Consider the following 72,089-nt stretch of genomic DNA (forward strand, 5'->3'; position numbering starts at 1 on the left):
CTGAAGAGGTTCGGGTTGAGGCAAGAGAACCCGAACAATCTGCTGCTATGCCAGTCGCTTGTTCAGTTGGGGCACAATTGAGCTCAAGCTTCCCCTCGCTTTCAAACATGGGGCCACCGACAGGAGACCGAGGAAAGACCCCGATGACCTCGATGGAAGATGCGGCATTGGAGGGCCGTACAATTTACTTCAACTTTCAAGTGCCAATTGACGAATCGGCCCTGGCCAATCTGACATTGGCTAGGCAACTGTGCTGAGTCACCCTTCTTTCGACTGATCGGGAGCGTCGGAAGAAGCAGTCGGTGGCTGAGATGCTCTCTTCCTTTTACCCGACGGTGATCGAAGTAATTTTCTTCTCTTTCTTTTTTTTTTTTAATCAACTTATCTTCTATCTGCAGTTGATCCACAACATGATTAACTTGGAGGCCGGCTATTCAAAGTTTGGTGACATCCGCAAATCGTGGATGGATAAGGTGGTAGCCACCGAAGCTGAGAAAGCGGCTACACTTAAATAGCTAAAGTCGGCAGCGAAGTAGGAAGCCAAGCTTCAGGAGGAGGTTTTCCACTTGACTGACGACTTAACATCCTCGAAGGCTGAAATTAATTCGGCTCGCAAGGCTATCTTGCCTCTTGAGACACGGATTAAGAGCAAGAAGCATTCTATTCATCGGCTTCAACAGGAATGAGATGGATGCATCGAAGAACTCGAAGTCGAGCGTGATCGTTCTAGGCTGGCACTGGCCGAAGAGGAGTTGACCTCTGCACGAGCCGACGCTGATTTGATGAAGGTAGAAGCAGAGTCGTTGAGGGAGGCACTGAGTCGGATGATAGAGGACTTCCAAGGTTCGAGAGCTTACAAGGAGGAGATCCTTGAAAATGACTTCACTTCGTACTGTGTTGGGTATGAAGATGACTGGGATGCGATCAAAAAATTATACTCGAATCTGGACTTGAGCAGCATCATTCCTCCGGATCAAAAGAGGGAGATACCGAGGAAGAAGCCGCGTCGATTCCAGATGGGACACTGACTGTGCCTGTTGATCGAGCCACCGACTCTGCATCGGAACAAAAAAATAGGGATGGCGACGAAGATTAGTCAGTGTATTTTATTTTTCTTTTTCCTTGGTATAGTCAGATGCTTGTAATCGGACTTCGATCTAATTTTGTAACTCCTTTTTGACAATGAATGAAAGTATTTTTCTTCCAAGTTCAAACTGTGTGGAATGTTAAGTTTGCAATGTCTATAATATAAAGTAGCCACTAAATATTAATTGGTAATCTGATCATTCAGTAGGACTTATAGAATATTCGTTAGTTGCATAACCTTTGACGTACTTAATAGTTAAGATAATGATTGTAAGTCAAATATCCAGTACCCGATGCTTGATCGAATTTGTACGTCGGATCATTTGATAATCGATAGTAAGCCGAATATCCTTCGATCGGCTATAGCCATGTCAGTATAATTTCAATTCGATCTTGATCGTTTGGTATTTTGGTCCACTTACGATCGAGTCAGCATATTGGTCTTTTAACCATGGTCGGCTTTTACAGTGGAAAGCCAACACTGAGTGCCGAGATGTAGTCGCTTCTATGGTTTTTGTAGTAAAAGCCTTTATATTTGATGTCGGTCTAAGATCGTACTCGGGATGTTGGTTTTCTGTGAGAAAATCGAAATATAGTCGACAGTTAGGTAATGGATTTTTTGACTTTTACAGTGAAAGTCAGAAATGAATCTTAGATTGTACCGTTGATTGTTTGACTTTTTCAGTGAAAGCCGACATATAACCAGAAATTGATAGGAATTGACTAAGACTCACATTTTTGAAATTCTATATTGCATTTCAAGTAGTGTGTACATAAATGAGTTTATTGATAATACATCTTCAGATTATCGGCATTCCATGTTCGAAGAATTGTCGATCCTTCAAGGATTTCTAGCTGATAGGCATTCGATCTGAATGTCTCGAATATTTTGTAAGGTCTTTTTCATTTTGGAGACAGCATTTCTTGATCCAAGAGTTTTGAGATTTTCACTTTTCTCAAGACTAAATCTCCTGGTCGAAAGACCTTCGGCTTAACCCTGGCATTATAATATCGAACTATTCTTTGCTGATATGTAGCCATGCGGACTTGAGCCTGATGTCGGAGTTCTGGAAGGAGATTTAAGTCGGCTCTCCGACATTCAGAATTGTTCGGCTTACTGTATTGTTCCACCTTGATCTATGGTAGTTCGATCTCGTACAAGATCATTGCTTCTGCCCCATAAGCTAAATTGAAGGGAGATTCTTCAGTTGGTATGCGGAGAGTCATTCGATACGCCCATAGGACTGGATATAGTTCTTCCATCTAGAGGCCTTTAGCTTCATTCAATCGGATCTTGAGCCCATATAAGATTATTCGGTTGGTTACCTTCACCTCTCCATTCGATTGCGGATGGCCGACTGACGTGAGTTTGTGTGTGATATGAAACTTCTCATAAAATTTTTTAAAATTTTAATTATTAAATTATCGATCATTATCGGTGATGATAGTGTGTATTAGACCAAATCTGTAGATGATGAATTTCTGAATAAAGTTCTCCATTTTATTTTCAGTGATTTGGGCCAGAGATTCGGCTTCTACCACGACTTCTGCCACTGGTAAGCCTTGTCCAGACTCCTACGGGAGCCGGACTTCATTTTTGATTTCAATTGCAGGAAGTCTTCGCCCGGACTCCTACGGGAGTCAAACTCCGCCTACTACCCCCAACGACAAGAAGACCTCATCCCAACCCCTACGGGTGCCGGGCCTCGCCACTGACTCCAACCGAACTTCGGCCAACAGGTCTGGATCCCCTGACAAGCCACGGTAACGGACACCATTGCTCCACTCTCTGCGGCGGACCTTGCGTAGCCCCATTACTCCTTGATAGGCTGTATTAACGGCCATGACCCTGCTCCACTCCCTGCGGCGGATTCTGTGCGAGTCTCCCACCCCCTGATGAGTCACGATAGCGGACACCGCTCCAGTCTCCGTAACTGACTCCACGTGGCAAGCCACGGTGATAGCCACGACCCCACTCCACTACCCTCCGCAATCAATTCCTCTTAACTCTGGGCGGCCCACTACCCGACGGTTACAGGCATCGCTATCAATCTGTTGCCCTCTCCGTCTATAAAAAGGGAGACCCTAGATACGTTATTTTATAAGCTTTCATTTTTTACCTAAAAACTCTGCTAAATTCTCCGTTCGAGCACTCCATTCTTGTTGAGGCAGAGAACTGACTTGAGCGTCGGAGGGTCTTGCCGGAGCAACCCCACCTCCGATTTAGACTTCCTTTGCAGGTCCCGGCGGCGACCGCGACTTCCTCGACTCCAGCTTCTCCGGCGCAAGCGGATTTTTGCACCAACATGATTGACGCTAGAGGAAGGGTATTGTGTCTTCGCGGTACCCTTATTCTTAAAGGAACGCTCAACGGGGCCACCTCCGACTGTCTCCTCCGGCACCCACTTTTTCTTTCCCCCACGAGATCCTCGCCTAAAGCCTTCTCGCGAAGCATCTGCGCAACTACCCACGGTCTCCGCAGCCATATCCCAGGCCCCGTATTCTCTGGCTAAGGTCGCCAGCATGGAGTGGACGGACGATCGGCCTCCGACGGATTCCGCCAATACCATCTCGAGAGGATTCCGACAGGAAACGACCAGCATACCGGCTGTATCCCCCAAGCGACAAAAGACTGAAGAGCCCATAACCTTTACCGAAGAAGACACTCAGGGAGTCTAATTTCCTCATAGCGACGCGGTCGTAGTTTCCTTGAATATAAGAAATTATGACGTCCGTCGCATTCTTGTCGACAATGGAAGTTCGACCGACATCTTGTTCTACGACGTCTTTTCAAGAATGTCCACTCTTGACGGTCATCTGAGACCGATTAGCTCCCCCTTGATAGGGTTTATCGGAGATGCCGTTCCGACGGAAGGAATAATAACCTTGACTGTGGCCGCAGGTCAATATCCAAGGCAATCCAGGGCTCTGGTGAATTTCTTGGTGGTGAAGGCGCCATCCGCCTATAACGCAATCCTCGGCCGACCTGGCCTCAATGCTCTCCGAGCCGTCGTATCGACCTACCATTTGAAGTTGAAGTTCCCCACCGACCAGGAGACCGGAGAGGTCCGGGGAGATCAAGCTCTGGCCAGACACTGTTACAATATAGCCTTGCAAAGAGGCGATCAATCTGATTCCTGCCCCGTCGATGGACTGGATGCTCGCGATGACCTCACCGAAGAGAGGGGTGCCCCCATTGAAGATCTGGTACCAATCCCTTTGAACGACGGGAACTCGGAGCATGTAGCAATGATTGACTCCAACCTAGGGGAGGAGGTGCGGGCGCGTCTCATTGATTTTCTACAAAAAAATGCGGACGTTTTCGCTTGGGTTCCAGCAGACATGCCGAAAATTGACATGGAAGTTATGGAGCATCATCTGGCCGTCGATCCAAAACATCGACCGACGAAAGAGAAAATCCGAAGTCATGCTCCTGAGAGGCAGAAGGCAATAGCCGATGAAGTGGATAAGCTCCTTAAGGCTGGATTCATTAAGGAAGTCAATTATCCTGATTGGATTTCCAACATTGTCCTGGTCAAAAAGGCAAACGGCAAGTGGAGGATGTGCATAGACTTCAAAAAGCTGAATAAGGCCTGTCCGAAGGACAGCTATCCCCTTCCCAGAATCGATTAACTGGTGGACGCGACCTCTGGCCATAAGCTCCTCACCTTCATGGATGCGTTCTTCGGCTATAATCAAATTAGAATGACGCCGGAAGATGAAGAAAAGACAGCTTTCATCACTAATCGTGGCCTTTACTGTTATAGGGTCATACCTTTCGACCTCAAGAATGCGGGCGTAACCTATCAACGGTTGGTGAACAAAATTTTCAAGGAGCAGATCGGTCGTAACATGGAGGTCTACGTGGACGACATGCTCGTAAAAAGCAAATCTTTCAGAGATCATGTCGCCGACCTCGAGGAGACCTTCGACGCTCTCCGAAAATATAAAATGAAGCTGAACCGAACTAAATGCGCTTTTGGTGTAACCTCAGGAAAGTTCCTGGGCTTCATGGTGTCGGGGTGCGGGATCGAGGTCAATCCAGAGAAAATTCACGCCATCCAGGAGATGGCCGCCCCAAAGTCGATAAAAGAGGTTCAGCGCCTCATGGGGAGGATAGCGGCTCTTAATCGTTTCGTCGCAAGGTCGGCCGAATGGTGCTTGTCCTTCTTTCAAACCCTCAAGCAGCCGAAGAACTTCTGTTGGACCTCTGAGTGCCAACAGGCGTTCGAAGAACTAAGGAGCTACCTTGGATCACCCCCACTGTTGGCAAAGCCTGAGCCTGGGGAAGAACTATTCTTATACCTGACGGTCTCTCCCATGGCCCTCGTGGCCGTCCTTGTCAAAGAAGAGACGAAAGTCCAGCGGCCGATCTACTATGTTAGCCGCATGTTGAGGGACACCGAGACCAGGTACACCAAACTAGAAAAATTGACTTACGCTTTGCTGATTGCAGCCCGGAGACTCCGACCCTACTTTCAAGGGCACACCGTGACGCTACTCACCAACCAACCAATCAAGGCGGTTGTGCATCGGGCGGACACCTCCGGGAGGATGGCGAAGTGGGCGATCGAGCTCACGGAGTTCGACATCCACTATCGACCCAGGCTAGCAGTAAAGGCTCAAATACTGGCAGATTTTATAGTAGAGTGTACCATCGCAGAGGAGGCTGAACCTGAACAAAGCGAAGTTGACGACATGAAGTCCCAACCGAACTCCTCCGAAGAAGAGGCCGATCCCGCTAATCACTTTTGGGCCCTCTATGTGGATGGATCTTCCAACATGTCGGGCGCAGGTGCGGGCTTGATCTTGGTCAGTTCGGAGGGAGTCATCGTGGAATACGCTCTGCATTTCGAGTTCCCCGCAACAAACAATGGAGCGGAATACGAAGCTCTGATCGTAGGACTAAGGATCGCCAGAGAGCTGGGAATAAGTCAGCTCTGGGTGCACAGTGACTCTCAACTGGTGGTGGGGGAAGTCAGCAAAAATTACGAAGCGCGGGAAGACAGTATGGCCAAATACCTTGAGAAGGTAAAGGAGCTCACTCCCGCCTTTAGCGACTTCAACATTAGACAGATCCCAAGGTTGGAAAATAAGAGGGCTGACCTTCTCTCCAAGCTGGTGACGTCGACTCTGGCCGAATTGCCCAAAGGCATCCTCTTCGAAGTTCTAAAACATCCGAGTACAGAAGAATCACGGTTCGTAATGGAGATTGACCACGAGCCCAGCTGGGTCGATCCACTAATCATCTATCTCAGAGATGGAGTTCTCCCCCAAGATGCGAAGGAAGCTCAGAAGCTCCGAAATCAAGCCTCCCGATACATCCTTTATGAGGGCAAATTATACAAGAGATCATACTCCTTGCCCCTTTTGAAATATCTCCGGCCCTCGGAGGCTGACTACGCCTTGTGGGAAGTACATGAAGGAGTTTGCGGAAACCATTTGGGGGCTAGATCTTTATCCCACAAGTTGCTCCGCCAAGGATATTACTGGCCAACGATGCATCATGATTCGATTGAATATGTCAAAAAGTGTGACCGATGTCAGAGATACGCCAACGTCCAGAGACAGCCCGCCACCGAGCTCACACCCTTGAGTGCCCCTTGGCCTTTTGCACAATGGGGGATGGACATCCTTGGCCCCTTTTCCATGGCATCTGGGCAAAGGAAGTTTCTCCTTGTAGCGATCGATTATTTCACCAAATGGGTTGAAGCCGAACCACTAGCGAAAATCACAGAAGCAAAAGTACAAGATTTCGTCTGGAAATCGATCGTGTGTAGGTTCGGTCTGCCTAGAACCCTAATCATTGATAATGGACGGCAATTCGTGGGAGCAAAGTTCGCTGAGTTCTGTGAAGATCTAAACATCTCCCACAACTTCACATCAGTAGCCCATCCCCAGGCGAACGGCGAAGCTGAGGTAACCAACAGAACCCTTTTGCAGGGGATTAAAACAAGGCTTGAAAAAGCGAAGGAAACTTGGGCGGACGAACTTTATCATGTGTTGTGGGCATATCGAACTACCCTGAGGCTACCTACGGAGGAGACCCCTTTTGCTTTAGCCTTCGGTACGGAAGCTGTCATCCCAATCGAGCTTAAACTCCCGTCGGCACGAGTCGTGACATTCGACGAACGTCAAAATTCACAAAGTCTTAGAGCCAACCTCGACCTGCTGGAAGAAAGACGGGAGATGGCTCAGGTTCGAATGGCAGCCTACAGACAGAAAGTCACTCGATATTACAACGCCCGGGTCAAGAACAAAGCCTTTAGAGCGGGAGATCTGGTGCTTCCATGAGCCGCTGTCTCACAACCTCAGGACCAAAGAAAACTCGCCCCAAACTGGGAAGGACCGTATGAAGTCAAAAAAGTGGTCCGGCCCGAAACTTATTATCTTAAGGAACTCGGAGGAGCCGACCTCCCACGATCGTGGAGCTCAGAAAACTTACGGATGTACTACCAGCAACTTCGTTTTAATCGAAAATTGCATACCCATATGTCTTTGGACAATTCAAACAAACTGTATCAAAAACAAAAGGGAAACCTCATCTCGACAAAGTCGAAGGCCCGGTTCCATTTAGACCGGATGGGGGGAGAGGCCTTGCAACGCCCATATGCGCCCCCACAGCCCTGTTAGGGACAGGAGGAGAACCTCGCCCTAACTTGAGCAAAGTCGAAGGCCCGGTTCCATTTAGACCGGATGGGGGGAGAGGCCTTGCAACGCCCATATGCGCCCCCACAGCTCTGTTAGGGACAGGAGGAGAACCTCGTCCTAACTTGAGCAAAGTCGAAGGCCCGGTTCCATTTAGACCGGATGGGGGGAGAGGCCTTGCAACGCCCATATGCGCCCCCACAGCCCTGTTAGGGACAGGAGGAGAACCTCGCCCTAACTTGAGCAAAGTCGAAGGCCCGATTCTATTTAGACCGAATGGGGGCAGAGGCCTTGCAACGCCCATATGCGCCCCCACAGCCCTGTTAGGGACAGGAGGAGAACCTCGCCCTAACTTGAGCAAAGTCTAAGGCTCGGTTCCATTTAGACCGGATGGAGGGAGAGGCCTTGCAACGCCCGTATGCGCCCCCACAGCCCTGTTAGGGACAGGAGGAGAACCTCGTCCTAACTTGAGCAAAGTCGAAGGCCCGGTTCCATTTAAACCGGATGGGGAGAGAGGCCTTGCAACGCCCGTATGCGCCCCCACAGCCCTGTTAGGGACAGGAGGAGAACCTCGCCCTAACTTGAGCAAAGTCGAAGGCCCGGTTTCATTTAGACCGGATGGGGGGAGAAGCCCTGCAATGCCCGTATGCGCCCCTATAGCCCTGTTAGGGACAGGAGGAGAACCTCACCCTAACTTGAGCAAAGTCGAAGGCCCGGTTCCATTTAGACCGGATGGAGGGAAGAGTCCTGCAACGCCCGTATGCGCCCCCACAGCCTTGCTAAGGACATGAGGAAAACCTTGCCCTAGCTTAAGCAAAATCGAAGGCTCGGACTCCTACGGGAGCCGAGCTCCGTCACCAACTTCAACCGATGGTAAGCCCAGCCCGGACCCCCACGGGAGCCGGGCTCCGTCGCCAACTTCGATTTCTGATAAATCCTGTCCGGACTCCCACGGGAGCCGGACTTCGCACCCTACTTTGATTGCAGGAAGACTCCGCCTGGACTCCTACGGGAGCCGGGCTCCGTCCGCGACTCCAATCGCAGGGAGGATTCCGTCCGGACTCCTACGGGAGCCGGACTTCGTCACCAACTTCAACTGCTGGCGATCTTCGCCCAGACTCCCACGGGAGCCGAACTTCACCCCGACTACGCCTACGGGAGCCAAACTCCCGTAGCCTCACTGAAAGCGGAGAAAGATTCCAAGCGAAAAAGAAAAAGAAAGGCGATGGACCACATCAACGACGATTGGAAAACAAACAGCGCCCGAGGTGTATAGAACCCCGTCACAGCAAGGATTGAGGCTCCCATCGGGAGTCCCAGCCTTCAAGGAAGCTTTCGACGTAAAATATGACAACTTCCTCAGGGCGACAGAAGCTCGGACCTCCGAACTCAAGCCCTAAGAGGGACCCCCAAGCCCGAATGGCCCCGGGCGAGCCTGCATCCATTGATGGAAAAGATGGGTTGGTGCAATGGCAACCGGGTACCTTCGAACGGCGTAAAAATCGAAAAGGAGCTCGGCAAATGATAATCCAACACGAATAAACGGGGCCACCGGTGACCTTAGGACGACGTAAAAAAAAAAAAAAAAGAGAAAAGGAAAAAGAGAAAAGGAGGAAGAGAGAAGAAAGAAGAATAAAGAAGTTCGACAGACAACTATTCGATGCAAGATGCGGACGAGGTAACAAAATCTTCTTTTCATTTTTCAACTAACAAGATGTACATTACAAGACCCGGTGGGCCAGAAAAAAAAAATATACATCATTGCAAGTCTCACGAACACGGTTTGGAAAGGATACACCGGAGGCCGCTTCAAGCTGCAAACTTTTCTTCCCATTTCTGTCCTTCCCAGCCGCGTTGTCCAGTGCGTGTGACGGGCCCATCGGCTTTCGCCCCGCCTTGTTTCGCTCTACCTCCGAAGTCCCAACCTTAGGGGGAAAAGGATGGGATAGATTCCCGGGGGCGGTAGGGGCAACGGCAGCGGTGACGAAGACCTGTTTCAAGAAGAGCCGGAGTCACCCTGGAGGCAGCGGTGGCGCCAGAGATATGCTCCATCACCGAATGCTCCGCGACAACCGCCGTCCAAAATGCTTCGACAAGGTCGGCATGCGCTACTTCCACCGCCCCCGCAACGAGCTTTACTGCCCCACCGTCGACGCCGGCCATTTCTGGTCCCTCGGCCCCGACGGCATTAAGGATCCCGCCACAACTTGTGACGACAGCTCTGCCCTCCTGATCGGGCTCACCCCGCCTTGCTACTTCGAAATTCTCGGGCAGAACACCTTTGCCGGCGGTCCCCGTTATTAAACCCCTATTGTTGAAGGAATTCTTCCTCGAGCCCTCTTTGAAACGACAGGGAGCTTCAGCGGCCGCTCGACGATCGGAGAACTCACCGACCACCGTTCTCCTCCTCGCCTTCCTCCAAGCCCTCGACATCCCCTTGAGGATGGTCTCCGGGGCGGAGGACATGGCAGAGAAACCCCTTAGAGAGGAATCGGGGGGCTGAAGGTGGCAATGATCGGTGCAGAGGACGCTCGGAGTTAGCAGGGACACCGAGGGAGTGGCTGAGTAGCTAGGCTCTAAGACGGAAGAAAGGTGCCATCCTTTTGGCGGAGTAAAGCCCCGAGGGAAGGGTAGGGGGTTTAAATAGGCAACGGATATCAGCGCAATAATGATGGCGGGCATCTTTATTCTAACCGGTGCTTGCCACGTGTCCTGCATGTCCCACTCGCCGCTATCGAGGATTGACTGTTCGCAAATTTTCATGGCATGACGCTTGGGATCATATCTCGGTGGAAGTTCCGAAAAGACTCTTCGGGTCGCCATAATCGGAAAAAGGGCTCTGGCATGCGCGCATTAAATGCTGACATATCCGAGGACGGTTGCGCCCGGACGTCAGGGGGAGAACTTCGGCTGCGACAATTTCTCCGTACTTCCTTCATTCGAAATTCAAACTCGGAAGTGGGGGGACTAGTGTTGGGTGTAAAATACCCTCAGCCGAAGTTCTCAGCAAGAGGAATCCGCCCGGACTCCTATGGGAGCCGGGCTCCGTCGTCAACCTCGACTATAGAGCAACTCCGCCCGGACTCCTACGGGAGCCGGGCTCCATCGTCAACCTCGACTACAGAGCAACTCCGCCCGGACTCCTACGGGAGCCGGGCTCCGTCGTCAACCTCGACTACAGAGCAACTCCGCCCGGACTCCTATGGGAGCCGGGCTCCGTCGTCAACCTCGACATAGAGCAAATCCGCCCGGACTCCTACGGGAGCCGGGCTCCATCGTCAACCTCGACTATAGAGCAACTCTGCCCGGACTCCTATGGGAGCCGGGCTCCGTCGTCAACCTCGACTATAGAGCAACTCCGCCCGGACTCCTACGGGAGCCGGGCTCCGTCGTCAACCTCGACTATAGAGCAAATCCGCCCGGACTCCTACGGGAGCCGGGCTCCGTCGTCAACCTCGACTATAGAGCAACTCCGCCAGGACTCCTACGGGAGTCGGGCTCCGTCGTCAACCTCGACTATAGAGCAACTCCGCCCGGACTCCTACGGGAGCCGGGCTCCGTCGTCAACCTCGACTACAGAGCAACTCTGCCCAGACTCCTACGGGAGCCGGGCCCCGTCGCCAACTTCAACTGCCGGTAAGCTCCGTCCGGACTCCTACGGGAGTCGGACTCCGTCCGCGAGTTCTACAGTAAGGAAGGCTTCGCCCGGACCCCTACGGAAGCCGGGCTCCGTCCACGACTTCTGCCGCTGGTAAGCCTTGTCCAGACTCCTACGGGAGCCGGACTTCATTTTTTATTTCAATTGCAGGAAGTCTTCGCCCGGACTCCTACAGGAGCCGAACTCCGCCTACTACCCCCAACGACAAGAAGACCTCATCCCAACCCCTACGGGTGCCGGGCCTCGCCACCGACTCCAGCCGAACTTCGGCCAACAGGTCTGGATCCCCTGACAAGCCACGGTAACGGACACCACTGCTCCACTCTCTGCGGTGGACCCTGCGTAGCCCCATTACTCCCTGACAGGCTGTATTAACGGCCATGACCCTGCTCCACTCCCTGCGGCGGATTCTGTGCGAGTCTTCCGCCCCCTGACGAGTCACGACAGCGGACGTCGCTCCAGTCCCCGTAACTAACTCCACGTGGCAAGCCACGGCGATAGCCACGACCCCACTCCACTACCCTCCGCAATCAATTCTTCTTAACTCTGGGCGGCCCACTACCCGACGGTTACAGGCGTCGCTATCAATCTGTTGCCCCCTCCGTCTATAAAAAGAGAGACCTCAGATACGTTATTCTATAAGCTCTCATTTTTTACCTAAAAACTCTACTAAATTCTCCGTTCGAGCACTCCATTCTTGTTGAGGCAGAGAACTGACTTGAGCGTCGGAGGGTCTTGCCGGAGTAACCCCATCTCCAGTTTAGACTTCCTTTGCAGGTCCCGACGGCGACCGCGACTCCCTCGACTCCAGCTTCTCCGGCGCAAGTGGATTTTTGCACCAACAGACCTCTTGTAGAGATATCCATTCGTTACCACGTATTAAGAAGCCGTCCATCGAAGTCGCTTAGCTTCCAAGGGATCTGCAGGAAGGACTCCGTCGTCAGGTATTGGACGATCGGATCTATCCAGCTTGGTTCAGTAATGAGCTGCAATACTTCCTCAACCTTGTTGATACTTGACTGTTCGAGGTATTCAACGAATGTCCGACCCAGCGAGTTGAAAGCGATAGTTGCCAATCGTGAAAGTATGTTGGCTCGAGCATTTTCAGTTCTGGATATATGAAAGATCTCGAAGTATTTCAAGCTCGTAGTAAGATCTTTCACTTTCTAAAGGTACTTCATCATAATAGGATCTCGGACTTCAAATTCACTTTTGACCTGTCTAGCAATCAGTTGTGAGTCGGTGAAAACCTTTAGACTATCGATCTCAAGCTCTTTGGCTATCTTCAAGCTGGCTAAAAGTACTTCATATTTAGCTTGATTATTTGAGGCTTTAAAGTTGAATCGAAAGACGTATTCAGTGACTACCCCTTCAAAATTTATGAGTATGAGGCCGGCTCCACTACCTTGTGTGTTAGATGCTCCATTGATGTGTAGCACCTAAGTCGACCTTAGGTCGGGTTCTAGAGCTGTAGCCTCCTTTGTTGTATTATCATGTGTATCTTCTGGCATATTGTCAGATATTGTACACTCTGCGATGAAGTCGGCTAGAACTTGCACTTTCATAGACGATCATGGATGATATTGTATGTCGAATTTGTCAAGCTTTACTGTCCATTTTGCCATCTGACCTGATGTATCAGGTCGATGTAAGATCGTCTTCAACGGCTGATCTATCAGGACCACAATTGAATGTGTTTGACAGTACGAATGAAGTCATTGTGCCGATATAATTAGAGCTTAGATCATTTTCTCTGTTCTTGAATATCGGACTTTGACATTGTAGAGTATTTTACTGGTGTAGTAGATTGATCGATGGATTCAGTTTTTATCCTCCTGGACGAGCACCGAACTAACCGCCTCTGTTGAAATCGCCAAGTAGAGATATAACGTCTCTTCGATCTTTGATTTTGTAAGTAAAAGTGGAGAAGTCAAATATTTTTTTAAGTCTTCGATGGGCTGTCGGCATTCATCCGATCACGAGAAGTCCTTCATCTACCGTAAAGTCTTAAAAAATGACAAGCATCTCTTGGCTGACCTAGAAATAAATCGACTGAGAGCGATGATTCTTTCGTTGAGTTACTGTATTTCTTTCTTTGAGCTCGGGTGCTTCATGTCGATGATGACCTTTATCTTTTCGAGATTCACCTCGATTCTTCATTGTGAAACAAAAAATCTGAAAAATTTTTCGGAGGTTACTACGAATGCACATTGGATCGGATTTAACTTCATTTGATGTCGTCGGAGCATGCCAAAGGCTTCTTTCAGGTCTCGAATATGATCTGAAGTTTGGAGACTCTTTACCAGCATATCGTCTACATATACTTCTATATTTCATCCGATCTGTATCTTGAAGATCTTATTGACAAGCCGTTGATAGGTAGCTCCGATAATTTTTAGACCGAAAGATATTATTTTGTAGCAGTATATGCCTTTGTCAGTTACAAAAGTTGTATGCTTTTCGTCTTTTGGTGCCATTCGGATCTGATTATATCTGACGAAAGTATCTATGAAACTCAAAAGTCGATGGCCAGAAGTCGCATCAACCAGTTGATCAATCTTCGATAATAGGAAGCTGTCTTTCGGACAAGCTTCGTTCAGATCAGTATAGTCGATGTAGATTCTTCACTTTTCATTGATTTTTCTCACCATTACTTTATTGGCGAGCCAATCGAAATATGTAGCTTCTCTGATGAAGCTTACTGCGAGGAGCTTGTCAATTTTTTCATCTATGACCTTCTGTCCTTCAGGAGTAAAAGATCGTTTCTTCTGTCTCACCGACTTAATATTCAGATTGATGTTAAATCGGTGAGTTATTACTTCTGTAGGAATTTCGGACATATCGATGGCCGACCAAGTAAAAATATCGACGTTGGCTCTGAGTAACTTTATTAATTGTTGCTGCTCTGAGTTGGACAGTTGCAATCCAATTTGGACTATTTTCTCGGGATCTTATTCTCTTAACGGGATAGGAACCAGTAGTTCAGTTGGCTCACCCCTCTCCTGATTCTCTCTTTGGTCCAATTTGTCGACAGGCAGAGAGTCTTCAGGTTTATTATTTTGAGTGGAGACAAGGAAGCAACGTCGGACAAGTTATTGATCTCCACGTATTTCTTCAAACTCATTTCTTATCGAAAATCAGACTAATAAATAGTATGTTGAAACTACTGCTTTCAGAGCGTTAAGTCCAGATCGTCCGAGTATGGCGTTATAAGTCGAAGGCACTCGAACTACCATGAATGTTATGAAAATAGTGCTCTGTTGTGGTTCGATCCCAGCGGTTAAGGGGAGATAGATTTCTCTTTCCACTATGACAGCATCTCCTGTGAAGTCGATCAATGACGTCGAGACTCTTCTGAATCGATCAGTCGGTAATCGTATTCGGAAGAAAGTTGAATAAAATAAAACATCAGTTGAACTTTCATTATCTATAAAGATTTTTTTTACATCATAATTTGCTATTGTTGTCGAGACAACAACAGCGTCATCATGAGGAGTCTGAATTCTCCGAACATCTTCTTCTGAAAAAGTTATTACATTATTGAGTCATCTCCATTTTGCCGACTCTTCCTCAGAAGTTACCCCCCAGCTTGATCATCCGGAGATCATGTTGATCACCCCTGCAGTCAGTTGATTATTTATAGCTTCTTCAGTTTGCAGCTCGTGTCGTCAATCAGCAAGAGGTTGGGTCGGCGGATCTCTCCGATGCTTAAGTCAGAGAGGAAAATTGGTGAACAGTAGTATTTTAGATATTCAGAGTAGCCGAGCCCTAACCAGCAATGGCCTTCCGGTGCTGTTTACTTACTCCCTTTTTATAGATGAGATTATTATAACCATCGAACGTGGTCCCGTATTTTATGGCACTAAATTATCGGACCATAATCATGTAGTGGGTCATTAGTTCCCACTAATTGTGTCGTGATATGCGGTGGGTAACTGTTCGTAATGGTTATGGCATATTGAGTGAATCAGTCGATCATACATCGGTAGTAGGTGTGGCCGTCGGTTGATAGTTCTGTTACACTGACAGCTCAAGTTGTTCGATATTTATCAGCATCAGCCAATCACTAGTCAGTAACCGACTATAAGTCGGTGAAGCTTGTTCAATTGGTTGATAACGAGTCGGTACTATCTGTTCAGCCGATGCTCAGTCGGATTCGTATGTTCGGTCGGTCGGCTATTACCGAGTCGGAGTCGGGAGTTGGTTGGCTTGAGTCGGGAGACAGTTGGTTTATCCCAACACCGTCCATGATGTATGAAGAATTTCGTTTAGCAGAATATATAACAACCAGTTCACCGGTGGAATGACCATGACGCTACAATAAGTTCTTAAACCTTTGGCAAAAGATTTGTAGCTTGTTCAATCTTGCTCGAGCTAGGGCCTTTGAAATGAGAATATATCGTCAGTGGTCCAATTAATAGCAAAACCAGCTTCATGCATGAGGTTTCAGCTTATGGTTATGGCCTGATAATTTAGCACCATAAAACACCGGACCACATCCGACGGTTACAATAACCTCATTTATAAAAAAAAAGGGTAAGTGAACAGCACCGGGAGGTCATTGCTGGTCAGGACTCAGTTACTCTGAATATCCAAAATACTACTGTTCACCAACTTTCATCTCTGACTTAAGCATCAGAGGATCCCTATCGGACACCAATCCGATTTGTGTGGACGCTATTTTGCAGGTGCTTGTTACCGATGACAGGCGACGAAGAGTTGACCGCAATAGGCTGTGTAAAAAATTTGATATGGAATGTACCGCCTCATCCGGTTGGTCCATATAGTTATCACTTTCCAATATGCATTTAATGTTTGTGGATCAATTTTTTTATTTAAAAATTTTATATGATGAAAATGTTCCTGTTCTTTAAAAAAAATATGACATTTTATGTCCATATTATAATATTCTGCATCCATAATATGCACAGGATATCATAAATATTTTTCTAAAGAACAGAAATATTTTCATCATTCAAAATTTTCAAACAAAAAAATCGATCTGCAGATATTAAATGCACGTTGGAAAGTAGTTAGACAAAAATGTTCCTCTCATATTATGATATTTTAAGCTATATTATGATATCCTGGACTATATTACGCCACAGATAGAGTTGTCAAGATGGGCTGGCCTGCCCCGACCTGCTCCAACCCATTCTGACCCGTCTCTAAATGGATCGGGGCGGGCTGGCCCATTTAATTGACGGGTTAGAAAAATCTCAACCCGACCCGACTCGCCATGAGCCACGAGTTAAACAGATCAATCTGTCAAAATTCAAAAAAAAATCTATAAATATTAATATAAACTGAATTTCATATTCAATTTGAACTCAAATCAATCTATCAAAATCTCACATCTTGATTCTTAGAGCCATAAAATAAAATTATCAAACTTAAACTAAATACTTAATACAATCCAAACTTAAAAGATTTTAAGTTTTAATTTTTAAACTAATTTAGAAGTAAATCAAAGTCCCAAAAAATTATCCTCCATATCATTATTGTGGTCCTTATCATTCAATTCTTCATCTTCTTTCTCTTCTTCATCAATTATCTCTTCAATAATATTATTTTTTTTTAAAAATATATATAGATATATAAATAAAAAGAGACAAGTTAGTCCGTCCTGATCTGTTTCGATTCATCGATCCCAACGGAGTAGATTATTTGATCTGTTTTTAAATGGGTTGCTAAAATATAAACCCAACCCATCCTATTTACGTGGTAGGATGGATCAATCCGATGGATTCAATTCAAATTGACAGTTCTAGTTATAGAATATCATAATTTCTTTTAAAAAATAAAAATTTTTTCATCATATAAAATTTTTAAATAAAAAAATTAATTTTATTAAATATATATAAAAAAATAATAATTATATTAATAAATCGAATGATGCGGCGCACTTCATCTCGGATTTCTTACACTCCCTGTAGTGCACAGAGAATTTGACATCCTCTCTGCTAAACACCCAGATATGGACACGTACCCCCCATTTATTGGAGCCCATCTTAGGTTGCAGGTCTACGTGGATTGAGATCCGAAGTCCTAATCCAGCCATCCCTTCGTCCGCAGACAAAATGGTTCACACGTGCGACGAAGTTAATGCAACCTTCAACATCTCCCCGCTGTTCGGCGTCAAACAGCCGATCCTCCTCTGGCTGTGGCATGAACCTTTGCTGTGCTCGCTCTTACAAACCCAGCAGAGCATAAAGGGAACCCCAGTCGCTGCCTCTCGGTCCAGCGACGATAAGCCGCCCTCCCGTTGTTCCTATTTCCCGAGTCGACTCACCCCGGCCCCTCCCTCACTCACTCCCCCAAAATTACAAGCTTATTAAAATAATTTTATTTTGTCCGATTCATTATTTTTTTGATTAAACATTGCCTGTCTTCCGTTAATCTTTTCCGCAGTGGTCTGTTTTTTATTAAGAAAAATTTATTTGTTCTCTTTATATTCGTTTTCCGTTGAATTTTAGTATCTTTCTTTTTTATGGTCTCCGCGTTACGTGACTCACTGAGTTCCGACTTCGAGTCCGGTCCGGCCCGAGCCGACCGATGAGTCTTATCTCCCCCTTGCCCCACCGACCCCAGGGCCAGATCCGCCTCCCATGTCCTCCTCCTCCGCCGCTCGCGCCCTCCGCCTTCCGCCACCGTGCCCCCACCTCGAGGCCTATCGCGCTGGCGGCGGCGGGACCTCCCTCCGCTCCCTCCACCGCTGCCTCCGCCCCCGCCCTCCCGGTCGCGCTGAGGTCCGCCGCGACCCTGGCGAGGTCCCCCGCTGCGCCTCCTGCCCCCACGCCGCCGCCCACCGTGGCCCACGCCTTTACGCCTGCCTCGCCTGCGCCGCCGTCTCTTGCGACGCCCACGCCCGCGACCACGCCGCCCTCCTCCCCGGCCACGAGATCGCCCTCGACGTCGACCGCGCCGAGCTCTTCTGCGCCGCCTGCCGCGATCAGGTCTACGACCCCGATTTCGACGCCGCCGTCGTGATCGCCCTCACCTCCTTATCGTCCTCCCGGCTTCCACCACCGCCGCCGGCGGCGGAAAAGTGGGCAAAGCGGAGGAGGGTGGAGTACCGACCGTGGGCGCCGGATCTGAAGGAGCGGGCGGTGATCGGGCGGAGATCGAGCCCTTTGCTCGTACAAGAAGGCAATGGCTCCTCAGCCTCCTCCACCACCACCACCGCCAACTCCACTACCACCACCACCTCCTCGCCCTCCTCCTCCGCCTCCTCACCCTCCTCACTGCCGAGGGGACTGAAGGGAATCAATAATCTCGGCAACACTTGCTTCATGAACTCGGTGCTCCAGGCGCTGCTCCATACGCCGCTGCTGAGGAACTACTTCTTGAGCGATCGGCACAGCGGCTACGTTTGCCAACAGAAGAGCACGAAGAAGGGTGGGATTAAAGAGAAAAGCAATGTGGTTGAGCGGAGGAATCTGGCCCGAGAATCGCATGTGTGCCTAGCGTGTGATCTTGATGCAATGTACTCAGCCGTTTTCTCTGGTGATAGGAAGTCTTTCAGCCCCGCCAATTTTCTTTATAGGTATATCTCTCTTCTTGTTTTTTTTTTTTTTCAAAAAAATGTTGGAGGGAAGGATATTGATCTTGTTCAACTGTTGCTGGATTGGTGATTAGGTTTATTCGCGCCATTAGATAGATAGAAGGCCACGCATGTATGAGTAAAAGAAGGCTTTTTACGACTGATGTCTTCTTTAATTAATGGTACAGTTGAGAGAGTTTGTACCAAAAGAGCACGCGCAGTCACACAGAGAGTCAGAGAGAGAGAGAGAGAGCAAATTAGTCTCTGTTTGATCGAAATGGTGCTGGTTTTATGGCTTGATCACAAATTCAAGGAATACTATATGAAAATTATCCACTCCTGCTTTTCTAGTTGTTCATGAAGATTTTCATCAACCTATAATTGATGATTGATTGTTTATATTTTTTTATCCACTAGATATCTGCATGGACGATTTTGCTAAAGTCCTATCATATTTTCTGATATATACTTTGCCTTTCTAGAATTAGCTACTAAACTTTGTTTATATTTATTTGTGTAGACCCCCACCCTGCCCTTGAGATTCTACACTTGGCATGTCACAGTTCACATCACGAGCAGCTGCAAAAATACCACCTGTTTAGCAAGTCAAAAATCCTGAATAATAACATGACCTTTTTTCTTTTGACTCACTTCATACAATTAGTCTACACCTTAAATGGTACATTTGACATATCTGATGGATTGGACTATCTCAACTTGCTGTTTGTCTTGTAGCAGAACCTGTTGTATACATCCGTCAGATGATAAAAATATGAACTACTTCTGACCGGTGTTAATCTAATAAGCAGTGTCACCTGGAAACTTCAAATTCTCTGTGTTTTTTTCTTCCCCTTTTCCATATCTGGATGTTTATAACATCACTTGGCATTTCAATGAGCAAATTATAATGTCACAACCGGTAATTTATCACCTTTTAATGATTGCTCTGTCGTTCACAGTTGGTGGCAACATGCATCAAATCTTGCTAGTTATGAACAGCAGGATGCACATGAATTTTTCATTTCGATTCTTGATGGGATCCATGAAAAGGAGCAAGATCAATGCAAACATCAGAGCCATGGTAATATGCTTCAAAACTTTATTTATCACCCATCTCTCAGCCTTTCTGTTGCTTTTGGCATATGTTTAACTATTTAATAAGTGGACATCTTAATCTGTGCTCTTAGTGCTAATGTCAACAAAGCTATCCACTTAACAATCTTGGTTTAATAAGCTTAGTTATTTTGCTTGGTATGTGTTAGTTTATCTACTTAATAGTAAACTAATTCATAGTGTAAGCTATGCCCTGGGCATTGAAAACTCAATTATCAGGGTAATGAATCAACAAATAAGAAAAAATGTATAAATAGGATGCAAAACTTAATTATAAATTTGTATTTTTTCTTTTTGCATGCAGGAGATAGTCTGCATATATCTCATTTAAAAAATAAGGCATTATAGGACTATATCTGGGAAAGTATAAATAGGTGGCCTCTCCAGCATGACATGTAGGCTCATTCCATGTTGATCTGTATGCATGGCTTCCATGTTAATCATTCAGCACTTCTGGTCCTAGTGTTAAATATATAAGAAAACCAGTTTGCCAAGCTTAGTTTGTAACAAGCTGGTATCATGTATTTCGAACTTTAATCATGTTTGGAAGTCTAAGGAGCTAACTGTAGTTGAATCTAAAGCTTATGATAATTACTGAGATTTTGTTCTAATTACCCATACACATGCATGCTGAGTTTGATCATAAGGGATTAGTAACCTTAAAAGCTATGGAATAATCAGGTTGCATGGTTATAATATTATCCTTTCTAAGACCACATTTAGTTTTAGTTGAGTTAGAATAGACTTTTAGCAGTTATTTTCTGCCCCATGTTGCCTCTTTCTTTCTCTCGCATGTACTCACACACATGGCCCTAGCAATATTAATATGCTTGGGCTGTGAAGATATTGCAATCTACAGTCTCTCAATGTTGACACGTTATTAGGCTACTATAAAATAAAAGTTAATCTACAAACTGAATTTCCACTTAATATTTTCTATTGAGGGACTGATGGAGGATTTTGCCCTTGACAGGAATAAAATGGCTAAGGAGAAACTATAAAGCCAAACTCAGATTAAGATTGCCTGCATTATAGCTCTAGACTTGGAAATATGTAAACTTTTAAGATTCTAGACAACCTTTTATATTGATAAAACTAAGGGGAGAGGGTTGTGTCCCTTAAATCTATCTCTGACTTACAATTTTAACTTGTATTCATGTCTTCTTTTTCTTGACGTTCGCCTTTTTTTGTTAAAAAAAAAAAAAATGTATTTTACATAGTTGTAAGTGAAACCAAAAACTGTGGACCATTGCTTCGTATGTTTTCCTTTCATCATGTCTGCTGAATGTGTAGGATAGAGGAAAGAAGGACCAGACAGCTAAAAGAAGTAAAAATATTGGACTTGGAAATGAGCATACTAAGGGTAGTGTTGTATGAACCCGTATAAAAATTCATAGAACTGTTCCCAACTTTTTGAGGTAGGAAACTTCGTTATAAATGTTGAGTTCACCAGCAATTCAGGACATCTCCACAGACACCTGTACTCTCATTTGCATGCCTATTAGAATTTCTACAAAATACACCACCAAAACGATTCATGCTATCAAGGAACTTTGCACAACACAGTAATGTGATACGGTCAACCATTCCTTGTGTTATATGGAGTTGCATATAACTCAGAAATTATCAATGCATCTTGCAGAACTCCTGGTATTATTGAGTTTTTCCGATTCATGGATGTTATGGGACTTTAGCTTATGCTTGTTGGAACAAGTATATCCCATTCACACCATGAATGTTATCTCTGTTGCCAACTTCATTTGACAGATGAATCTGGAATTCCTTAGAAGAGATACGTTGTCTACCATTCTGACCATCCATAAATATTTTTCAACCACCCGATTATTTTTCAATGGAAGATGCCTGTATCAATACATTGTAATTGAAGTTCCCTGTTTAAAAATTCCTTGGTCAGACTTTCTAATCTTACCATGTTTGTGCAGTAGGCAATGGGGACTGTTGCATTGCTCATAAAGTGTTCTCTGGTATCTTGAGATCTGATGTCACTTGTACTGTCTGTGGGTTCACATCTACCACTTATGACCCTTGTGTGGACATCTCCCTGGACTTGGATTCTAGCCGGGATCCTGTTAAGATGGCTACTTCTAAACTTCAAATGTGCGAGAGTGACACAGGATTGACAAGCCAAAGCTATGGAATTTCTACCCTCTTGGGATGTTTGGAGCACTTTACAAGGCCAGAAAAATTAGGAGCTGATCAGAAATTCTTCTGTGAAAACTGTCAAGCGAGGCAAGAATCCTTGAAACAGATGTCCATTAGAAAGATTCCATTGGTCACTTGCTTTCACATTAAGAGATTTGAACACTCTTTAATTAGAAATATGTCAAGAAAGGTTGACCGCTATTTGCACTTCCCGTTTTCTCTTGACATGGGCCCATACCTTTCATCTTCCATCTTGAGGACTAGATATGGCAACCGCATATTTGCTTTTGATGGGGATGATTCATATGCATCTACCGAGCTGGCTTCAGAGTTTGAATTATTTGCAGTGCTAACGCACAGTGGTAAATTAGAAGGCGGCCACTACGTAACTTATCTGCGGCTCAATAATCAGTGGTATAAATGTGATGATGCATGGGTCACTCATGTCAGTGAAAGTATTGTGAGAGCTTCACAGGCATATATGCTGTTTTATGTACAAAAAATCCTCTACTACAGGGCAAGCCAGAATGTGGTTGCCTCTTGAATCATCTTTTTGGAACGGTGGTCATAAAAATACTCCTGCTGGAATGAGAGAGTGCCAAGGATTTGAATCTTGAAGTCCTAGTTTGCCTATGGAGATACTTGACCAGTTTATACAAGTGAAATAGACACATTTAGTTATTTGTTTAATCTGACTTCTTTTTTTAACCAATGAGTCGTCAATCATTAGTACAGCGAGACAAATGTGATAGATCTTATATTTTTGGAGTATATTCTAACTGCCTTTCAAGATTAAAGGAAGCCTAAATTTTTGAGGTGTTCCTTCCAACAGTTGGACACTTGTTTCCATTAGTTGGTTATGAATCTGTGACTGCAGTTCATGGTTCTTTGTTTGACTTTTTTCTGACACACATCATCAAATTATATCAAGCTTGGATGTGCTCTGTTGCAGTTCGGTAACATGGTCCGTTGCCTGTCCATTTATGAGAATTTGATGTAATGAGTTCTCATTTCTGTCTGCTTGATGGATAGAATTGATGCTAAAATTATCACCTAGGAATTTTAAATTAAGTATTTAACTAGTTTTCTGTTCCTTTATGGTGTCTCTCATTTTTAGCCAGTTAAACCATAAAGAATTTACTAATTTCCTATTCTCTATGTACAATACCAATGCTTTTAATCCAAAGAGGAGACTATGATGACATGACACATGACGGAAAACTGGTATCAAGGAGGGTTCTACATTCGGTTAGATCCATTCCAGGTGATATTTCAGACTATTTGTCTTGCAAGATAATTGTGGATGGTTGTCCCTGTTTGCAGTTTGCAGGACATGGCATCAAGTGACCTTCAACATGGTGTTAGCCACTGGTTTGAGGTATTCTACAGGTATTCTGCACCAGCTTTTTTATCATAGGAAATATTTCTACGCATGCTAATCAAATTTTGTTCTTTTTCTCTTCGGATCATCCACAAAATTGTGCCTAGGGAGAACTGTATTCATCTGCAGAAGAAGCTTAATGATGATTTTGAAGAAAGAAATGCTTATCAGGCAGTGGATCAAGGAATTAGAAGAGAATAATGGATGGCACCAAAAAAATCTAGGCATCTTTTTAATTCTATTTAATTTTGTTTTATTTTCTATGCGTTCAGTGCATTAGCACGGTGCAACTTGGACTGGGTTAGTGTGTACCAGGCCCAGCCTGACGAGTACTTTGGGTTAAGCTGGTTATAAACGCCTTAGCAGGGTGCAACTTGGACTGGGTTACCTCAGAGACCTTTGGGACAAGCTCCAATCCTTCTCTCAAGGGAAGATCACCCATATTTTCAGAGAAGGCAGTCATTAAGCTGATGCAATTAGTTTGGCATCATTTCTCCCTTCCTCTCTCACACACGCACACGCACGCACGCACAAAAAAACAAGAAAAAAGAAAAAGAAAACTTGTTTTCCTTAATTATTGCTCCTCTGTTTTGTATACTGAAATATAGAGAATATAACAAAAGGTTATTAAGCAGTAAACTAGTATTAGTATTTTAAAAAGAATAGGATTAAACTAGATGCAGAAACAGGATGGTTAGGTCAGGATGAAGGTCAACCTTTAACTCGATCTTCTCGGCCCAAATCCAGCATAACCTTACATTTTTTTGAGCTTAGTCTCAAAATCAGATTGGTTCGGATTAGGTTAGGTCTGCTGGATCAATTTAGCCAAGTCACCTGTTAAATTCTCCCATATCATTTGAATAATATCAAAAAGTAAAATAAAGTGATTTAGGAATGGTAGTATGTGACTCCGCAAGTATAATATTGATCCAGATTTTATATAATGGAACAAACACCAGTGAGATGTTAAAAAAAATGAAGCCACAACATGGTATATTGTATACTTATCTAGGTTTGAGTTTGGATTGAGTTGGGTTCCACGGTATCTTAGGCCAAATCTAATCTGAATCTGAATGAGGTCAGGATTTTCAACCCAAACCCAACTTGATTTATGCCTAAACCCATCCAATTCTTCAATTCTCGATAGGCAATTCCATGCACCACCTTTTTTTTTTAATTTAAAAAAAGTCGCTTTTCAGTCCATTTTATTTTCTTGAAAGACTTGCTGACACTCCCCTTAAATGTGGGCCATAGATGCAAAAGATCACAATGCACTAATGATTGAGTTGGATCCCGAGACCGTTAATCTGCAGGGAAAAAACATTTTATTTGCGAATACTTTCCAATGCAGGAATACAACATTGTGTAGGATGAACAGTGCTAAGTTAACTCAAAAGTCTAATTCAAATATGTTATACAGGCACAACTCATTGCAGGTCCCACGTTCCAAGTAAATTACTTTCTTGAAGCACTTTAATTACGATGCATCATCCAAGATTCAGACAAAAAGGAGACATAAGCATGGGAACAAATCTTAATTTTAAAAAAATAAAAATCATCATCAGCAATAAATAAATAATTAAAAAAGATAAGTGGATCTTACCACCAAAAAAAAAAAAAAATAATAAGTGGAAATCACTAACACGTGATTGTTTGGTGAGAGACTAATTATGAGCCTTTTTTTTGGTAAAAGACTAATTATGAGAATTTATTATCATCCTCAACCAAACCTTTCCTGTTATTTATGACAGATTTTAGTTGCTAAGTTGCTAGAAAAGTCCATCTAACAAATATTAATCCTCTACCAAATGTATCTCCAAAGTCCAAACCCACCATTTTAACCCCATTGGGTTAGGATTTGAGTCTTTTCTACATTTGAATTGTCTTATCAAAAGGGGTCGGACCAGACAAAAAGGAAATTATAGAGGTTGGACGGTCAGGAAGGAAGCCGCCTTCCTCTCACCTCTCATCCCCTCCAACTTTCTCTCTCTTATCCCCTCTTCTCCCAATAAGCAAGTGCGGTACTAGTATTTTATTTCCCTTGAGACGTATATAGATTATCGAGGTATTCTTCTATCAATCAAAACGAGAGCATCTTCCTCCTGCGCCGGCAGCAGCGATTTCGTCCATGAACGGTGGTGGATTCGATCAAATTTTCTCCTCTTGAGAAGGTATTTTGTCCGGTCTCTCCTTTTGTTCTTTCTCCTTTACCGTAAGCTTCGGATCGTGTGATCCTTAGGATAAATTAGGTGTCAAATATATTTTGGAATTTGAATCTTGGTGATCGTGAACAAATCCATGCGATGGCTTCTGTTTAATTAAATGGCTTCAAGATTGCGCTTTTTTTTTTTTTTTTTTTTTTTTGTTGTTTGAGAATTTCAATTTGTTCATGCTATGCCCTAATGCACCAAGAAGAGGGAATCAAATATTTCTCCGAAACCAACGACCTCAAGAATGGGTTTTATTTGAACACCCGAATCTTTCCGATCATGGAAAACCTTTAGAACTGATTTTCCTTGGTCAGATGCCATAAAGATTGATTCTTTTCTGGATATCTGATGCGTATGCTGAGCACGCTGTACTTGTCGGTGCTTCTGCTTCATGGGTATCTTTGGTTGCTTTGTTTGATATACTAATTCCCATTAACTGTGGACCAGGACTAAAGATGTAGGATGGTCAGCTTATGCTTCTAGTTTTGTACAAACACTAGGTTTTTGTGCCACTTGATCTGTGCGACTGATTTGGTCTTAATATCATCATGGTTTGGAATGATAGCCTGTGAAATATGTTAGTGGAGAAAACATGTGGCAGCAGTCTTAGGTTTGACATAGCTATATGTTTCAGGCAAATGAGTAGGCAGAGATGACTGTAATGAGAATGTGGAAATTTATATGCTTTCCAATGGGCGGAAGCAATTCAGGACAATATTTTGCAATCAGTATTAAGATCAATTTAAAAGAGCTTTTCATTGTTAGAACATGAAACCTTTGACGGGAATGAATGTTAGTATGTCAAATTTAAAAAGGAGTAACATGAGAACTGTTAAAGGCTTAGAGCTGACGCATTGTGTCTCAACTTTTGTTATTAGTATTGCAGATGACAAACTGGTGCAGTAAGTGGTTCTGCCTTGAAGATTGCATGAACTTGTTATCATAGAATGGGTGGACCATTCAGTTTTCTGCAATTTGATCAACACTGCCTTCTTTGATCTGGGAATTTTGTTGAAATTTTGTCATCAATAATGGAATAATTAATCCAATGTTCTTGAAATGGTATATACGTTGCAAAGTTCATTTTATATTATTATAAGGTGCCAAAGGATGGGGAAAATTAGGTAGATTAACAAAAGCTGGAGAAAGGGGAAATCTGTTGAGGATATGCAGGGAATAGTCTTCTTTTTTTATCCCCCTCTTTCTTTTTTCTTCTTTTTTTTTTTAATAGTTCAGGAGATTCTTAATATAACTTTCGATCCTCAGCAATCACCAAAAGCATATACGAGACAAACTGTGGCACTCTGTTGAAATAGATAAGACCCTGTCATGGTCTGTTTTTCTTTAAATGGATAATTATCAGATTTGGACCGGATTCATAAGACCAACTTAAAAGAGAAGGGTGTTCTTTCACTGAACAATTGAGGATTTGTGATTAGCAAACCTCATATCTCTATAAACCCATGGAGAAAGCCATCAAATCTCATATCTCTATGAACCCCACAGAGAAAGCCATCAAATCTCATATCTCTATGAACCCCACAGAAAAAGCCATCCAATAAATCCAAGACACAACCCTAATGATTTGGATCTTTCCTAGTGCAACTTAAACCTAAACCAGGACTCTAGACACCAATCCTACTGGACTCAAGAACCCATTAAAAAGACTAGGCCCTAAACTAAGTAGAAAAAATAACAGAAAATAGAAAACCTTTCCTAGGTCCCCCAAAAGCAACAACCTACAAAAATCCAAAACTAATACTTAAATCTAAACCCACTTCAAACTTAAACTACATCACCTTTTACTGGTCATCCTTTGCAAAAATATATTATGGTATTGGAGGCCATTATAGTAGTTAATTAGCTTGTTGGAGGTTGAACTTTAAATTCTCCTGACCTATCTGTACCTTGGATATGGAAAAACAGCTTGTTCTTCTCCAAAGAGAAAAACAAAGATATTAATGATTGGATTATTGAAAGGACCAAGTTTACATGCATGTCCCAAATGTATATTTAAAAAATTATCCATTATGGATTTTTTCAGTTGCTATCTATGTGCCTATCTGCATATATGTTTGTATGCATGTATATATATATAACCTTTATATCGTTATAATTTAACAATGGTCTTCAAAACAAAGTATTTATGTTGCGGAGTTTGGTAAAAGAATAAGTGTATAAATATCTTAAGAAATTTGCTGGCAAAATACTAAGTAAAAAAAAAATGCAGACTGTTAACTTATGGGCTTTTTGAGGCAATGTTGCTAGCAGCTACTTTTTTCTTTCATAAATTCTTTTCAGCATGATAGAAGAGTAATTTTGTTGATATGTAGTTGTTGAAAAGTTACACTATATGAGTGATTTTCTCCCCATTTCATACAGGATGATGAACTTTAAAAAGTGGATTTCTTGCCAACTGGTTTCTAAATCATTTCTGTTTGCAAGACCTTTCAGCGTCTTTGATGGGGAGTCCCCAGATGGAGATGTTGGCAGTCAAGGTGTTTATTTTTTCAAGTGACATAGTTATCTCATGTTATTGAACGGTTATTCTTGTTCCTTATTATCATCTGCAAAGCTGTATTATCAGTTTCCTCTTTAGACATCTATGAACCTGATTATTTATGTGCATGATATTGAGTTCAAGCCTTTCCATGACAGATAAATATTCCTGTTTTTGCATGTGCACATGCATATAGGGAGGTTTTAACCTTGGTAAGGGTTATCTTTGGTGATCCTTGCTTGGGGACATAATTATTTACTTTAGTGATGGAGTACCAAACTGAAAATGGAATATTCATTCCACATGGCATTGTAAATGATATAAGCAAGATGCTCATCCAAGAAAAAAGTGTGGGCTATGCTTGAAAATCAATTCATCATGGCCTGCTTTGCCTTGGATTGCATAAAGGTATATATAGTTGTGTGGGTCGATTTGCTTAAAGCTATAAAAATATGTAGCCTGTGCTTTAAAGTCAATTGATTATGGCCTGCTTTACCTTCAATTGCTTAATGGTGTAACAATGTGTGCTGATTTGCACCAAAAAATCAAGGAGTAATTACTTGACAAGACTTGAAACTTGCTGATGCAGCGGGAAAGGAAGAAGGTGCGGTTTGACTGACGAGGTTAAGATCAACATGCAAAGAGAATTAAACTGGATTGAAGAATCCTTCGCTTGGTGAAGGAAATTCTTTCAAGAAGAATTTTATTAATGTCTCAAAAGGCTACCCCTTACAATGTCTGCACATATTGATAGGACATAATCCTGTAACACTAATTTAGGCATTAAACCTGATATAGAATCATACTCAAAATAGGACTCCACAATAAGGAAACATGCTAGAGTTGTTCTACTACAAATATGGAAATTTGGATAAAATTCGATATTGTCCTTAATGGAATATTTATAAGAAAATCTGGCAAAAATCTTGGAGTCCTGTTCACTAGCATGCTCACTCATCGTTTGGAAATAAATCAAATATTTGTTTGTTTCAGTCTTCACTTGCAAATCCACTGGCTTTTTCGATGCTTGGCATAGTTTAGCTAGTCATAGTAGTACCTGCCAGCTGCACCCTATGCTGCATCACTTGTCCTAACTGTTTTGCAACCTCTTATTGTGCTCACATGCATTTTTTTGTGTCCTAAGAATCCATAGAGAGCCTGTTTTTAGACTTTATATAAATCCTTCATTCTTGTAATGGCCGAATTGTAGTTTATATGTGATTTTCAAATTCCAAACCTTTTTTTTTTTTTTTGAAAATTTTCATCTAGAAATGGAAGCCTCAACTTTTTAGACCCTTGCACACTAATCTTTTCCTTCTCTTTACAGGGAACTAATTTATTAATTGAACAAAAACATTCCATCTTGTTAGAGGAAATCTTCTTTATTTTACCTTGTGCAAATCCTTAGCTTGTCCATACTTATTTAAAGTTTTCTGTTTCTAGCTTACTAGTTCTCTTACTGCAGCATTTCCTTCTTATCACGCTCCTTCTGTGATATTGTGCGCTTTCTATGACCCAACTGTCCTGCTGTTTATTGAGTGAATACCATCAACATGTGCAAACAGATGACATGTATCGTTTTGCACGGTGCTAAGTACATGCACTGATCAATATGACAAGGTCTGGGCTTGTCATGATAGCTATACATGTTCGGAACATTTCGGCAACATATTCTGCATATCCAAATAACATTTTCTAAGAAATCATTCTTCTACGTGTAAATTGTTGGTGATAAACAAAACTTGTATATGTCATACCTAACTCAAACCCATAAAACAATACAAGTTTCAAGAGCTTATATTTGTAAAATCATAATCAACATTGTAGCTAGGCTAATGCTTCTTGTAATTACTTAACATATTAATACTTATTTAGTTAGATCACTGTGCTAGTGAATGTTGTAAGAATCTGGATTGGGAAGTGAACCCTCTTTTATGGAAGAATCTGGATAGAAAATTTCATCAAAAGGATGAATTTAATCAAAATTCATGTAATGGATGTTAAATATCAATTAGTTATACCTTGCCATTATGGCTCTATGTCTCATAAACTGTTCAAATAACAGAACAAGTTTGCTGCTCTGCTAAATCTCCATGTTCCAAATGCTAAACTTCTTTGCACCTTTAGCAGCTTTACCAAGTAATGTTCTTTGTGTCCAGGTACAATAGATATGGTGAACATGGAAAGAACAGTATCCTCTGGTGCTTCGCATTCCAGCAGTAGCCAACTAACCGAACTTCCAGCCAGTCAGTCTGATACAGCAGATACTTCTCCTCTGGTGCAATATGATGATGAAGATGATAAGAATGCAGATCCACTAAGCAAAGTTGATGCTCTTCAAATCAAGTTTTTGCGTCTCGTCCATCGGATTGGACAGTCACCAGGCAATCTTGTTGTTGCACAGGTTTTATACAGGTTGCAACTTGCAAGCATGATACGAGCTGGTGAATCAGATGTCAAGAGACCTGGTCTGACGATCAGTAAGGCTAAAGCTATAGCAGTAGAGCAAGAGGCTGCTGGTCGATCCACTGTGGACTTCTCATTTAAGATTCTTGTCCTGGGGAGAACTGGTGTAGGCAAGAGTGCAACCATAAATTCAATTTTTGATGAAGAAAAGGCAGCAACTAATGCATTTGTACCTGCCACCGATAATATCCAGGAAGTTGTTGGGTGTATTAAAGGAATTAAGGTTACAGTAATAGATACGCCAGGCCTTTCGCCTGCACATGGTAACCAACGTCGAAATAGAGAACTCATGCTTGCAGTGAGAAGGTTTATAAGAAAGTCTCCACCAGACATTGTTCTATATTTTGAACGGCTTGATGCCATCAACAGGGGCTACAGTGATTACCCACTACTGAAGCTTATAACTGATGTTTTCGGTTCATCCATTTGGTTCAACACCATACTTGTCATGACTCATTCTTCCTCGCCACCTCCTGAAGGACCTGATGGGTACCCTTTGAGCTTTGAAACATTTGTTCACCAGCGTACATATTTGGTGCAGCATTATATACACCAAGCAATTTCCAACTCACAGCTCGAGATCCCTGTCCTTTTGGTGGAGAACCACCTGATGTGTCTGAGAAATACAAAAGGTGAAAAGGTTCTACCAAATGGCCAGGTCTGGATGTCTCAGTTTCTGGTGTTGTGCATAGCCACTAAGGTCTTGGGGGATGCAAACTCCCTTCTAAAATTTCAGGACAGCTTTCAGCTGACACCAACAAGCACCAGACTGCCTTCACTGCCACATCTCCTCTCATCACTTCTTCGCATCCGTTCGTCATCTAGTAGTGGTGGCTTTGATGATGAGGTGGACGAGCTCTCAGACAATGATGAGGATGAGTATGATCAGCTACCCCCTATCCGTATATTGACTAAAGCTCAGTTTCAAAAATTATCCAGAGCTCAAAGGAATGCATATCTTGATGAGCTGGACTATCGTGAAACTTTGTTTCTGAAGAAGCAGTGGAAAGAGGAACTTAGGAGTAGAAGAGAGAGAATGCCTCCTACCAATGATACATCTGTAGGCAATGATTATTATGAGAATGGTGCTTCCCAAGAAGTTGTGCAATTGTCTGATATGACTGTCCCACCAAGCTTTGACTCTGGTTGTCCTAGCTATAGATACCGATATTTTCTTAGCAATGATAAGTGGCTTGCAAGGCCTGTTTTGGATCCCCAAGGCTGGGATCATGATGTTGGTTTTGATGGGATCAATTTGGAGGCTTTTCTGGATGTGAAAAAGAATCTCCAGGCTTCACTAGTGGGACAGGTAAGCAAGGATAAGAAAGAATTTGCTATTCAGGCAGAATCTGTAGTGAAGTACGTAGAACCAAGAGGCCACACATTGCAATCAGGAATTGACATTCAAACTGCTGGCAAGGATTTAATATATACTGTTCACGGAGATGCAAGGTTTAGAAATTTTCAATTTAACACAACTGGAGGAGGGCTTTCTATGATAAAATTTGGTGGTGTGTACTTCATTGGTGCCAAACTTGAGGACTCTATTTCAGTTGGGAGGAGATTTTTGCTGACGATGAACACTGGGCGGATGGAGGGCTGTGGTCAGGTAGCATATGGAGGAGGTTTAGAAGCAACTATACGAGGGAGAGACTACCCTGTTAGGGATGATAAAGTGATGCTCGCCACCACTGTACTTTCCTTGGACAAAGAGTTGGTTCTAGGGGGAAGTATTCAGTCAGACTTCAGAGTTGGCCATGGTACAAAGATGTCTGTTAGTGCCAATTTGAACAATAGAAGGCTGGGTCAGGTTTCTGTAAGGACCAGCACCTCAGAGCATGTTGAGATAGCACTAATAGCAGTTTTTTCACTAGTTCAGGCCTTATTTCGGAGAAGGCCGACTGATGCTGCAGGCTGATGGAGAAGCATTAGTTTTTCTGTTAGTTGATAAATAGACAGAATAGAAGTACAAATAGGCATGCTCTTGTGATGCTGAGAGACAAGTTAGTGGTGCGGATTTTCCTGTTGGACATGCCTCCTACTGTTCTAATTCATCAAATGGCCCCTTAATGTATAGTAGTGATGTGAGATGGCTCAATTGGATATGCTAATGAAATTTGGAGGCAAAGAAAGTTCTTCAAGATTTTTTTTGGAGCCTGTACAACTTATCTTGGCATGGGGTGTACTATTATTTATATGGGGATCTTGGCCGATGATGCCTCAGACATGCACGAGGTAATTAAAGATGCAAACGCGTCGACACCAAAATGCATTATCTTCTTTGCTTTGATGGATTTTTTTGTTGTCAGATATGCTGCTAGCACCTTTTTTTTTTTAATGAAAATGGTGATATCAGGTTACCTAAAATGCTAAAATTACAGGAATGTCAATATGCCTAGGTGATGAGCCCTCTATAAGCAGAAATTTTACTCGGGCTTCTGAACATCTCGTAATTTTCTGGATGGTTGTTTTAACATTGCTGGAAACAGATTCATATATCAGCACTGATTTTATGAATTGAACAGGGAGAAAATTAGATGGATTATACTAGAAAATGATTTTGGTTACAAGGTGAATGACCGGAAAATTCCAAAAAATATCCATCTGGGGCTACATCAAACCATAGGTAAGACTGATAAAAATTCCCTATTAATTTGAAGGGTGCAATTGCAGATATTATACAACTTCTTGTTATAATACACATCAGTTACGGCAAGGTAATCTGAATGAGTTCCTAAATGCCGAAGTTCTCCAATTCCTCGCCTCCAAAATGTTGCTATATGTTCTTAAATGTGTGGACATTGTCTTGAGGAGCAGATTGATGCTCACAGTTTGTTGAGTTGATTACCATGGCCTCGTGATCTTGGACTAATCGGAAAAAAAAAAAAGGGTGCGGTGCTCATAAAAACTAAACAGAAAAAAAAAGGAATTTTTTCTAGCTTTGGGAGACAAATTTGAGTTTTCTTCATGCAGACTCACGATACGCCCCAAGTGTTTTGTTAGTCTCGTTTGCGGCAAAAAGGATGAAGGAGAAAGGGGGAAAAGACTTCTGCATATTCTTATCATCTAATTACTTGAGTTTATTTGGCACTTTGATTTTGTTTTTGTTATTTTATGTTTTTTCAATAAGACTCCTATTATTTGAACACAACACAATGATTAAGTTGAAAGAAAATTAAAGACCAAGTACAACTAAGATTTTACATCCGAGCACTTTCTTTAAGCAGGTAATTAAGCATAGCAGATAAATCCATCTCTTAATTGTCAACTTGTAGTTATTTTTAAATCATCAAACCCTTGATACTCGTTAAGAGGCGGAATGGATGCCTAACAAACATATTCTTGTAATATCTCTCACTTAGGTGGAATCAATTAAGAGAACTTGAGGAAGTAGAATGAAGAATGGGAAAAAAGTGTGTCAAATTTGAAATCTCAACGTTTCAAGCTACTGGAATACATCAAAAAGTGCGCTCTTCCGTCTCAAAAACCACCATAATTGCAGGAGTTAAGGGACGGCCTACCTTGTTTGCCTGTCTAATCTCACCATAAGCATGGTGGACCACTTATTTGGGCATAAGCATGGGAGTGAGTGATTGTTCTTGATATGTCTTGAGCCTTGAGGCAATTTTTGATGGTTGTTAGATAGAATGCACCAAGCACATGACGAATCACCAAATCCTATTTTACATAATTTAAACTGATGAAAGAAGAAATTCCATCATCATATTTAATAATGTAATTTTATATCTAGGATGCAAAATTTAATGCATCACAACTCTAGATGACTTTTTATTCCGAAGGCCCCTATTCTATATTTGCTTTTGTTTTCCTTGGCCAGCAAATGGAGATTTAAGAGCTGCCTCCTACGTACCTTTGAAGGACGTATGTATATAATATGTTATCATGGCTAGTGCGATAATGCTCGCAAAAACTAGATATGGTTCCTAAATATTAGAATGAGTTGTGACCTATGCTATCACAATGATGTTAGTATAATCAATAAGAATGAGGATTTTTTGCATGTATACCCTTCTGGGTATGTGATTGCATGAATTCAAATGTTAACAGTATGGTATACTCGGACTGCCTTTAGGCCATAGCTGTCAGAATCCATGAAATAGTTTGCTAAATCCCAAATTGCAACCATGGAGGCTAAGCGATGCATATTGATGTTTAACCGTTGGTCTGAAGACGGCTTCATCACCATGTACTAATAAATTTGGAAGGCGCCATATATAGCGTAAGATTTCTTCTGGCAGTACAATTTGAAGGAGCAATGGTGCGCCGTAAGAATGCAACCGTCATACAATCCGGAACCCGTTCATAGGATGAGATGATGCTGCGCACACATCCCTACTGCATCTCGAACCCTGTACGTAATATGGCTGGAAATTTAAATACCTCCAACAAGGATCGGCTGGACGCTTGGACAAACAAAACATCCGACCTCACAAATCCTCGGGTAAAAGAATCATCTCGTTCTGGAGAGCGGTCGTTAGAGTTGGTAGCATCAAGTTAGTCACCAAACAATTGAATCCCTTCATTACTGATGAGGTCTAATGGTCATGACATTTTTTTTTTTTTTTTAATAATCACGTAGTGTATGTATCAGTATTGCCCATAATTTGTTGCGGCAGATGAAATCACAGACTGACTGCCACCATGCATTGTGTAGCATCACGAACTGGTTGAGATTTATTTCAGACAACATGGTAAAGCAACTTCATAATTTTTTATATACGGAGAAGCAATTGCTTAATTAAACCTTAAGCTAGTGTTGACTGGCAAGAGATTGCATTCACATGACGATAGCCAGATAACTAAAGGCTGCAAGGTGCAAAGTTGGCTACGGGGTTCTATCGCTGCAGCAGTGAGACAACCTTCAAGATTATTTTGGATTAGATTAAGAAAAGGAAAAATTCAATATGTGTATGTGTTTTCATACGGACAATTCCCCCCACCCAGACACCCAAAAACAACTAATAAAACAAAATCATTCTCACATAAGTAACATTTCTAGTTAGGATCAAGAAAACAAAGCATACTCAATGAAGCATCAAGCACTGCAGCAAAATCAAAAATATCAGTTTTTCATAGGACGGAGAGGTATTAAGATACACAAAAGGAGAGGAATTGATTAACAGAGATGCACTGATAAGAAAGCAACTGACATACAAATGAATTTAAACATATTCCCATATCATATCATATTCCCATTTTGCCGCTCCACCCCACTTGCGGACAGCCATATATCACCAATGACCTGTACAAGGCTTTAAACAAAGCTGCAAAAATGAACATGATGAGAATGCATCACATACTTTCTGGTGGATGGAGAAACGAGTGATCGGTAAATTGTGAGCCATTTCACTATTTACTCAATAATATAATAGGTTCAGTAATGCTGACAACTAGTGAATGTTCCCAAGAAATTTTCACTCTTCTATTTGCTCTTGTATATGTCATAATCTACACTCATCATGGCTTCCAAAAACAAAAACAGAAAAAGAAAAAAAAATTAATTTTACAACTTTTCACCGGTGGGAAGTTGAGGCCTTATCCAAGAATTGGTACAACAGTTAAAACTTCTGGCATGCCTGCTCTTCATGAAAGGAAGGTACATAAGAGGATCAATCATCAGCAGAGAGAGAGAGAGACGCTTGGCTTTCATCCACAATAATTTATAGGTCCCTGTAAATTGGCTGCGGCGTCCACTTAAGATGCAAATTCAGTCTTCCAGACTTTGCCCCCTCTAAAGGAAAATTATCAGTAAATTCTCCCTCCAGTATCACCCTTGTTAGTGTCATGATGCAACTTCCAATGTAATCCTAAAATGGTGAATGATATTGTTAGAAACATTACTTTGAATGCAACTGCAAAGACTTGAGTGGTTCAAATTTTTTTTTGTTTCCTTTATTCTCTGCATTCAAATGAGAACTCTGAGACATTACAGCAGCAAACAAGAAATTAGCTAAGGGGAATTTCCTTCAAGATCCATATGCACTTAAGGATAATATAGGAATAATTTAGAAGCTACTCCAGCTTTTGCAAACTCACATGCAGCCAATTGTTGCAGCCAATAAATGAAAAGACCAAAAGAGAACTCACCTTTCCAAAGGTATCATGGTCATAGACTTCCAAAATAAGCAAATCATGTAGCCCATCTTCCACAAGAAAGTCAAAGGTCTGGTTCCAAATTGGATTTAAGCTATCATTTACTACCTGCAAAACAGGGCCACAGTTTTTCATATTTCACAGGAGTACAAGATCTTCAAATGTCAAGAGGATCAGAAAATTACCCTTGTTTTATTCTTTGTTTCTAATTTCTTCAAACTCAGCACAACAAATGGGTCTGCTTTTCCCATCACATCCATTGCAGGCAAATCTTCTGCAGATATAACTGTCACAGAGAGAACTCCTCTCATGATGACATCCTTTTTCCTAAGAGTTGCGGTCCTGTCAGTCACAGCAGCATCGGTTCCATTCACCCCACTTTTGAGGGCCTTCTCCAACGAAGTCATTAAAAAATTTTGACCAACAAAAGGATTAGGGAACTCATTCTCCATGCCGAAAGGACAGTATAGAAGCTCTAGATGCACCTGAAGCGATAAGGCATAACATGTGTTATTGGAACTACTGCAGTTCAAGAAGTCAAAAATTCATACATGCACACAAATATATGTATTATCGATAAGGACAAAAGTTTTGAGCAATAGTTAACTAGTTGAGCCTCAACTTTCATCCAACAGGTTGTTCTACTCAATATGACACAGCATAATTTGTCAGCACAGATAAATAGCGGTTGATAGGTATCTAGCATGAAGGACCAACAAAAAAGTTGACTAGATATTACAACCAGACATCAGTCTGATGTGCACCCTCCCATGCTAAATTATAGAGCTTTAAGCAAGAATTACCTTTACCACAACCAACAAAGCATCCCACGTATATGGGATTGGCTACAAATCAACCTATGATCCACAAAAGTTTGAGAATGTCACATGACTACCTCCCAATCTGATGTCAACCCCCTAAACTGGTGCTTCCTGGTGACAAACAGCAGCATCAGACAAAAGAGCGGCCTTGCCAAAAAGTGAAGGCCAGTTGACAATCAAGGCACTACCTTACCATTCATGCAGTTAAAGTTCATGCAACTAGGAAGCAATTCCTCAAGATTGCCCTGCGTCTGGAGAAACTCTAGATGGACATCAAGATTTTAAGGCATAAATGAAGCAAAAGATCCAAATTAAAATGAAGTCCAATAAACATATTACAATATCGGAAGAAAGAGTGACATCAAGCAACCATATGCATGATCACAACAATTCTACAAAAATATTATACACTAAGTTTAGAAAGTTACATAATAGGACATTTTTCAAATACACCATAAAAAGGCATTTGAACATTTAAGGGGAAGACCAACCTCACTGGAAAAGAAGACCAACCTCACTGGAAAAATAGAACCCTAAGAAGAGGCACCAAAACGTGAGTGCAAGGGAGAGCCAGGCTACTAAAGTTATTTGAAGAGTCTATGATTAGACCAAAAAGATCAGCTAGCTGGGACACAATGAGCTACTCTAACAGATATGCAGTTTAAGCTCATTCAGCTGCAGAGCATGTTCCAAAAACTTCAAGCCAGGAATAGAAGAAAACAAAATCAGTAAATAACTATATATCAAACTACACAATATAGAATTACTAATTAAACAATCATAAAACAAAATGACAGGAAACTACAGAACAGCACCAACTACTTTACTTTGACATTTTCTTCCAAAATGCATGTCGATTATTCCTGCTAATCGGTCAGTCATTTCATTGGCCAGCTCCAGAATGTGTGAAAGGAAAAGAAGAAAGTAAACAACAACAAAAACAATGATGGATCTATAGATAAGAATGAGCATTTTCCGATTACATCCATGAAAATCTAAAGATTTATTAGTTATGGTTTTATTTAGTTACTTGCAAATTCATGCCAGCTTAAGCTACAGGTGCGCTGGCCTCTCCTATGGCATGCTTTATTGATCATGCAATCCAGTCCCAGCATCTATTAACAGACTACCTGCTAGATTTTTTTTGTCCTTTCAAATTAGAGTTAAGATCTTCATCATGCCCAAAGGTCCAACAACAGAACCCAATATTAAATCAAGAAATTGGATTAAACACGAAAACTCATAATAAAGACACTAGTGCATGTGATATTGGAGAGTGAAAATCCTTTTCTTCATATTAAACAGAATGAAACAGATAGCAGGTGACAGACTAAATTACTACCTTTTATTTTATTGTTATTTATCCATTCTTTACAAGTATCTGACCTTTTTTGTCCAATACTTGTTCTATTTCAGAAGACTGAATTTTGTGAAAGGCATCTCCATTTTTATTGTTTCTTCTATAGATACTATATGACACCTTTAAAATACTTGATTTTGTTACACAGGAAAAAAAGATAGAAAAAAGAGGAAAAAAAAATCTATGATGTGTAAGCTGACCTGACCCCTATCTTTCCTGTCTCTCTGGACTTCCAGATCTTTGACTAGTTTCAACCAGATATCCTTCACTTTTCCAGGCTGAAGGTCTTTTAACCTCACTTGAGCACAACCAATAAATTCAGCTGGCTGGATCCCTTCATCATCATATATCTTTACCGTCAAATGCTGAGTAGACACATCTTCAACTATGAACTCATAGTGCTCATTCCAGATAGGGTTCAAATCATTGTTCTGTATAAGATATGAAGTTAACTCTAGATAAAGACACAAGAACTGAATAGCAAGGAAAATTTGCATATAGACTTACAATTGTTTTGCTAGTCTTCATTCTGTCACGTAATGGGCGTACAAATAACACAGCAAAGGGATCGGATTTTCCTATTATGTCTTTATTAGATAAGGCTCTTGCTTGGACAAGCTTTACTTCCAACATTCCAACAGGCTTCAATTCTAGGTCACTAAGCAGCAATAAGCTGTCATTGACATTGTTGTACAAATGGAAGTATAATTTTCACTACAAAAACACCAATAAATGAACTATACCTGTAATCCCCAGGTAAAATGGAAACAATTTTTCTTACTGGCCATGTTAAGGTGTCTTCAATAGCATCACGTATCGTTCGCTAGATAAACATATTAGTTTTCATAGTATCAGTAATGCATTGGAGTCCATGTACATAAAAGAGATGCAATGCACTCAGGTAGGAATTATTAACCTCAATTGCATCAGAAATTCCAGGAATAGATGATATTTCACCACCAACAACCTTGAGAGTGAAATCCAGCTTTTTCTACAGTCAAAGGTGTATCATTATATAATACACAATACCACAAGAACTAACATGATCAAAACATTAGACATAGTGTTTCACCTTTTCTCTCAATGAATAAGAGACAGCACCAAAGCAGGGAAACTCCTCCACCAATGGTTTAAAGATGAAACGGAAAACACCAGTAAAACCAATGTTTTTCACCTGGATTGGAAATTCTGCAGCTTGTAAGAATTTGACTAGATTGAAGCAATGGGAAAAAAAAGATTGATAGCTGAGTAATGACAATCAACTTCCATTAAATTTATGGTTTCTCAAGTCCAGCGAGTTCATCTATTTCAATTTTTTTAAGAAATAATAAACAATTTCCTAAAAAAGGGAAATGTACTTTTTACTGTATTATCAGTGCAGATGATTAGTAAATGATCCAAGCTAGAGCTAGCTTGACTCACTTGCGATCTGCTTAATTAAGCTTGAAATATAAATAAATCAAGGTTTCTAAGTGCTTGCCCATGTCAGTCCAGCACCAACACTGCCACTAGGTTCATACACCATCCACTAAATGCTTTTTTTATTATGGAACAAAAAGGCTTTCCTAAATCCTTTAGTTCATTTTAACATTGTTTTTGTTTTAGTGTATCTCTAAACATCCATTGGCATATATCTGCAATCACATCAGCATTGAACATGCCGTTCCACGCTGGTCACTGCCCAGCAAACTCCTTGCCAACAACACAAATCCTTGAAATGGATAAATAATTAAAATATAATATATTACTCTATTTCGTATTTGCAATTATTAAAGACAATATAGTATGTGTGTGCATTAAAGAATGTATTTCAACTATAACATTGAGATATAGCAGTGGAAATTTGCTCCAAGTGTGGGTTTGTCTATATAGAGCCTGCAATATTGCATCGCTTGGAGTGTCGGGCAATAGAGTACATGAAAACAAGTTGAGTGTAGCAGAAATAAGAACATGAAGAAGAATTTGTGGTAAAACTAGAAATGATAGATCGAAAAATGAAAAGATTAGAAGAGCCATAAGAGTTCAAAAATTAAGGACAAAAGGATGGAAAATCAATTATGATAGTATGGAAACATACAACAAAATCCTGGGCAGGTTCTACTAAGGAGAGGTACATCAGTTCATGTTGATGGTTGTCAGACAAGGAGAGAAAGACCTAATTGCAAGGAAATCCATCGAAATGGAAAATGAAAATAGGACTTCTCTAGGAAAAGAAATTTCATGGAAAACTAATCATTCATGCATATATATATGCGCGTATGCATGTATGTACGTATCTACGTACATGTGTGTCGATACATACATACACACACACACACACACAGATATATATATATATGTGTGTGTGTGTGTGTGTGTGTGTGTGTGTGTGTCTATTTGTACATGTATATACACACAGAAGCAAAGCATCGGGAGATCTCAAGCACTCACAAGATCTTTTAAATGAGGTGTTCATGAGCAGATCAAGTTTTGTTCAAGTTATATAAGCTTTTCGTGATCACAAAAATAACCGAGCTTGAGCAAGGCTTAGCCTGCTTGAGCTTAGTTTGTTTACAACCCTAAGTTTCGTTTTGGAACTATTAAAATGGTGTGATGAGTATTCAGTGACTTTATCAGGAATAGTGAAAACACATGCACAATTAATACGACATCTGCTGATTATACTTGAAACTTGAAAGTGTAATTAAACTATTCCTTATAATTATAAATCCATTAGAATTTACAAATAACACTAAAATAGATAGTCCCCATGCCTTAATTAAAATGCCAATGCAATAAGTTATTATTTTAATCTTGGAAAAAGGTAGAACCCTCTATAGCATAATGCCATGTTACTCTAATTATCAACAATACCAACTCTACTTAGATGCACTAATACTTTTCAAAGGACACATCTGGGAATTCCACACCATGAGGCTGCTCAAAAGCCTCAATTCAAAACACTGAAACAATGAACCTTTCCTGGAGAATCTCCAGAAATGAGCCAACTCAGATCGAAACCTAGCTCTCTTCCTTTTGAGTGGTGTATTAGGTGCATTAGCCTCTTAAGATTAAACTAAAAGAGAAAAATTTAGGTTCTGAGCAGCAACATCAAACTGGCTACTAATCCAGAAGGATGAAATCATCCATTGCTGCACGACACCACAAGATTAATTGAGATACATGTCATATGAGCACATTTTTTCACAAATATATGGGGGGTTACAAAAGCATCACATTACAGACCCCCCCCCTCTGAAAAAAAAATGTAGATTAGTTTTGCAACTTTCTCAAAATGGAAAATAAACCAGGAAGAAATAGACTTGAAAAAATAAAATAAAATAAAATAACCACAGGAGGTGATTCATGAATAGAGTGAAATACTGCAACATTACATAATCAGAACAGTAATTCATCAAGGATGCAGTGACATAGTTATATGCACTTACATTCTGTATCGATTACTTCAGAATATCTACGAAATTTCCAATCTAAGTAAGAAATACTTGTATTACCTGTATAGGAAGTGCCACACCAAGTGTTGTTTGAATATCAAGTACAATGTTTGGATTACCATCCCACTGCAACTCCAACTCCATAGTAATTCCAGAACTATCATCTTCAACAATAGAAACTCCTGGAAAAGATGATTATGTTATAAATTCTGATAAAAAATTGATATGACAAAGTTTTTTAATAGGATAGCCCAACAACAAAAAATTACCATATTCTCATTGGAACACAAAATGTAGTAGATCATTAGAAATCTACTATGCAATGATATGTATTTCTTTGGGTCTCGTAGAGTTTATATTTATCATTTTTAATAATAAAAATAACTAAGATGAAAGGGGTGAAGAAGAAAATTAGTTAACCCAATAACAACGATGAATGAATTTACTGTAATTTGCATATTATTGGAAAAGAAAGCAGTAATGTTTTTTCTTCAGCAAAGTGAAATTCGGATCAATCTACGTATAAAGTAACTCTAAGAAATAACCAGATGTAATAGCAGCCGTTTGAAGAACCTACCTGTAAATTGTGGAGCAACAGTGCCAAGAGTTAGCTTTGAAAATTTGAGTGAAGCTAAGATGGCTGATCTATATTGTTCAAGAATTGGCTCGACATTAGTTCTTATCAGCTCAGATGATGCCTGTGACAATCAAATTGCAAACACAATCAAGAAATCCTATGCAAGGAGGAAATTTCTTTCTTAATCACACATTAGTCACCCTATCCATATGAGTTTTCTATGGATGTTTGCACACAAACTGATATGTAAAAACTGGTGCAAGTCTTTCAAACTTTGAAAGCATAAAGCAGTGCACCAAGAAAGAATTAATGAGCACCTCATTAACATAAGGCCAGATTTTCGTCAATTCAAGGTTGAGCCAGTTCAACTGCAAGAATGATGAAATCAGAATCAGTAAGACATTAAAAAAAAAAGGTGGCACATAAAGAATGTCATTTAAAACCCAACATAACTAACTCAACTTCTGGCGCTGTGCGAAAACAACCCATGATGGGTAAAACTGAGTGGGAAGAATCTTTCTCGTATCTTCAACTGTCATCTTTGAGAAAGCTGCCACCGTAGCAGCCTTCAATAAGAATACACATTGTCCATTAGCATGGGAAACCTCAAAAGGCACATATATTTTATCTATTCACTATCAAATGAGGTAAGAAAATTCTATAATCCCAATTATGTAAAAACATAATGAGAACATAAGCATGATGTCGCAGCATTTTTTAGTTGGGCCAATAGTGATGGATATATTATTTCAGCAGCAGAAAAACCCAACATCCAGATACTATAGACACTCTATTAAAAAATATTTTAAAATTAAATGATCTCTAGCATCTTCTTCAAATATTTAAGAAATCAAGTCAGGTCATGTATAATAACTAATAATCTCACTTATCCACAATTTTTTACATTTCAAGTGCTAAAAAGATATTGCACTTTTAGTATCAACAAATGTAATGCAGGCTTCCAAGTAGACAACATATCTCTATCTAGACATTGATATATTTTGTACATAACATATATCTTCATATCTTTAATAACTTCATCATTAAATTGTAATACATGCATGAATATGTATGTATTTATGAATGTGTATGCAGGCATGCATGCATTATGTATGTATGTATGCATGTGTGTGTGTGTGTATGTTTAGGTTTGTTTGGTCTAATATTTTTATGAGATGTAGACAACCTTCTAGACTACCTTTTAATCAGGAAAAGCTGGGCCTTCTGGTTGGATTGGGTTGGGTTGTGCCCAACCAACATTCTACCCATTTGCTGCCCAGGTGTAGCTTTTGGACCTCAACATAATTCACAGGTCCGATGTTCTTAGTACAAGAGACTAGAATAAAAGAGCCAGCAAGACATCCCATAATTAAGATTGCTACGACAAGCCAACTACAGGAGTCAGAAAAAGTAAATAACTTTGTTGAAAGTCGAAGAATTACAGTGGAAATAAAATAAAATAAAATAATCTATAATGACACTCTGTCTTTCCACCATGCTTGTTATTAAAGAGTTATTGATCATCATCAGCTGATAATGTTTCTGTTTCATCCACCAGCAAGTCAAACATTTGTGCTCCCTGAACTTCTTGAATTGTTGATTCTGGATCATATGACCACTGATCTATATATTTTGACTTCTTCTGATATTTTTTATTCAAGTTCTTCTGCAGAGTTAGCAGATAGGTGATTTACCAATAGCTGTTAGCATCATTTTGACACTTTCTATTCCAATTCAACTGTCCTCTTTGCTCAAATTCCTAAATTTTCTATGACTCTTCTATTTATTAATAGATTGACAAATCTTTCTTTTTTTTTTAGTTCCCTGTGTTCTCCAATACCTACATATGCTTAAGAACTCAACTATCATAGCTGGATCTCAGAGAATTCTGCATAACATTCTTCAGTGTCTTCTTGTTAGAAGTATTTTTCCCCAGTTCCTCATATTGAAAATTAAAGTCTCCCGACTTGTTTATTATCTAAATCAGGGATTTTACGTAAAGGTTAACAGGTATAGAAACACCATAGAACTGTATTTCCATGAAGAGGACAGTCATCATGACATTCCTTTTCAGTGATGTTTGAGAATCCTTAAGAATAACAGAGATGTTTAGATTTCATTATTATGCCAATTTTGTTAATGATTCAGAATGACTTGGATACATTATATGAAAGGCACACCCAACAATTTGATTTATTTAATTATTTTCATACTGAGTTAAAAACCCAGTTTGATGATTCAATTAAAATTGTACAAATTGAAAATGCTGTTAGAATTCAGAAATGTGTCTTATGAATTTCAATAGTTTCTAACTCATCTGGTATACTGCATTAACTTTATGCTCCAAACATGCAGTAATAAAATGGAGTTTTCAAACAGAAACTTTTATAAAAGTAATCTTGACAATAGCTCCTAATATGAAGACAAATATAGCATACCTACTAGCAAAATTTTACGTCCCGGCAGGACAAGGGGCGTCTCGGCCGTCCCGTTGCTGTGAGAAAACGGGATCAGGATGGGGTCGGAAATCTGAAACCCATCTATATAGGGAAAGAAGAAGAAAGAGGAAAGAAAGAATGGAAGATGAAAAAAGAGAAAAGTAAAAGCAAAGAAGAAGAAGAAAAACGAAAGAAAAAAAGGAATGGAGAAGAAAAAGAAAGGAAAGAATGAAGAAAGGAAAGAGAAGGAAGAAGAAAAAGGAAAAAAATGAAAGAGATCACAAAAAGAAAGGAAAAAGGAACGAAAGGAAGGTAGAAGACAAAGAAAGAAAAAAAAAAAGAAAAAAAAGTAAGAAAGGAGAAAAAAATGGGAGAGAGATGGAGGATATATACTGAGATGCATGATCAGGATGGCTGTTGGGATGGGATGGAATAGAACGGGACATCCCGTTCCATGAAGATACCAGGACACCTCCGTCCCATGGGATTTAAAATCTTACTTACTAGATATCAATCATGTGCCTTTCCGGTATTCTAGGTGATTTGTCCTAATAAAGTTTTGGTTTCGCAGCTATTTTTGTTCTCACTTCACTTCAAGACAAACTTTTTGGACATGTATGTTTTTTTCAGAAACTATCACTAAGAGGATCAAGTTCGCTGTCTCGATATCAGACCCCATACTAGTACCATTCTATTATAGTGTTAGTACGTGGTTTGGTATAGTACGAAATAACATATCGAGTATCAGTATGGCACGAGACATTGTACTGGTATGGTACAGTACACTCTGTACGGAATGGCACGGACTAAGATGGTAGACCATGAGGAGGATATACTTGAATGTTCAGTTAATGATGTTTGTATGTTCTTAGGGTATCCTCACACTCATAAAGGATCAAATGTTTTAGCCCCCAATTTTGTAGAAGAATTACTGATGCTGATGACACATAAGCTGGATCCGTGAACTATTTTCTAGTCAGCAGTTTTCCTATTCCTCTTTTGGTGTCTTGTGAGAATGCTAGGGATAAAAAACAAATTAGTTATCCCCTACAGCTATAATTTCCGAAGCTTCTGATTTGGAAATGTAGGAATGCCTGCTAAGCAGAGATTGAAGATGAAAAATCATTTCCAGTCCTCACAGCCAACTATTAAGTCTGAAGTCCTTTAATCTCAAATTCGATTCCATTTTGATGGTTTCTAGGCTGAAAAAAGACTGAGGTTCTTTATTTTTTCTAACACTCTAAAAATGGAAAACATAACCTTCGCAAAGTTCTATCAAGGAAGCAGCTTAGCAGGTAGTCCCGGAAACATCTCCACACAAAGTGACATAAATGCACTGCATTGAGATAACTCTGATACACAATCTGCACCGACGAACGCCATTTACATAATGTGAATGCCAGAAGACACCTTCATCAACACTTATTTTAAGATAATGCAACAAGAATCCAATCACCTAAACTAAAAATGCCAACCAGTCCTTGTTGTCCCCATGCTAATTCATCAAAATAGGGCTAACAGCTGATCAAAATTAAAAGAATAAGAAAAAGGAAACATAAAACACCCGTACAACAAAGCAAGAAAGGAATGTACCAGCTCGGATCGTCGCTTGGATCGGTAATTCTCGAAACGGACGAAGGCCATCACCAGCCCGACCCCAACCACCACTCCCAGGAACAACCCCAACAAGAACGCCATCCCCGACACCTCCACCCACCTCTCCCCGACCCAAAAGAGAGTACAAACCCGAGCCCGGATCAGAGAACAAGAGCTTCAGGAGGATACCCAGACGAGGCGGAGAGAAGGCGAAGTCTCGGAGCTCTCTCTTCGAAGGGGGAGGGATTGGGATTTCTTGATGCGGTTAGCAAGAGATCGAGAAGCTTCTCGATTTGACGAGGACACGACAAGAAAAGAAGACGGCGAAGCGAGGAGGCGAAGGAGGTGGCCGCGGCGGGCTTTGCCTTTGTTCTTTTCTTCGGGCGGAAAGAAGGTGGGGGCCAACGACCAGCGGGGAGCTCCCTTTCTTTCGCTATTATCGACCATTGGATTGCGACCCAACACATCTCTCAAAGCACTCGAAGCTCCTCTATTCATCCATGCACAGATCTTGAAGCGACCATTGCGCGATCCAACGGTGGATTTGAGCGAAGGAAGGAAAATCGTTCCTTCAAGTGAAAGATACAACCCCGTCCTTCCGACGTGCCACAACCTCTTCGTTATTTTTGGCAATGATATGAGATCATTAGGTTTGGCTGGATCTTGACATGGTTTGGTAAGTGAGACCGACCATTTATTAGAGCTCTTTCCTTTCATGGATATGGATTATGGTGTGGGATGACGAGGGTATTAAGGGGTTTGACGGAAACATTTTGATGCTGACCCGTTTTAAGTTGGACCGATTAATTAAATAATAAGCTGAGGTGTCAGATCCAATGAGCCATCAGTATGCGTGAAATTTTAGATTATCTGATAGGAAAAGAGCGTCTCCAAGGAGTGTTTTGGCCATACATTCATCATTATTTATGAAAAAAAATTAATATTTACAAGTGGAGTTGATGATTTCTTAATCAACGTTAGCACCACTAACATAATGTCTTTTGTTAAGTGATAAGGCATCCGAAATGTGAAAATATAAAAGCGAATATGATGTGGATCCTGACCAGCATAAATTGCCAAAACGTTAAGCATGCAGCCAGCCTGGCTCATACTCACACAACCTGATCATCAAAAACACCATAAAAAATTCGTGTTCTCTCTCTCTCTCTCATACACAGACAACTAAAATCAGGCTGCTCATGTAAGGATAGAAAATAAATTTTAATTTTAAATGAGCAGCCGATTTTTTTCATGAGTCGTACTCCTGGCTGATGCCCGGGCATAACATTTGGCTTTTTATGTCCGCATGGACCGTTGCTTCGATCTGCTCCAACCAAAAGAGCCTTGATAGAGTTTTTCCAAACTCTCACATCATTACATGAATCTAGGTGAGATAAAGAGAGAGAGAGAGAGAGAGAGGAGTTACCTGCATTTATCACCCAACATGGTCCCCTCTCCACCTTTTGTTCAAAAGTGAGGAGCCAAAATATGACCTCCGAACCCACTTCATCTCCCTCTCCTAATCATCACGCATGCAAAGGAGATGGGTGTCCCACCTAAAGTTAGGTCCCCTTTTCCTTCTTATGCAATTGAGAAAGAGGAGCGCTCTCTCTTCTCAGTTCCATGATGCGGAGGGATCTATCCTTCTATGTGAGCCTCCCACTTGCTTCTTAAGTGATGGGCCCAATAAGGCCTGGTAATAGGTCTAAATTTATTCAAAACCCCTCAATTAATTCATATGGAGATTGATTAATTACTTTCATGACCTATGATGCTGGCTATTATCATCTAGCAATTCAATTAGATTATCAAATTGTTAATGTAACCAGCTTGTAGTATTAATAGAGTTGTTAGCATATATAATCAAAATCTATTATAGTTAGGTTTATATATACACCTTGTGTACATATATTATCATACACGAGCAATTCATATATAATTCAATAAATAGAGATTTCATTTTCTTCTCTTATTTTAATATAGTATCAAAGCCAGGTTTCAATCTTGGGACTTATTGGTCATGGCAAGAAGATGGCAAGAAGATGTAGCGACTTATTAACAAAGATGTCAAACAGCCTACCAGTTGGAGGATGAGGATGCTGTTAAATATTCTAATTGACTTGAAGGTTGGGATTGTAAAATCCATTAGATAATCGCATGGTTCGATAATACCTCTCTTCCTCCTATCTATGAGGAAATTTGCTATTGTGAGACTGCTAAAGAGATTTAGAATGTGTTGTGAGGCAATATACTACTGCCAATCTTGCTCATAGATATTAGCTTTAAGATAATCTTCATCATATGCATCTGATCTCATTTATAGACCTGGATTAACAAATAGCAAGATTACTTCTATATCTCTCAAGACTCATAATACTCATTGATAAAACTCCTCTATCTGATGCTAATCATTACAAATAGTTAGTTGGTGGTTTTGTATCTCATGATTACTTACTCTAATATAGCTTATCCTGTTCATATTGTCAATTAGTTTATGGTAGTTACTAGATCTACTCATTATGCTATTGTCTTGCATATTATGTTGTATCAAGAGTACTTTATTTTTTGGCTTGCATTTTATTGTAAATTTTCTTCTTACTCTGATGTTGATTGTGCTAGTGACCCTACTGAGACACAGTTAGACACTCTATACATACTACCATTTTTTTCTACATAACTCTCTTATCTTTTGGCACAGTAAAAAGCAAATTATTATCTCTAGATCTAGCAATGTGGTTGAATATAAGACTGTTGTTGATGTTATAATGAACATGATGAGCAAGCCTCAGTTCTCTGAGCATGCAACCAAGGGTGTGGCCAAGTGCATGCGCAATCTACAAATAAGCTGAATCAACTATAGAGCATATGAAACCACATGATTGGCTATGTTGGGGATTTTGATTAATAGGCACTATGAGTATATGATTAATCAGACCAATTACATCACATCTAACATCTAAGGTCATAGTCACTCAAGAAAATAGTATTACGACATATCTATAAGATTAGATGTGATATAAAATCCCTCCACATAATAGCACATCAATTTATAGTTCCATCCTTCCACCATAACCAATAACTTATGTCAATCCTTAGAAAATAATTATCATATTGTCCAACCCATAACTTATGAATATCTATTGAGCTTGCAAAACAGGCACTAGGAAAACTATTTCTCCAAAAATATTTGTTAAAATCATAAATATGCTGTTTAGATGCAATATAAATTGTTATAAAAAAATTTGATAAGCTGGTGGATTTATTTTTGTTTGATTAATTTTTACCCCAATAAGTTATTCTCCTAATATAGGAAGTGGATTTCTTGTTGGGCGTCTCATATCTTTGTATAAAGCTTTCATTCCCAATAAACCATTGTATGCATATGACTATCAAAGAGACTCAACTTATGCTAGTTTACATGGACTCATCAAGTCCAAAGATATGTGAAAGCTATCACATGATGAGAACATCATCAATTTTGATAGTATGGTTTCAACTAGACATCTTATCGATCTACTCAATCAGTGTGATGTGTCATACTTAGGTGTTGAAATGAAATCTCTACTCTGGCAACTAAGAAAATGTTACCCACATCTTATGGTCATCATCCATCATTGGCAAACATATAACGGAAGTCTCCTAATTTTATGCTTAGCCATAGCAATTTAAGGAATAAGGAAAGAATACCAAATAGGTCTTATGTATCTAATACCAAATAGACATCACATACTATTATAATTTGCAAGCATGATTTATTTGAAAAGTTATATAAAAAAAATAAAAAAATTATGAAACATCTCATCAACTTTAGCTCAATTTTACTTACACCCTCTATGTTTGAAAAATTATCAAACTGATCCTTCTACTAATCAATATATTTCAATATGATCCAGCCGCCTGTCTCCATTAATATAATTTTATAAAATGATCAAAATATCTTTATCTCCATCTCCTCCTTCTTCCTTCCTCCATCTTTCCTCCTCTCTGACTGATCCCCTCCTCCTCCATCACCAGCGTTCCTCTCTCTTTTTTTCTTCTCCTCCCCTTTCTCCTTCTCCCCTTCTTTCTCATCTATTTCTCTTCCTTTATGACGGCTTTCTCCACCTCTACTGATTTTTCTATCTTCTTTTCTTTTTTCTCATCCACTTCTTCTCTTCATCCTCCTCTGCCTCTAAGCCGCTCATAAACCATCCCCTTTCACAGTAGCCCCCTCCACCTCCATCCTTTCTAACCTTTTCTTCCTCTCCATCCTCTTCTTCTCCTTGTCCTCCTCCAATCCATTCCTTATCGGTGGCTACTCTCTCCTCCTTCCCTTTCTTCCCATCCATTTCTCTTTCTCATCTTGTTTCTCCTTCTCATTCTGTTTCTCCTCCAAATCCATCCATCCCTCTATCTCTTTCTCTTTCTTCTCATCTATTTCTCCTCCTCATCTTTCTTCTCATCCAAGCCACCCATAAGCCATCCCCAACCACAATGGCCCCTTCCACCCTTGCCTCTTTTGGCTGACAACCCATCCTTCCCACCTTTCTCCCTACCACTTTCTCCTTCTTATCCTCCTCTAACCAATTCCTTGCCAGTGACCCTTCTTCTCTCCTCTCCTTCTTCCTCATCAACTTCTCTTTCTCATCATTTTCTTCCTCCAAGCCCACCCATGAACGAAAAAAATTTCTATCCATTGAGAGAAAAAACTCATACTGTTTGTTAGTAAAATGAATGGTTGGACTACATTAGAATATATTGATAATTAAGGATTAGTTTGATACTTTTTAAAGTATAAAGGTGTAAATAAAATTAGACTAAAGCTGAGAGGGTATTCTTATAATTTTTTCTAAAATAAAAGTATGTCTTATAATTTCTAAGTATATCTTATACAAAAGCATGTCTTTATTAGGGCACTAACTCTTAACACTGTCTTTGATTTGTTTCCCTTTATTAACCTTTTTATCTTTTTCTCCCCTGCCTTACCCTTTTTCATTCAAAGCTTTCCTACATATGCAATAACAAAAAAGATGAACCCTCTTTCAAAAAGTCTAGTCCGTGAAATATTTTTTTTTGTTATTAAATATTGAAAGGATATATTGCTTTAAGACTGTTCTTAACCAAAAGATATTAATATATTTTTTTTGTTCTTAAATAATGGAATGATATGTTGCTTTAAGATTGTTTTTCTTAGAATTTATTTAAGATAGATTTATTAGTAATTAAAAAAGTCTTGAGTCATATCTCCAATCTATCATCTTCCAAAATATATTATAAATAAACAAGTTTAAATAGGATAACAAGATATATAACTTTAGTTTATATCATGCCTTATGTGCTAGGATGGTAAAATTGTGGATTGATGTGCCATATGAATCTTTCTGGTTTTTTGGCATTCCAAAATCCAATCTTTTATATATCTAGGATGTTGGATTTGATAATTGGATTAGACATTATTTGGATGTTTAGCTCTGTTGGTTGCATGTTGTAGCTTAAAATTTCAATATTTTATTTATTTTACTTTTGTTAACATAAAAGGTGGCAGACGTGATTTTTTTTTTCTCTAAAAAAATGGTAGGCTTGTAAAGTCATAATGTATGGATTATATCGATAATTATTTCAATAGGATGGATTGTTCACTTGACAATTGATAACATCTTTGACTAGAGGCTTTGCTTTTAGTTTTGCACAATGATATGCTTCAAAAAGTTTAGCATGGTATTAATTGTAGAAGATGAGTATATATATTAAATGTACTTTATATTATCATGATGATAATGAGCTATTGTTTGGGTTTTTATTTTTAGTTTTCTTTGTTGGCACATCTCATAGCACATCGAATTAGCATGTTTTCTTAAGATGGATATGTCGGATCGATTGAAAAATTAATATTTATTTATTTTGAAATTTGATAACTAAATATTCGTAAGAAATCAATATTTTGTTGGATTTCAATTTTATAAGATAGCCTAATAATTATAAGCTGTTGAGTGATATGGATATGATTATGGATGGAGATTAGACCTTGTTAGTTCAATTGCCAACTAAAGATAATCCCAAGTACCTACTTAGGCAAATGGAGTGAACATTTAGAAATATCTTCTAGCAGCATAGCAAAGCTCTAGTCAAAATCCATCAAGCCATATGGAATTCGTTGCTTCCAAATCTATGAAAATATAATTTTCAACAAATTAGTTTCATATATATTATCTAAGTCTCCATCAAGCCGTAAGGGAATCCGTTGCTTCCAAATCCATGAAAATATAATTTTCAATAAATAAATCTCATATTATCTAAGTCTATCCGAATCAAGACTACAGCAATTGCTCATGTGCCATCGATGCCATCTGCGATCTTTGAAATCAGTTTGCCTACAATTACACGAAGAAACTGAACTGGATGTACTCACCATCCACAAGCAACATCTTGAATCCCAACTTCAAGTATTGCTGATTTGGAGGGCCTCACAAGCTCTTGGATGAGTTGAAGATCAAGTCTGTAGGGAATATCCTTTTATAACATGTCTTACCCATAAAGACTAAAATGAATGCTATCCATAATGATTATATAGAGTTTAACTTTATCACAATAACCATCAAGCATATCCTTATCACTTTATCGGAGGCTTATCTTTAGTCAGAGTGCTGATCAAACTAAATCAACTAAAATAAATTTTGATGCATGTCATTGTAGGCTAATAGATGGGACTTAATCAGATAAATTCTTACAATAATTTTGATATATTGTATGGCCTCGGTGATAACCCCCCCTCCCCCCAGCCCCACTCTTTTTTTCCTTTTTTTTTTCCCTGTCTCATCCAAATAAGCACAAGAAAACTAGAAGTTTCAGAAAACTTGGTTGGTTGATAGAGAAAGATGTTAAATTTTTAATGGCAATGAGATTGATGCGCACGAGCATGCCACCGGCATCTGATTAGCCAAAAAGATGGTGATAGAAATTAAAGGAAGGATAGAGAATAGCATGAATTTTGGTACTTTTTGTGAGGACTTGTGAGGACATATATTTAATCTTAAATAATACCTTTCCACTATTTTTTTTTAGTGAGGTTCTGGATTGTTATAAATGATATCAAAGCAGATCCAACCCCATAACACATGTGGATTAAGGGAGACTATAGTATGGATTCATTAAGACTGATGTTCGTGGTGCTTATGAATGGATTCATCCAGACTTAAACAGAAAGAGTATGTAAGAATCCATGAGAGTGTATATTTAGTCTCATATGGGTTATTCACTAAAAAAATCTCGAATACTTATACAGGACCAAAAGACTCAAGTAATACTTTTCGATTAGTCTTTTTGAATGAGGTTGTAGATTGTAACATTTTAATCTTCAAAAATTTTTACCACTATTGCACTGTCATTTGAAAATAAATAAAAGCTGAGTTACAATAGAAAGATATAACGCTAAAAGATAATACGAAGATAAAGACATAGTAAAATTAAAATAAGATAAAGTATTAAATTTATATTCTAGAAGTCAATTATTGGCTGACACATTATATAATTTTTGAACTTAATCTTATATTTATAATATTTTTATCAATAAATTTTTTTTTATTCAAATCATATTTTTATGTCCATGATTTATCCTAAAAATTAATAAAAATAATTTTTATATATTCTTAAAGTGTTGAGAATTTGAAACATACATTAATTAATGATTAATTTTTAAATACTTTCGATCAAAGAATCATCATGGAGGACAGTGATCAATCTATTCAAGATCGATATACAGTTCACCTCCTTTATGGGCAGATGAGTCTCGAGTTTGTAGTGTAGAGATATTGAGATGAGGGTGTGGGTGGTTATTAAAGAACAACTTGGATTGAGCGTAATCAATATGAGAAACCATATAAATATTTACTCACTCGTCAGTGATCTTCTTGATGCTGTAGTGGTATGAGTAGTTCTTTGACCTACGGTATCATTGACTATTCACAGTGAGACTACTGAGTTTGACTGTATGTTTTCTTGATCCCTAACCATTCGGTGTAACCTGGGTCATCCGAAGAGAAATAATTTTTTTTTCCTTCACATCCCTCTTTTCTACACGCCAAGAGTTGAGGAGTCTTCTTCTACGATAAGGAACGAGGAGAAAAGCTGTAGGTTCAAAGATTGATTTTGTAGTGAAGATCAAAGAGTTGATTAAGATTCTAAAAGATTGAGATCCTGCTTGGAGAAGAAGGATCTATGAAGAGAAAAAAGATTCAAGATTGATCTCGATAGATACCTATAGAGGTCGGACATGTGTGCGGTTCAAGAATCTTCGAATCTGAGATCATCGATTGCAGTAAATTCCTACTCATGCAAAGGTATTGAGATTTGATCTCATCCTTAATTTTATTTTCAGATTATATGCATGTCTTTACTTCTAGACTTGGATAGGATTAGATATAATCTAATGCATGTGGGATTAAAAGATTTAACTCGATTATTTTTCACTGTATTTGTAAAGATTTTTGAAATCTATATATGCACTCTATCCGATTTTCTAACAGTAGTATTAGAGCCATTATTTTTTTTAAAGACATATATAATCTGATTTTTGTCTTAGATCTGAAAGTTTTGGTGATTTAAAATTAATCTTATGCTGATATAAAATTTTTTGGTATAGAATTTATCTCCTATATTATAAAGATTGTTCTAGCACAAGATTGATCGATTTTAAAAATTATTTTTAAAATAATTAAATTAATTTTTTAGATCTAAAAATTAGTACATGTGATATGTCTTATTTTATATTTAGATATAAAATTAGAATGATTAAAGTTCACATCAAATTGGTATAAGGTTGTCCTGGTATAGGATTTACCTCCTATATTGAAAGATTATCCTAATTTGATGTGAATCGATTTCTTAAAAAATATTTTCAAAAATATTTTAATCATTATTTTAGATTTGATTATTCATATATTTGATATATGTATTTTTAGTTTTAGATCTAAGATTTGATGTATATATGATACATATTTTAGTTTAGATCTAAAACTACATATATGTGATATATAACATTAGGTTTAGATCTGAAACAGTTTCAAGATCATAAGTCACTAATACATGCAATGACATATAATCTAAAAAATTATTTTTGGATCTAAAATTATGTTGTTGCATATGGATATGGGTTGAACAAATTAGGTCTAGTGATCAAACTACATTTAGGATCCAATTGATTAGATCAGGTTAGAACCCGTTGTCGATTTTGAGCAGTTGACTGAGCCTAATCAATGGCTGATTAGGATTAGGTCAAAAGGGCTCAAAGTCAAGTTTAGCTATAGTTGGTCACATCGATTCACATTTTGATGTGAGTTGATTGATTCAAGATCAAATTTGACTTAGTGGTTCGGGTCTGTTTCAATAGGTTAACCTGATCAATTCTAATCGACCAATTTGGTATCTAAGGCAAGTATTTAGATGGTGATTATTTAATTGGTTCCATTATCTAATCTGATCAATTTTAATTGATGTCTAAAAAAAGTAATGGGGGATCTCCACTCATCTTAACTTACCTGGCCATCTTGGGAGATTTAGTTTCGTGTTAGGTTACTTGTTGACTCGAGTTCATCCATACCGACTAGGTTGGTTAGATATATTGATATGCTGATCTGAATTTGATCAATCGTATGTCAAATCTACTGATTTAGAAGAGATCTAGATCTAAATCTCTTCACTAAATATTAAGTCTAGAGGTCTTCCATCGTTGTAGAGATGTTGGTACCTTCCTAGCATTAATCGTTCTCGATTGGTTATAGTGGTTCGGTTGCATCAAAAAGGTACAATCATTCTATTGACATTTGATGTTCTGAGGTAGAGATGGGATTGGATTCAATAACTGTTAGGTAAGGATCCCAATGACAGCTTTGTACTCGCTGGTGAACGATGAGTCTGACTTAACTAAAAAATATACCAATAACTGTTAGGTGAAGCCACAAGACTTAGAGACTAAGCCCACTACATCTTACTTAGTGAAGCAATGGACAAAGTGTTGTCCACTCATTGGTTTATACTCACTAATAATTATTAGGTGAGGTGTGTATAGATTAATGAAATTGCAGTATCCATTTGAAATCGATCGCGTATAGGTTTTTATTTCTTCACCCGAAGAGTGTGAGAGATTTGAAAAAATAGTGAGAGCTTTTGTTTGTTTTTAAAGTCCTTAGAATAAATACTTTTATAAGTACAAATATCTAACTAGAAACTATTCTCTCGGTAAATAACTATATCGAGTTCTAACCCTTTAGCTCGTATCCTCAATACCAATAGATTGATCGATACAAACTATAAAGACTAGCTTTGAAATTTGAAAATTATTTTTAGTTTCGAGAAACTCATCCATATCCTTGATCAGGATGTATCTGTGTTACCTGCTCATCCATTCTCTGATCAACGAGCCACACTTGAGAAGTAGATGGATGAAGATAATAAGGCAAAGTATTATATTTTAGCATCCATGTCCCATAATCTTCAGCAATAGCATAAAAATATAAAGACTGCCAGAGAGATACTGACTCACCTGCAGGAGTTGTATAGTGAGTAGAGTTGCACGGCTCACTTTGAGGTCTCCCAGAGACTTTTCAAAATGAAAATGCATGATGGGCAGTCCGTCAATAATCATTGTTTGACAATGATCAACAACATCGAGGAGCCTCAGAAGCTCGATATGAACATGGACAAAGAATTGCAGGTGGATCTGATCCTCCAATTTCTTTCTAATTCATATAGGCAGTTCATCATGAACTACCATATGAACAAAATTGATAGCACTTTACTCGAATTATTGAACATGCTAGTAACAACAGAGGGCACCTTGAAGAGTTCAAAGGGTACAGTTCTGACTGTGGAGCGAGCTTCCTCCAAAAGAAAGTCTTCTTTTAAGAAGAAGAAGAAGCTTGTAAAGAAGCAAAAGAATGAGGCCAAGCCCAAGAAGTAGATTTCGAAGAAGGCCGACAACAAGAAAAACTATTTTTATTGCAACATTGAAGGCCACTGGAGGAGGAACTGTCCGACCTATCTGACGACTGTCAAGAGAAGGAAGAAGGATAGGCCTTCTGAAGGTATGTCTGATATGCTTGTTATTGAAACTAATGTAACGATTTCCTCTTCTTCTAGTTGGGTTCTTGATTCTGGCTCAAATGCTCATTTGTGTACTTCTATGCAGGATCTTGAAGAAGTGAGAGGACTGAGGGAAGACGAGATCACTCTTCGAGTCAGCAATGGAGCAAGAGTTACTGCTATGACTATCGAACCTATCCTCTGCGATTATCGTTAGGACTTAGTTTAATTCTTAAAGACTGCTATTATGTACCTGTAGCCATTAGAAATTTAATTTTCATATCTGTGCTAGCACAGGATAATTATAATTTTTATTTCAATAAAGATATGTGTTTGATTTATTTCAAAAATAAAGTTATTGTACGTATATTTTTGATGGATGGTCTTTATCATTTATATATGGATGCGAGTGTAAATATTAATGAGCAAATTATGAATGCCATGGGGTCTAAAAGACTTAGAGATAGGATTAGCCAAAAGTATCTGTGGCACCTTAGACTAGACCATATTGGAGAAGACAAACTCAACAAACTGGAGAAAGATGATCTTCTCGCACCATTGACTTTCGAGTCATATCCGGTTTGTGAATCGTATCTTTAAGAAAAAATGGTCAAGATGCCCTTTATGGGATAAGGAGAAAGGACCACTGAGATATTAGTCCTGGTACACACTGACGTATGTAGTCTATTTGACATATAAATCAGGAGTGGCTATATCTATTTCATAATTTTTATCGATGATTATTCACGGTATGAATTTGTGTATTTGATGCACCGAAAGTCTAAAACCTTTAAAAAGTTCATAGAGTTCAAATATAAAGTAAAAAAATAGATCGAAAAACTCATAAAAAATTTTCAATCAGATCGAGGAGAAGAATATCTTAGTGAAAAATTTTGGGCCTATCTCAAGGATAATGGCATAGTGATATGATCGTAATGTTGTCGTTAGGACACCGTGATCATCAATCAAATTCTGACTTCAATAAAAATTAAAAACATATAGAAAATAGTGAGTCAGATCGAATCCATAGAAAAGGTAGGATTTTGATTTAAAATCTTTGATTTTATAAAAAAAATAAAATTTTGAAGAAAATAATTTAAATCAAAAAATAAAAATTAAAAGTATGAAAAATAAATCTGGTACTAAGATCTACTAACTAGATCTTAGCATCTACTTGCAATAAAAATAAATAATAAGAATTTAAAAAATATAAAATAAATTAATAATAAGATCTGCTAATTAGATCCTAACATCTAATTATAAAAAAAAATAAAATATAGAAATTTAAAGTATAAAAAAATAAATTTTATATTAATTAAAATTAAAATTCAAGTATAAAAAATTTAAAAAATAATAATAAAATAAAAATAAAACTATAACAAGGATCTAAAGTTTATCAGCATAGCCTCGTAAGGATGATGGTTGATGATCTCTCCATCTTCCATCATACTCCGTAGAGCGAACTGACTTTTCTCCTTCTTCTCTTTGGATCTTAAAGCTCTAATATTTTTTTTATATTTTTTTCTAACTTTTTACTTAATTTTTCTACTCTCTAGATTTATTTTTGAACTCTCTATTTATAGATTAATTTTTTATTTTTTTATAAAAAAAAGAGTCCTAAAACCCTTAGAAATCGTATAAAATCCTTTACAATTATTTTTGACCGTCAGATCTGGATTAGACCGCTCAGATCAACCCAAAAATTAGCTTTTTACTCTTTATCAAGGTCGGATTCATTCTCAGCCATCTGATTGTGCTTCGGATTGATTTCTGACCGTCGGATCGTACAAAAATTTTTTTTAGCACAGTCGGAAGCATTCTCAGCCGTCTGATCATGTGATAGATCACTTCTGGGCCATTGAATCATGCAGAAGGATCCTATTCAAAGTCAGCAACGCGTCTGGACCATTAGATCTGATGATGGATGAGTTTTCGATCATTGGATCGTGCCCAGAATCTTTCACCCACTGTGAACAGTGCTTGTAGATTGTGTGACTATTCCTATGGATCGCGCCCTAATTTTGTGGACCGACCGGCTGGTCCACCGTGCATCGGAGGCTATAAAAATTATTTTTAAAGATATTTTGGTTTGATTTTTGCTCTGATTTTTATCTAAAAAATAAAAAAATATATGTATTAAATTTTTCAAAAATTTTTCAATATTTTGGTGCTTAAATTGCTTAATTGAATTAACATCTATTTTTCATAAATATTCTCTAATTTCATATTTTTTTAAAATTATTTATTTTTATAAAAAAATTTAATTTATTCATAAAATTAAGTTTTTAAGAAGATGATAGCATCATAAATTATCAAAAATATCTTCAATAAATATAAAAATATACCATTTATCACACCCCCTAACTTAAACTTTGCTCGTCTTCGAGTAAAGAAAGAATTTAGAATTAAGTACTGTTTAACTTAAAGTTTTGAATTTTACCAAAAATTTTTTAAAAGATCATTGATTTTCAGTAAAGCGTGAGTGAGGTATATCATTGGCATATTAATATTAATCAATGTGAGGGTTAAACTAAGAATACTAAATTTTTTTTGAACTTTTTCAAATTATTCCTACTTTTATCTCCAAATTATTAACCTTCATATGGATAAGTATATTGTTACTTCCGTCTTTCATTTATTGATTGATTTTTTTTTTCTCTCTCTCTCTCTTTTTTAACATTGTACGTGTCTTAACCCCTTAAGCTTTCTGTTTGACCCATGTAGCGAGTTTTCAGTCAATGACTCCCAAACTAGATGATTTTAGAACACTAGATATAGAATACCCCTCGAACCTGCTTGCTCGAATCAAACAAAACTAGCTTTACAATAAAGCTTCTTTATCTTTCATACTTTTTGATGCGAAACTCAATGCTTGCTTAGGCAAAGAGGCCCAGTTACTCAGTATGAAGTATTTGAAAACTCTTTTTTTTTTATATATGAAGAAATATATAGTTACCCAACACAAGCCAATAACAGGTTAACTCTTCTTTGATACTGGTAAAAAAATTTAGAAATGCTCAAAGAAAATTGTTTAAGTTCTAAACATAACTCTTTATTGAGTTTTCTTAATACTTGATCCCTCAATATCTCACAAACTCTTTGATCTATGCATCAATTTTTTTTAAAAAATATATGGTTTAACTCGATTCTTAAGTATAATCAGGTGCTTAAATACTAAATACTAACTTACTTGAGGACTTTAGAAATTTAAAAATTTTTATTATTCTCTCCCTCAACTTAATCGATATTGTACTCAATGGAGTAGAAAAAATGAAGGGTGTAGAGAGAGAAAAAAAAAAGGAGAGATACCACCTGATTCAGAAATCTTTTCAAAATTGGTTCTCTCTCCAACTTAGCCAATATTATCTTCAGATCCCTATAAAAGATACTAAGCAAAACTTGATTAATCTAAATAAAATATAAAAAAAATAAAAAGTAAAAGTTGGGTTGCCCCCCAAAAAATGCTAAGTTTACCATTTTCAGTCAGACACAATGTAACTCAATTCAGTATGGGTCTGTTAATGCTACTTGATCAATGGTTTGTTTTAATGACATCCCTTCAATGTATGGTTTTAATCTTTGACCATTTATCTTAAAAAAATTTTCTAATTTAGGATCATAAAGTTTGATTGCACCATGTGGGAATACTTGATTTACAATGTAAGGTCCATCCCATCTAGATCTTAATTTTTCTGAAAATAATTTTAGCCTTGAATTAAATAATCAGACTTGTTGATTTGGCTCAAAGGTTTTTCTTGAAATGTGTTTATCATGAAAGGCTTTCATTTTCTCTTTATAAATTCATGAAGTTTCATAAGCCTCTCATCTCAATTCATCCAATTCACTTAGTTGCAATATCTGATTGGAACTAGCTTGTTTCAAATCAAAATTCAGTTGCTTGATTGTCCAATATGCTTTATGTTCAAGTTCTACCGAAAGATGACATACTTTTCCATAAATCAATCTGTAGGGAGACATTCTAATAAGATTTTTATAAGCTATCCTATAGGCCCATAATGCATCATTTAATCGATCTGACCAATCTCTACGATCAGGCCTAATAATCTTTTGCAGGATGTTCTTGATCTCCTTATTGGATACTTCAACTTGACCACTTGTTTGCGGGTGGTATGGTGTAGCTATCTTATGTGTGACCCCATATTTTTACAGTAGTGTTCAAAAATGATAGTTCGTAAAGTGGGTACCTCCATCGCTAATGATAGCACGTGAAAATTCAAACCTAAAAAAGATATTCCTTTGAATAAATTTTATGACTACCTTATGATCATTGGTTCGTATTGCTATTATCTCAATTCATTTAGAAACATAATCGACGGCCACCAAAATATATTCAAAACCATTGGAGGGTGGAAAAGGTCCCATAAAATCAATTCTTCAAACATCAAAAATTTCAATTACCAAGATGGAATTCAAAGGCATCATGTCTTTCTTTGAAATGTTTCCTAAAGCTTGACACCTAAGACATTCCTGATGAAAATTATAAGCATCCTTAAACAATGTGGGCCAGTAAAATTTACTTTGTAATACTTTGGCCGCAGTTTTTTGTCTAGAAAAATATCCTCCGCAAGCAAGAGTATGACAGAATTTCAAGATACTCAATTGTTCAGTTTCAGAAACACATCTACGAATGATCTGATCAGTATAAATTCGAAAAAATTTAGGATCTTTCCAAAAATAATACTTGATTTGAGCAAAGAATCGATCATTTTCATTCTTAGACCAACCATCAAGAATTTATCCAACTGCTAAGTAATTCACAATATCTACAAATCAAGGGGCCTTTGTGTGTGAAACTACTAGAAGTTGCTCATCCAGAAAAGATTCTCCAATTGATGTAGGTTCACAATCTTCAACTAGGATCCTCGATAGGTGGTCTGCTATAATATTTTCAGATCCCTTCTTGTCTCAAATTTTAATATCAAATTCTTATAGCAGTAAGATCCATCTAATCAATCATAGTTTAGCATCTTTCTTTGAAAGCAGATATCTCAAAGCCGTATGATCCGAATAAATCATAATTTTTGATCCTAACAAGTATGATTGAAACTTCTTCAGGGCAAATAATACAGCTAGTAATTCTTTCTCAATTATGGTATAATTCATTTGAGCTTCATTCAGAGTTCTACTGGCATAGTAAATTACTACAGAATATTTGTTTATCCTTTGGCCCAAGACAGCTCCTATAGCAAAATCAAAAGCATCGCACATAATCTCAAAAGATAGTGACCAGTCTGGAGGTTGGATGATTGGAGCTTTGGTGACAGCTTCTTTCAAAAATTTATAAACCTTAAGACATTCTTCCTCAAAGTTAAAAGGGACATCCTTAGCAAGCAGATTACATAAAGGGCGGGATGTTTTAAAAAAGTCTTTGATGAAGCAATGGTAAAATCCTACATAGCCAAGGAAAGATCGAATTTATTTGACAGAAGTCGGTGGAGGAAGTTTAGAAATCAATTCAACTTTTGCTATATCAATCTCAATCCCTCTCTTTGACACAATATGTCCTAACACGATCTCCTTTTTAACCATGAAATGGCTCTTTTTCCAACTTAAAACTAGATTGGCCTCAATGCATCGTTTTAATATTTTCTTCAAATTATTGAGGCAATTCTCAAAAGATTCTCCAAAGACTGAAAAATCATCCATGAATATCTCTAGAAAATCTTCTACCATATATGAAAATATTGACATCATGCACCTTTGAAAGGTTGCAGGTGCATTACATAGTCCGAAAGGCATTCTACAAAAAGCAAAGATTCTATAGGGGCATGTGAAGGTGATCTTTTTCTGATCTCCTGAGTAGATTGCTATCTGATTGTATCCTGAGTATCCATCTAAAAAGTAAAAATACTGTTGGCCAGCTAGTCTCTCTAAGATTTAGTCAATAAAGGATAAAGAAAAATGATCTTTACGGATGGCTGCATTGAGTTTTCTATAATCTATATAGACACGTCACTCAGTAGAAAGTCGTGTTGGCACTAAATCCCCATGGTCAGTATGGACAACCGTGAGTCCAAATTTTTTTGAAACAACTTAAGTAGGACTCACCCAGTGGCTGTCTGAAATAGGATAAATGATACCATCATCTAACCGTTTAATTACCTCCTTCTTGGCTACCTCTTGCATATTCGGGTTGAGCTGTCTTTGCATTTCTCGGATGGGTTTGACATTGTCCTCTATGTAAATATGGTGCATACATATTGACGGACTAATACCTTTTAAATTAGCAATGATCCAACCTACGGCCTCTATATGTGTTTTCAATACATCAGCAATTGGTCTTCCTGCTCGGGGGTTAGATCAGAAGCAATAATTATTGGCAAGATTTTTTCAAGTCCTAGAAATACATGCTTAAGTGATTTAGGCAAAGATTTCAGTTCAAATTATGGTGGGGCCTGAATTGAAGGATGTAGTGGTTCAGTTTCTAGTTTAAGTAAGGGTTCAATTTTCATTTGACCAAGGTAGTGAATGTGCTGGATGAGGTGAATCAAACAAGGCATTCATCTCCTGATTTTGGGTTTCTTCAATGGGTTCATCTAGAATTTTTTTTTTTTAAATCTAAGGAGGAATCAGTTTCAACTATCTCATCTATCAAATTAATTACTGAACAGCTTTCCTCCTTTTGAGCATACTTTGAGATATTAAAAATATTAATTCTCACCTTTTGATCTCCAAAAGAAATATCCATAGCTCCTATTTTATAATTGATATTGGCATTAGCAGTGGCTAGAAATAGACATCCTAAAATTATGGGATTTTGATTCAGCTCTTGGGATGGTTCCATATCAAGTATGAGGAAGTCTACTGAAAAATAACATGTATTAACTTTGACTATAATATCTTCCATCAGACCCCGTGGCATCTTCATAGATCTATCGGCTAGTTGCAAAATAACTGATGTGGGTTTTAGTTCTCCTATCTCAAATTTTTCATAGACTGAGGTTGGAAGTAGGTTGATACTAGCTCCTAAGTCTAACAGGGCTCGATCAAAAGTGATGCCTCCTATAACACATGAAATCAAAGAAGCATTAGGATCTTTCATTTTCTGAGGTAATGGATTCAATAGGACTGCACTAGCATCCTCAGATAGCACAATTCTCTCCATTTTTTGTGGCTCACGCTTTTGGGTGTAAAGTTTTTTAAGAAATTTAGCATAAGCTGGGACATGTTGAATTGCATCGAGGAGGAGTAGATTAATGTGAACTTACTTAAACAATTTTATTAATTTTTTGTTGCGTGCTTCTTATTTTTTACGAGAAGAACCGGCTTCTAAGGCTGAAGAAAATGGAACTTTTGGTTTATATATCTTGGATAACTCATCCGCTCTCTTCTTTTCTTTATCTTTTTCACTCGGATCAGTAATAATTTCAGACTCAGATTTTTCTATTGGGTTAGTCTCAGTACTAACCTCTTCTTTCAAATTTTTATTTTGGCTAGCATCAGTACTAGCCTCTCTCACCTGTCTGGATATGGATCTTTAAAAATTCTACCACTTCTAAGCTTAGAAATTGCTTTGGCATTCTCAAATTGGGGATTCTTAAGTGGGACATTAGATTGATGACTTAGTCTAGGTGGTTGGTGGGTGGATAGGTCGTTTCTGAGATTTGGTACTGGTCGCTTGGCAATTGACCTGGTTCTCTCCTCATGGTAGACTCAGCTAAGTATCCTATTTGTGCTTCTAACCTAGTGATAGATTGCTGTTGGGTCATAATCAATTGTTGAAGTTGATTAAATCTATCGTCGGCTAGATTAGTCTGCTGAGGAGGTGGGTATGATGGTTGATTGTGATATGATGGCTGGATAGGCTGACTAGACTGATCTCTATTGTAGGCATAATTTTGGTATGGAGGCCTACTCTGAAAGTTTTGCACAGGAGGAATTTGGATCTGAGCCTGAGTATGTTGGGATCTCCAATAAAAATTAGGGTAGTTCCTTCGGTATGAATTATATGTGTTAGAGAATAGATCATTGACAGGCTTGGAGTAATTTGGACAGTTTGAACTTGCTCTTAGATGAAAGGTGGAAACTGTACAGCCGTAAAATATTCACTCACATGATAGGCTAGGCTAGCACAGATAGAACAAATCTCCTGATAATTAGAAAGTTGTGTGTATTGTGCAGGAGATTGTTGACCTAGAATTAGGAACTGATCTATTTTCTGGACAAGAAGGTCGACTTTATCTAATTTTTATGCGATTAGGTTTAAATCGATCTTAGGACTAGAGTCTGTTTGCTTGATCTCAAAAATTTCTGTCCACTTTTGGTGAGGGATTGATCTTTCATATGAAGATTATGAAGCATGATTGATCGAATTTTTACTTAAAGTTTCAAACAAAGTATAGGCTTCATCCTCACTCTTACTCACGAATGCACCTCCACAAGATGCATCTACCATCTGTCTGTATTGATCACCAAAATTTTCATAAAATGATTGAACAATTTGTCACTTAGATAGACCATAGTGTGGGTATTTTCTAAGAAGTTCCTTAAATCTCTTCCATGATTCATGAATTTGTTCTCCTGAAAGTTGAGCAAATTCAGTGATGGCTCGCCTCATGGTGTTCGTTTGACCTATGGGATAATTTTTGAAGAAATTCATGCTGCATTTCAGCCCATGTTCAGATCGGTCTCTCTATTGTGTCAAGCCAGTACTTGACTTTGTCTTTAAATGAGAAGGAGAATAGGGTCAGTTTAAGTGCATCATCAGTAAAATTTTAAATTTTTATCGTGGAATAGATTTCTAAGAACTCATCTAGATGCTTGTAAGGATCTTCATTGATGTTCCCATAAAAAGATGGAAGCATCTGGATTATGGTTGACTTGATCTCATAATGGCTTGTAGGGATATCAGGTAAGTGGATATAAGTCGATGGGTTATAGGTAGAAGGAATAAAATATTTTTTCATCTGCTTAGGTGGTTCTCTAGGGTCTCCAGCTATTTGATTTTTGGGTTTAACATGAATCAGCCATTCAATTTCAAGATTAGGTTCAACTAGATTCGAGTAAAGAGATCTTCTATCGTGCATATACCAATGCAAACCCTAATATATGATGGAATTTTTTTTTATTTTTTTAAAGGAGAAAGAAAAGAGAAGAGAAAGAAAGAGAAAAGTTCTAAAGGTGAGATCCTTAAAGAAAGCTCTAGACCTAAAGACGAAAGGTGGGAAGAATTAGTTATGGTTGAGTGTTAATTGTAATCAAGTTAGCAGATAATTAAACCTAGACACCTACGGGTTTTTTAGATCTAACAGTTTGATGTAGAGTGGCTTAGCCTAAATACAAATTGAGGTTGTTTTCACTTCCTTTAACTAGCCAGGTAAGAGGTGGGGTCGAGGGGGTCCCCTTATTGCTTACCTTAAACACCAATTAAATTGATCAGATAAGCTAACGAAACTAATTAAATAATCGCAAATCCACTTAGGCAGAGCTTTTGTAACCTCTAACCTTAGACACTAGTTTCAAGGGTGAGTCTAAATTTATTTTATACTTGATTTGACCACAATACTCAAACTGAACTCAATTGATCATAGGGGCCAATGTCTACTTGATTCTAGTTAGGTATGGGTTAATGCGGGATGCTAGTTGGTTATTTTTGGGCTAAGAAAGGGTGATAAAATCTCCATCTTATCTTATTATGGGTGTTGCCCTTAAATTAATTTGAGATGAATATGCACAACCAATTTCAAATAAAAGATTCTATGCAACTAAATTAGATGCATGCAATTAATCAAACTTGAAAGCTTATCTTGTCTCCAGCGATCATCAAAAAAAATCTAAGATGATGAATGCTTCTAACAATTAAGTTTTTACTCTTGTCATATAATTTTTATTAGGTTTATGTGGAAGAATTTTAGATTAATTTAAAAAAATATAATAATTAATACTAAAAAAATAATTAGGGTTAGGGTTAGGATTGATCTCATCAAATAAAATTAGAAGCTTTCTATTTTTTTTTTGAATTTTTTTCTTATTTTCTATAAAAAAAATAATCAAAAAAGTTAGTAAGCTATATTTATAAGAAAATCAAAGAAATCAAACATTAAAATTGATACCTTCTCCGATAACGATGCCAAAAATTGATATGATCGTGATGTTGTCGTTAGGACACCGTGATCATCAATCAAATTCCGACTTCAATAAAAATTAAAAACACATAGAAAGTAGTGAGTCGGATCGAATTCACAGAGAAGACAGGATTTTAATTTAAAATTTTTGATTTTATAAAAAAAAAATAAAATTTTGAAGAAAAAAATTTAAGTTGGAATATAAAAATTAAAAGTATAAAAAATATCCGATACTAAGATCTACTAACTAGAACCTAGCATCTACTTACAATAAAAATATTTAATAAAAATTTAAAAAGTATAAAATAAATTGATACTAAGATCTACTAATTAGATCCTAGCATCTAATTATAAAAAATAAAATAAAAGATAAGAATTTAAAGTGCAAAAAAAATAAATTTTACATTAATTGAAATCAAAATTCAAGTACAAGAAATTTAAAAAGAATAATAAAATAAAAATAAAACTGTAATAAGAATCTGAAGTTGATCAGCACAGCCTCGTCGAAAAGATGGTTGATGATCTCTCCATCTTCCGTCGTACTCCATAGAGCGAACTGACTTTTCTCCTTCTTCTCCTTGGGTCTCTAAAGCTCTAATATTTTTTTTTTCACTCAATTTTTTTACTCTCTAGATTTATTCCCGGATTCTCTATTTATAGATAAATTTTTTATATTTTTTTGGTAGGAAAAAGAGTCTTAAAACCCTTAGAAATCGTATAAAACCCTTTACAATTATTTCTGACCGTCGGATCTGGAATGAACCGCTCATATCAGCCTTTTACTCCTTATCCAGGTTAGATTCATTCTCAACCATTCGATCATGCTTCGGATTAGTTTCTGACCGTCAGATCATGCAAAAGATTTTCTTAACACAGTCGGGAGCATTCTCAGCCATCCGATCGCGTGATAGACTGCTTCTAGGCCGTCGGATCGCGCTGAAGGATCCTATTCAAAGTCGGCAATGCATTTAGACCGTTGGATCTAATGATGGATGAGTTTTCAACCGTTGGATTGTGCCCAGAATCCTTCGCCCATTGTGAACCGCACCTGTAGACTGCGTGACTATTCTTATGGACCGCACCTTGATTTCGTGGACCAACCGGCCAGTCCACCGTGCATCGGAGGCTATAAAAATTATTTTTTAAGATATTTTGGTTTGATTTTTACTCTGATTTTCATCTGAAAAATAAGAAAAAATATGCATTAAATTCTTTAAAAATTTTTCATTATTTTGATGCTTAAATTGCTCAATTGAATTAATATCTATTTTTCATAAATATTCTCTAATTTTATTTTTTTTAATTATTTATTTTTTTAAAAAAATTTAATTTATTCATGAAATTAGATTTTTAAGAAGATGTTAGGATCATAAATTATCAAAAATATCTTTAATAAATATAAAAATATATCATTTATCACATAGTCCCATAGTGGACACCTCCAGAGATACCTCAGCCCAATGGGATATCTGAAAGGAGGAATCAGATCCTATTAGATATGGTTCGGTCCATAATGAGCTTCACAGACCTTCCTGCATGTCTTTTTCTGGAGACATGCATTGCTTTCTATGATTCATCTTTTGAATCGATTTCTCTCTAAATTTATTTCTACCACACCATATGACTTATGACATGGTAAGAAGCCAACTCTTGGGTACCTCAAGATTTGAGGATATCCGGCCCATGTCAAGTGACAGTAGGCGGACAAGTTAGAGGCTAGGTCCTTTAGGGCTCGCTTTAAAGAGTATCCTAAGAAAATCATGGGATACTACTTCTATCTTTCTGATGATCACAATGTGATTGTGAGCCATCATGACGTCTTCTTAGAAAAAGAGTTTATCCAAGATGGAGGTGAAAGAAATATACGATAGTGCAGCACATGCAATTTTAAAATTTTATGCAGTAAAAATAATAGATTAAATGATTTAATCCTAATCACATGTATAAGATCCTATCTTAGACTACCATATTATGATCTTTGATATAAAAATATGTACTTTAGATCTAAAAATAAAAATTGCATCAATCTCATCGATGCTAAAATTCTAGATCTAACTATTAGATCTACCATAGGAATTAAAACAATTTAGAGATCGTTACCAAATAAATTTGATCTTGATCTCCTCTAGTCCAACAATTGGAGAAGGTATTCTTTAGGTCGTTCACAGGCACACGAAGTCATCTGGCCTCTACAGGAAGATCCATGCGAAGACAGGCGCAGATCAGGGACTTGGAGGTGCTAGCCTGCAAGCAACTTCGACAGCTGATTTGTTCTCCTTCTTCAAATACCTTGGACACTCCAAATTAAGAGAGGATCAAGAAAAAGAATAAGGGAGGAGGGGAAGAGGCTCTGGAAACAAAAACCAGCAAGGGATTGATTGTGGGACGTCCAAGAGAGAGGATCTTTTTTATAGACTAGGATTTAGGGTTTTCCAAAGGAGAGCACCAAGAGTCAACACCAAAACCTCCTTTTGGCTTCCCAAAAAATTTTAGAAAAATCATTAGGATATGGAGAAGGATTTTGAAGTTCTCACATGTCAAAGGATTCTCCAAGAAAAATAAGAAAAAAATTAATAAAGCCCCAACAATATTTCATATACGAAAAATTTCTTTCCTTGTTTACCTCTTATCTCTAATTCGAATCACATTCAAATTAGGTAAAAGATAATGTTATGACTCATCAACTATAGCTGTCGATCTTTATTGGATTCTCTATCATGATGCCAAAAATCAACCCAAATCCAATTAGGCATGGAGAAATTGGCATGGATCTAGGGTTGGCGCAAAAGATAAGGATAGAGTCCTAGTTGACAAGGACTCTTCATTTTCAATTCTGATTCTAATCCAAATCAAATATGGATTGAACCCACTAATAGAAATGAACCTAATCCAATTAGAAACCTAAATATCTCATCAAATTTCTAACCCAATTAAAAATTAGTCGAGTCAAAATTCTGATCGAATTAGGATCAAATTTTTTTTGTAATCGAACTCGATCATATCAAACCCAATCAAAGTCGAACTGAATCTAATTCAATTAGACTTGTTTCAAAACTCTTTACTCAATCAAATTGAGTCAATTAGTAATTTAATTATTAATAATTTTTTTAAAAATAGTAAAGTCTCAATCCCAGTGGGACTCTTCCCCAGAATCTGAGTCCGAGTAGGACTCTTCACCAGAGTCAAAATCCAATTGGACTCTTCAGCCATCTAATCTGATCAAATCTTCTAATGTGTATGACCCCATAGATTCGAACCTAAGTCAGTAGTATAGGAACAACTTCCTATACTAATCGATGTAACTATCTAGCAATGATGACCCAACGATTGGATAGATCGAAGTATTGCAAAGCAATCTTCTAGAACCTACTGATATATGGTTATCGTATAATTCATCCTTTTGACCCAAATATTCAAGGTGACTTAGGGTTTAACTGTTAATCCTAATTTAGTCGATCACATTATATTTTAACCTTTCAAATTCATCTCATAGATTATCCTGATCAAGATTTTACTGAATTGAAATACGCTGATGCATATCTCCTACTAATTTAGAGGGATCAATTCCATCTTAACTCACACACTGACTTGATAAGTACTTGACTGCACCCAGTAGCCTTTCGATACTAAGTTAAAAACTCAGATGGTTCAGTATTAAAGTATAGTGAGTTGCTTACAAGTCACCATGGTAGTCTCATGTTAGAGGGACACTTATACCTATACCCTTCATGAGCTACTCTTGACAGCAGAGTGCTCGACACATGATCACGTTCAATACGAATATATTTCTACATTCTATCTGCATGTCATAACAGTGTCTCCACACTATTTGGTTAAGAGG

At 38.7% G+C, this 72,089-nt stretch overlaps 3 protein-coding genes across 5 annotated transcripts; 2 read left to right on the plus strand and 1 right to left on the minus strand.

The window, feature by feature from the left end:
- The first annotated feature begins 17,611 nt into the window (after positions 1 to 17,611).
- Positions 17,612 to 23,040, plus strand: LOC105050117 (ubiquitin C-terminal hydrolase 22). Of its 2 annotated transcripts, none has more exons than XM_010930002.3 (3): positions 17,612 to 18,938; positions 19,895 to 20,016; positions 21,992 to 23,040. In XM_010930002.3, exons 1-3 carry the CDS (start codon positions 18,001 to 18,003, stop codon positions 22,753 to 22,755), a joined length of 1,824 nt encoding a protein of 607 aa, XP_010928304.1. In that variant the 5' UTR covers positions 17,612 to 18,000; the 3' UTR covers positions 22,756 to 23,040. The 2 variants fall into 2 exon arrangements, with proteins under 2 accessions (XP_010928304.1, XP_010928305.1); XM_010930003.3 differs by having other exon boundaries at positions 21,995 to 23,040.
- Positions 23,041 to 25,508: 2,468 nt separating this feature from the next.
- LOC105050119 (translocase of chloroplast 90, chloroplastic) lies at positions 25,509 to 33,062 on the plus strand. 2 transcript variants are annotated; one of them, XM_010930004.4, is made up of 3 exons: positions 25,509 to 25,763; positions 28,185 to 28,300; positions 30,462 to 33,062. In XM_010930004.4, the coding sequence occupies exons 2-3, from the start codon at positions 28,186 to 28,188 to the stop codon at positions 32,684 to 32,686; spliced, it is 2,340 nt and encodes a 779-aa protein (XP_010928306.1). In that variant the 5' UTR covers positions 25,509 to 25,763; position 28,185; the 3' UTR covers positions 32,687 to 33,062. The 2 variants fall into 2 exon arrangements, with proteins under 2 accessions (XP_010928306.1, XP_010928307.1); XM_010930005.4 differs by lacking the exon at positions 28,185 to 28,300.
- A 3,050-nt stretch (positions 33,063 to 36,112) lies between these two features.
- Positions 36,113 to 47,695, minus strand: LOC105050120 (synaptotagmin-5). Its single transcript, XM_073242619.1, has 13 exons — positions 47,106 to 47,695; positions 43,532 to 43,640; positions 43,392 to 43,438; positions 43,075 to 43,195; positions 42,558 to 42,679; positions 40,136 to 40,237; positions 39,980 to 40,054; positions 39,807 to 39,886; positions 39,571 to 39,721; positions 39,264 to 39,494; positions 37,068 to 37,367; positions 36,877 to 36,990; positions 36,113 to 36,596 (listed from the first exon to the last, which is right to left on the minus strand). The coding sequence occupies exons 1-13, from the start codon at positions 47,208 to 47,210 to the stop codon at positions 36,450 to 36,452; spliced, it is 1,704 nt and encodes a 567-aa protein (XP_073098720.1). The 5' UTR covers positions 47,211 to 47,695; the 3' UTR covers positions 36,113 to 36,449.
- Between the last annotated feature and the right edge of the window lie 24,394 nt (positions 47,696 to 72,089).

Source organism: Elaeis guineensis, chromosome 8 (assembly GCF_000442705.2).
Source record: "Elaeis guineensis isolate ETL-2024a chromosome 8, EG11, whole genome shotgun sequence".
NCBI lineage: Eukaryota > Viridiplantae > Streptophyta > Magnoliopsida > Arecales > Arecaceae > Elaeis > Elaeis guineensis.

Excerpts from the sequence above, each read along its gene's own strand:
- LOC105050117 (XM_010930002.3), top strand. The coding sequence starts at position 18,001 with ATGTCCTCCTCCTCCGCCGCTCGCGCCCTCCGCCTTCCGCCACCGTGC. Across the intron at positions 18,939-19,894 it reads CCCGCCAATTTTCTTTATAG|TTGGTGGCAACATGCATCAA; the intron begins GTATATCTCTCT and ends TGTCGTTCACAG. Across the intron at positions 20,017-21,991 it reads ATGCAAACATCAGAGCCATG|TAGGCAATGGGGACTGTTGC; the intron begins GTAATATGCTTC and ends ATGTTTGTGCAG.
- LOC105050119 (XM_010930004.4), top strand. The coding sequence starts at position 28,186 with ATGATGAACTTTAAAAAGTGGATTTCTTGCCAACTGGTTTCTAAATCA. Across the intron at positions 28,301-30,461 it reads TGGAGATGTTGGCAGTCAAG|GTACAATAGATATGGTGAAC; the intron begins GTGTTTATTTTT and ends CTTTGTGTCCAG.
- LOC105050120 (XM_073242619.1), bottom strand. The coding sequence starts at position 47,210 with ATGGCGTTCTTGTTGGGGTTGTTCCTGGGAGTGGTGGTTGGGGTCGGG. Across the intron at positions 36,991-37,067 it reads AAACAAAGAATAAAACAAGG|GTAGTAAATGATAGCTTAAA; the intron begins GTAATTTTCTGA and ends CCTGTTTTGCAG. Across the intron at positions 36,597-36,876 it reads ACCATGATACCTTTGGAAAG|GATTACATTGGAAGTTGCAT; the intron begins GTGAGTTCTCTT and ends TCACCATTTTAG.